We start from the raw sequence: 67926 nt of genomic DNA, 5'->3' as shown, positions 1-67926 counted from the left end.
GGAAATTTAGTGAGGATTCCAAAAATATGCTTAAAACTGTCATTTTCTCACTCCAAGTGGGTTTTACAAGCAATTTTGTCCTTGACTGTCTTTTCAAACTGTCTTTCTGACAGCTCAAACTTTGACACCACTTTTTTCCCCGACTGTACCAAATTTTTGAGTGTTTTTTGAGGTTGTTGGATAGGAAATTTAATAAGGATTCCAAAAATCTGCTTAAAACTGTCATTTTCCCACTCCAAGTGGGATTTACACGCAATTTTGTCCCTTAGTGTTCTTTCAAACTGTCTTTCTGACACCTTAAACTTTGACACCACTTTTCTCGCCGACTGTACCAAATTTTTTAGTGGTTTTTGAGGTTGTTGGATAGGAAATTTAATAAGGATTCCAAAAATGTGCTTAAAACTGTCATTTTCCCACTCAAAGTGGGTTTTACAAGCGATTTTGTCCTTGACTGTCTTTTGAAACTTTCTTTCAGACACCTTAAACTTTGACACCACTTTTCTCCCCGACTGTATCAAATTTTTGAGTGTTTTTTGAGGTTGCTGGATAGGAAATTTAGTGAGGATTCCAAAAATGTGCTTAAAAACATGATTTGGTCACTCCAAGTGAGTTTTACAAGCGATTTTGTCCTTGACTGTCTTTTGAAACTGTCTTTCTGACACCTCAAACTTTGACATTACTTTTCTCCCTGACTGTACCAAATTTTTTAGTGTTTTTTGAGGTTGTTGGATAGGAAATTTAATAAGGATTCCAAAAATGTGCTTAAATCTGTCATTTTCCCACTCCAAGTGGGTTTTACAAGCAATTTTGTCCTTGACTGTCTTTTCAAACTGTCTTTCTGACACCTCAAACTTTGACACAACTTTTCTCCCTGACTGTACTCAATTTTTTAGTGTTTTTTTATGTCATTAGAAAGGAAATTTAGTGAGGATTCCAAAAATGTGTTTAAAACTGTCATTTTCGTACTCCAAGTGGGTTTTACAAGCGATTTTGTCCCTGACTATCCTTTCAAACTTTGTTTCTGGTAGTTGAAATTTTAAAATTGTTTTTCTCCCTGACTGTACTTGATTTTTCAAAATTTTTTATGTCGTTAGATAGGAAATTTAGTGAGGATTCCAAAAATGTGCTTAAAACTGTCATTTTTCCACTCGAAGTGGGTTTTACAGGCGATTTTGTCCTTGACTGTCTTTTGAAACTGTCTTTCTGACACCTCAAACTTTGACATCACTTTTCTCCCTGACTGTACCAAATTTTTTAGTGTTTTTTGAGGTTGTTGGATAGAAAATTTAATGAGGATTCCAAAAATGTGCCTCAAAACATGATTTGGTCACTCCAAGTGGGTTTTACAAGCGATTTTGTCCCTGACTGTCTTTTCAAACTGTCTTTCTGACAGCTCAAACTTTGACACCACTTTTCTCCCTGACTGTACTCCATTTTTTTGTGTATTTTTATGTCATTAGAAAGGAAATTTAGTGAGGATTCCAAAAATGTGCTTAAAACTGTCATTTTCCCACTCCAAGTGGGTTTTACAAGCGATTTTGTCCCTGACTGCGCATAAACCCTTTTTTCACTCTCTTTCCTACACGGGCCTTCCAATCGCCCTGATTCGATCTCAATTGACCGATTTGTCACCTTTTTCCCAATCAGGTAGAAATACACGCACAATTTGCACTGTCAGGTGGTTTTTTTTTATTAATAATCCTTTTTTGTGCCACCACAATGCAGACTACCTGCGCCCTTTCAGGCCGGTCACGTGCCGGCGCCCTTAAAAAGGGCTGGAAAATCACGTGACCGTTTCCAACGTCGCAATTATGTTGTATCACCCTGTATTAGGTGGTACAATATAGCCACGAGCTGTCAAAAGTCAAAATTTTCACTCTAAACTGTCACTTTGACGCGAACCACGTTTTAAGGTCCTTCGAGGCGGGTTGTGGGGTTTTTTTAATTTTTCCAGCCAAACTGTGCATTTTCGCGGAAAAACTCACAGAAAGTAAAAGTTGCGTCTGGTCGCGGCCTACTTGACCTAAAAATTTCACTTTGATACCTCTTACCGTTCTCGAGATATTGCTTGGTCAACTTTTTGAGATTGCTGCCAGAAAATTCGTCGATTGCGCAGCCAAACTAGTGCGCAAGTCATCACGTGACATTTTAGCGGATTTTAAACCAAAAAAAAAACCAGAAAATAGCCGAGATACGGGGTTTTCAAAATTTTTAATGCAATTTTCAAGAAAAAAACTCAAAAAACTAAAAAATTTAATATATCTCAGAAAGGGTTAGAGTTACGGAAATTTTGCAAGAGATCAAAATTAAAGAGCATTTCAAGGTGAATATTTTGAGTTTTTTCTGGTTGCCAAAATGGGAAAAATAACCGAGATACCGAATTTTAAAAATTGGTATGCAATTTTCAAAAAATCCCGTAAACGGTTAGAGTTACAAAAATTTTGCTTGATACCAAAAATAAAGAGGATTTTAAGACAAACATTTTGAGATTTTTTTGGTCGCGAAAAACGCAAAAATAACCGAAATACACAATTTTCTAAATTTTGGGTGCAATTGTCAAGAAAAAAAATCAAAAAACTAAAAAATTTAGTATATCTCAGAAACGGTTAGAGTTACGGAAATTTTGCAGGAGATCAAAATTAAAGAGCATTTTACGGTGAATATTTTGAGTTTTTTCTGGTTGCTAAAATGTGAAAAATAACCGAGATAACGAATTTTAAAAATTGGTATGCAATTTTCAAAAAATCTCGTAAACGGTTAGAGTTACAAAAATTTTGCTTGATACCAAAAATAAAGAGGATTTTATTACAAATATTTTGAGTTTTTTTTGGTCGCTAAAAACCGAAAAATAACCGAAATACACAATTTTCTAAATTTTGGGTGCAATTGTCAAGAAAAAAACTGAAAAAACTAAAAAAAGTTGTATATCTCAGAAACGGTTAGAGTTACGGAAATTTTGAAAGAGATCAAAATTAAAGAGAATTTCAAGGTGAATATTTTGAGTTTTTTCTGGTTGCCAAAATGGGAAAAATAACCGAGATACGGAATTTTCAAAATTTGTATGCAATTTTCAAAAAATCTCGTAAACGGTTAGAGTTACAAAAATTTTGCTTGATACCAAAAATAAAGAGGATTTTATTACAAATATTTTGAGTTTTTTTTGGTCGCTAAAAACCGAAAAATAACCGAAATAAACAATTTTCAAAATTTTGGGTGCAATTGTCAAGAAAAAAACTGAAAAAACTAAAAAAAGTTGTATATCTCAGAAACGGTTAGATTTACGGAAATTTTGCAGGAGATCAAAATTAAAGAGCATTTCATGGTGAATATTTTGAGTTTTTTCTGGTTGCCAAAATGGGAAAAATAACCGAGATACGGAATTTTAAAAATTTGTATGCAATTTTCAATAAATCCCGTAAACGGTTAGAGTTACAAAAATTTTGCATGATACCAAAAATAAAGTGGATTTTAAGGCAAACATTTTGGTTTTTTTTTGGTCGCTAAAAACCCAAAAATAACCGAAATACACAATTTTCTAAATTTCGGGTGCAATTGTCAAGAAAAAAACTCAAAAAACTAAAAAATTTAGTATATCTCAGAAACGGTTAGAGTTACGGAAATTTTGAAAGAGATCAAAATTAAAGAGAATTTCAAGGTGAATATTTTGAGTTTTTTCTGGTTGCTGAAATCCGAAAAATAACCGAAATACGGAATTTCAAAAATTTTCAAAAAATCTCGTAAACGGTTAGAGTTACAAAAATTTTGCGAGATACCAAAAATACAGAGGATTTTATTACAAATATTTTGAGTTTTTTTTTGGTCGCTAAAAACCGAAAAATAACCGAAATAAACAATTTTCAAAATTTTGGGTGCAATTGTCAAGAAAAAAACTGAAAAAACTAAAAAAAGTTGTATATCTCAGAAACGGTTAGAGTTACGGAAATTTTGAAAGAGATCAAAATTAAAGAGAATTTCAAGGTGAATATTTTGAGTTTTTTCTGGTTGCTGAAATCCGAAAAATAACCGAAATACGGAATTTCAAAAATTTTCAAAAAATCTCGTAAACGGTTAGAGTTACAAAAATTTTGCTTGATACCAAAAATAAAGAGGATTTTATTACAAATATTTTGAGTTTTTTTTGGTCGCTAAAAACCAAAAAATAACCGAAATAAACAATTTTCAAAATTTTGGGTGCAATTGTCAAGAAAAAAAACTCAAACAACTAAAAAATTTAGTATATCTCAGGAACGGTTAGAGTTACGGAAATTTTGCAGGAGATCAAAATTAAAGAGCATTTCATGGTGAATATTTTGGGTTTTTTCTGGTTGCCAAAATGGGAAAAATAACCGAGATAACGAATTTTAAAAATTGGTATGCAATTTTCAAAAAATCTCGTAAACGGTTAGAGGTACAAAAATTTTGCTTGATACCAAAAATAAAGAGGATTTTATTACAAATATTTCGAGTTTTTTTTGGTTGCTAAAATGTGAAAAATAACCGAGATAACGAATTTTAAAAATTGGTATGCAATTTTCAAAAAATCTCGTAAACGGTTAGAGTTACAAAAATTTTGCAAGATACCAAAAATAAAGGGGATTTTAAGACAAACATTTTGGTTTTTTTTTGGTCGCTAAAAACGCAAAAATAACCGAAATAAACAATTTTCAAAATTTTGGGTGCAATTGTCAAGAAAAAAACTGAAAAAACTAAAAAAAGTTGTATATCTCAGAAACGGTTAGATTTACGGAAATTTTGCAGGAGATCAAAATTAAAGAGCATTTCATGGTGAATATTTTGAGTTTTTTCTGGTTGCCAAAATGAGAAAAATAACCGAGATACGGAATTTTAAAAATTTGTATGCAATTTTCAAAAAATCCCGTAAACGGTTAGAGTTACAAAAATTTTGCTTGATACCAAAAATAAAGAGGATTTTATTACAAATATTTTGAGTTTTTTTTGGTCGCTAAAAACCGAAAAATAACCGAAATAAACAATTTTCAAAATTTTGGGTGCAATTGTCAAGAAAAAAACTGAAAAAACAAAAAATTTAGTATATCTCAGAAACGGTTAGAGTTACGAAAATTTTGCAAGAGATCAAAATTAAAGAGCATTTCAAGGTGAATATTTTGAGTTTTTTCTGGTTGCTGAAATCCGAAAAATAACCGAAATACGGAATTTCAAAAATTTTCAAAAAATCTCGTAAACGGTTAGAGTTACAAACATTTTGCGAGATACCAAAAATACAGAGGATTTTATTACAAATATTTTGAGTTTTTTTTTGGTCGCTAAAAACCGAAAAATAACCGAAATACACAATTTTCTAAATTTTGGGTGCAATTGTCAAGAAAAAAACTCAAAAAACTAAAAAATTTAGTATATCTCAGAAACGATTAGAGTTACGGAAATTTTGCAGGAGATCAAAATTAAAGAGCATTTCAAGGTGAATATTTTGAGTTTTTTCTGGTTGCTGAAATCCGAAAAATAACCGAAATACGGAATTTCAAAAATTTTCAAAAAATCTCGTAAACGGTTAGAGTTACAAAAATTTTGCTTGATACCAAAAATAAAGAGGATTTTATTACAAATATTTTGAGTTTTTTTTGGTCGCTAAAAACCGAAAAATAACCGAAATAAACAATTTTCAAAATTTTGGGTGCAATTGTCAAGAAAAAAACTGAAAAAACTAAAAAATTTAGTATATATCAGAAACGGTTAAAGTTACGGAAATTTTGCAAGAGATCAAAATTAAAGAGCATTTCATGGTGAATATTTTGAGTTTTTTCTGGTTGCCAAAATGGGAAAAATAACCGAGATACGGAATTTTCAAAATTTGCGTGCATTTTTCCAAAAAAAAACTCAAAAAACTCGAATATCTCGGAAACGGTTAGAGTAACAGAAATTTCGCGAGAGACCGAAAGTGTTTAGAATGCCTTTCTGCACCCAAAACCGGTAAAAAACCCGCGGAAACCGACACAATAATGTACAGGGTGTCCCAATCAGAAAAAACAGAAAAAAACGGCTTTGGGGACCTGCGATTGCCCAGACAACTGACTGGATCGATACGTTTTCTCCCCCAGGGAAGAAGAAAAAAAAAAACCCGGTAATTAGATGGGGGTAAAAAATAAGGGTTGCGAAACCCTTGCTGGGGCCCTTTCATTAAAGAAATTCGGCGGCCGAAAAAAAAAAAAAAGCGTGGGTGACACATTCGACCCTTAGAAAAATGTGGGGTAAGGTTTTTATTGATTTTTTAGCCAGTGAAGGGTTAAGGGGTGGTTTTCCAGCGAAAAAATCGCGAAAATTGCGTTATTTTTGGTGGAAAACTGGCGCACAAAACTGGAAGATTCATTTGAACACCCTGTAACTCGGTTATTTTCTAACGTACCGGGTGGTTCGACCACTCAAATTAACCGTCTTGAGCTGCTCTTTTCAGGGGTGTTGAGCAGAAAATTCTAACTCAAAAATTGCGTACTGGGTGCGCGAAAATAGGGAACCACCATACTTTTCCTGCACACCCTGTATAGTGGAAGGAAAAATTGAGCCGAAAAGTTACGGTGCTGGGTTAAGGAGTTGATTAGGAATATTTTAGGTCTCTTTCAAATTTTTCGTAACTTTTACCGTTTCTGAGTTATTTAGCCAAAACTGGTTTGGTTGCACCAAACCAGTTTTGGTGGTATAAAATTTGAACACCCTGTAACTCGGTTATTTTTTGGATTTCCTGGTGGTTCAACCACTCAAATTAACCGTCTTGAGCTGCTCTTTTCTGTGGTGTAGAGCAAAAAATTTTATCAGAAAATACACGTACAGGGTGACCAAAAATAGTAATTCACCATACTTTTCTCGTACACCCTGTATAGTGGAAGCAAAAACGGTCCTGGAGATTTACGGTGTTGGGTCAAATAGTTGATTAGGAACATTTTTGGTCTCTTTCAAGTTTTTTGTAACTTTTACCGTTTCTGAGTTATTTAGCAAAAACTGGTTTGGTGCAACAAATCAGTTGAATATGTGGTCTGGAATTTGAACACTTTGTTTAAAGGACATTCAGGGACAAAATTACGTGTAAAACCCACTTGGAGTGACCAAACCATGTTTTTAAGCACATTTTTGGAATCCTCATTAAATTTCCTATCCAATGACACTAAAAAACACTAAAAAATTGAGTACAGTCAAGTAGAAAAACGGTGTCAAAGTTTGAGCTGGCAGAAAGACAGTTTGAAAGAACAGTCAAGGACAAAATTGAGTGTAAAACCCACTTGGAGTGGGAAAATGACAGTTTGAAGCACATTTTTGGAATCCTCATTAAATTTCCTATCCCATAACCTAAAAAAACACTAAAAAATTTGGTACAGTCAGGGAGAAAAGCGGTGTCAAAATTTAAACTGTCAGAAACACAGTTTTAAAAGACAGTCAGAGACAAAATCACTTGTAAAACCCACTTGGAGTGGGAAAATGACAGTTTTAAGCACATTTTTGGAATCCTCACTAAATTTCCTATCTAGTGGCATAAAAAACAATTCAAAATCAAGTACAGTCAGGAAGAAAAGTGGTGTCAAAGTTTGAGCTGTCAGAAAGACAGTTTTAAAAGACAGTGAGAGACAAAATCACTTGTAAAACCCACTTGGAGTGGGAAAATGACAGTTTTAAGCACATTTTTGGAATCCTCACTAAATTTCCTATGAGATGACATAAAAAAAACCAGGAAATTGAGTACAGTCAGGGAGAAAAGTGGTGTCAAAGTTAAAACTGTCAGAAACGCAGTATTAAAAGACAGTCAAGGACAAAATGGCCTGTAAAATCCACTTGGAGTGGGAAAATGACAGTTTTAAGCACATTTTTGGAATCCTCATTAAATTTTCTATCTAGTGACATAAAAAACAATTCAAAATCAAGTACAGTCAGGGAGAAAAGTGGTGTCAAAGTTTGAGCTGTCAGAAACACAGTTTTAAAAGACAGTGAGAGACAAAATCACTTGTAAAACCCACTTGGAGTGGGAAAATGACAGTTTTAAGCACATTTTTGGAATCCTCACTAAATTTCCTATCCCATAACATAAAAAACACTAAAAAATTGAGTACAGTCAGGGAGAAAAGCGGTGTTAAAATTTGAGCTGTCAGAAAGACAGTTTGAAAGAACAGTCAGGGACAAAATTGCCTGTAAAACCGACTTGGAGTGGGAAAGTGACAGTTTTAAGCACATTTTTGGAATCCTCACTAAATTTCCTATCTAGTGACATACAAAACAATTCAAAATGAAGTACAGTCAGGAAGAAAAGTGGTGTCAAAATTTGAACTGTCAGAAAGGCACTTTAAAAGACAGTCAAGAACAAAATCACTTGTAAAGCCCACTTGGGGTGGGAAAGTGACAGTTTTAAGCACATTTTTGGAATCCTCACTAAATTTCCTATGAGATGACATAAAAAACACCAGGAAATTGAGTACAGTCAGGGAGAAAAGTGGTGTCAAAGTTTCAACTGCCAGAAAGACAGTTTGAAAAGACAGTCAAGGACAAAATGGCCTGTAAAATCCACTTGGAGTGAGAAAATGACTGTTTTAAGCACATTTTTGGAATCCTCGTTAAATTTCCTATCCAATAACCTCAAAAAACACTTTAAAATTTGGTACAGTCAGAGAGAAAAGTGGTGTCAAAGTTTGAGCTGTCAGAAAGATAGTTTGAAAGAACAGTCAAGGACAAAATTGCCCGTAAAACCCACTTGGAGTGGGAAAATAACAGTTTTAAGCACATTTTTGGAGTCCTCACTAAATTTCCTATGAGATGACATAAAAAACACCAGGAAATTGAGTACAGTCAGGGAGAAAAGTGGTGTCAAAGTTAAAACTGTCAGAAACGCAGTATTAAAAGACAGTCAAGGACAAAATGGCCTGTAAAATCCACTTGGAGTGGGAAAATGACAGTTTTAAGCACATTTTTGGAATCCTCATTAAATTTTCTATCTAGTGACATAAAAAACAATTCAAAATCAAGTACAGTCAGGGAGAAAAGTGGTGTCAAAATTTGAGCTGTCAGAAACACAGTTTTAAAAGACAGTGAGAGACAAAATCACTTGTAAAACCCACTTGGAGTGGGAAAATGACAGTTTTAAGCACATTTTTGGAATCCTCACTAAATTTCCTATCCCATAACATAAAAAACACTAAAAAATTGAGTACAGTCAGGGAGAAAAGCGGTGTTAAAATTTGAGCTGTCAGAAAGACAGTTTGAAAGAACAGTCAGGGACAAAATTGCCTGTAAAACCGACTTGGAGTGGGAAACTGACAGTTTTAAGCACATTTTCGGCATCCCCATTAAATTTCCTATAAGATGACATAAAAAACACCAGAAAATTCAGTACAGTCAGAAGGAAAAGTGATGTAGAAGTTTGAGCTGTCAGAAAGACAGTTTGAAAGAACAGTCAAGGACAAAATTGCCTGTTAGACCCACTTGAGGTGAAAAAATGACAGTTTTAAGCACATTTTTGAAATCCTCATCAAATTTCCTATCCAACGACATAAGAAAACACTAAAAAATTGAGTACAGTCAGGGAGAAAAGTGGTGTCAAAGTTTGATCTGTCAGAAAGACAATTTAGAAGACAGTCAGAGACAAAATCACTGGTAAAACCCACTTGGAGTGCCCGAATCAGGTTTTTAAGCACATTTTTGGAATCCTCACTAAATTTCCTATAAGATGACATACAAAACACTACAAAATTGAGTACAGTCAGGGAGAAAAGTGGTGTCAAAGTTTCAACTGCCAGAAAGACAGTTTGAAAAGACAGTCAGGGACAAAATCACTTGTAAAACCCACTTGGAGTGCCCGAATCACGTTTTTAAGCACATTTTTGGAATCCCCATTAAATTTCCTATCCAACGACATAAGAAAACACTGAAAAATCGAGTACAGTCAGGGAGAAAAGCGGCGTCAAAGTCAAAAGACACTCGGGGACAAAATAAAACTGAAAAATTTCATTATTACCAAGCAAAACACACACGCAACAACAAGATTAATGACTTTTTAATCAGTTTGATGGCCGTATCGAGTTTCTTCGTGGAAAACCACTTAGGGACAAATTTAAATTTCATTACCCCCCCTGGATCAAGTCCCTTTGAGGGCTAATTTTTTCTGGAAAAAAGCGCCATCAAGTTCATTCTTGAAGATGGGCGTAAATTAAATACGGAACGTCCCCCCTAATCAAGAAAAAACAAACTTTTTCTCCTAAAAAGCCCCCAAAAAACACCGAATTACATGAAATATTCATAGATGCGAAACGGAGGAAGATAAATAATAATTCAAAGGACCGAATGTACGCTGATTGGCCTGAAGTTGGTTAGTCTACAGTGTTGCCAAATTACAGTATAGCATTTGAAAAGGCTTGAAAAGGGCTACAAACTGAAAAAAAAATCAAGTTGGTAGCCCTTTTGGTTTCCAAGATATTTTAGTTTAAAGTTTCACCCTTGAAACTTCATTCTGGGTTTGCTTTGCAAACTTTTGAAGGGCTGTAGTACCTTTACTTTATAACCTTTTTGCTTATATTATTATATCTTCTTAAAGGGCTTGAAAAGGGCTACAAACTGAAAAAAAAATCAACTTCGTAGCCCTTTAGGTTTCCAAGATATTTTAGTTTAAAGTTTCACCCTTGAAACTCCATTCTGGGTTTGCTTTGCAAACTTTTGAAGGGCTGTAGTTCCTTTACTTTATAACCTTTTTGCTTATATTATTATATCTTCTTAAAGGGCTTGAAAAGGGCTACAAACTGAAAAAAAAATCAACTTCGTAGCCCTTTAGGTTTCCAAGATATTTTAGTTTAAAGTTTCACCCTTGAAACTCCATTCTGGGTTTGCTTTGCAAACTTTTGAAGGGCTGTAGTTCCTTTACTTTATAACCTTTTTGCTTATATTATTATATCTTCTTAAAGGGCTTGAAAAGGGCTACAAACTGAAAAAAAAATCAACTTCGTAGCCCTTTAGGTTTCCAAGATATTTTAGTTTAAAGTTTCACCCTTGAAACTCCATTCTGGGTTTGCTTTGCAAACTTTTGAAGGGCTGTAGTACCTTTACTTTATAACCTTTTTGCTTATATTATGATATTTTCTTAAAGGGCTTGAAAAGGGCTACAAACTGAAAAAAAAATCAAGTTGGTAGCCCTTTAGGTTTCCGAGATATTTTAGTTTAAAGTTTCACCCTTGAAACTCCATTCTGGGTTTGCTTTGCAAACTTTTGAAGGGCTGTAGTACCTTTACTTTATAACCTTTTTGCTTATATTATGATATCTTCTTAAAGGGCTTGAAAAGGGCTACAAACTGAAAAAAAAATCAAGTTGGTAGCCCTTTGGTTTCCCGAGATATTTTAGTTTAAAATTTCACCTTTGAAACGAAATTCTGGTCAAGAAACTGTTTTTATCGTCTAGTGACTTTGACGTCCTCTAGCGGCCAAACCGTCCAACCAATCACGTGGTTTAGTGACATTTTCTGAAAGCTGACACTCTGGGCTACATTTTTGCTTCAGTGACATTTTGACGTCAGCTGTCAAATAAGAGAGTTATTCAGTGACAAAACAACAAGTGTCAAGAAAACATTGTTTTTGTCTGCTAGTGACTTTGACGTCCTCTAGCGGCCAAACCGTCCAACCAATCACGTGATTTAATGACATTTTCTGAAAGCTGACACTCTGGGCTACATTTTTGCTTCAGTGACATTTTGACGTCAACTGTCAAATAAAGTGTTTAAAATAACAATTTAGTACATTTGAAACGGTCCGATTTGGAGGGCCCAATATCGATCGGGTATCAGTAAATATAAAGCGGCAAAGGGCTTTTTTTTCTTTTGGGGGCATTTAAATTTTAAGGGCATTTTGATTAAAATTCCACCGTCGAATTTGCCGCGCCGAATTTAATACACAACCATCGACCTTCTAAACTTGCGTTGCACTGTGCACTGTTTAGTTCAGCGGGGTACGGTTAGAACGTCGATGGTTTCGGTTGGGGGGGGGTAGAAAAACTACCCCACGGAGGTTTTTTTTCCTTTTTTTTTCCACCCCACGGAAGAGTTATATCGATCCCTTGTCTTAGTCCCCCGCGAGATTCACCCTTTTGCGCCCTCTTCAGGGACGGCGAAACGTCGCTTTACTTTCCAGTGTAACCCCCCCAGAAAACCGGTTAGTACGTCAATGGTGGCCACTTGCTAAAAAAATAATGAAAAAAAAAATCGATAAGACCTAAATCGTGAGGGTGAGAGGGTCTTCAACCCTTTTCTGACAATGTGAATTTTTTAAAGACACGCGCGTCTTTGACTTGTAATATCTCCGGAACGCGTTGAGTTACGGAGCTGATTTTTGGCTCAAATTGTAGCCCTTTTCGAGCCCTTCAAAATGATATGGTCGCTTAAAAAAATCGGTCCAAGGGTCGTGGTACTACAGCCCTTCAAACCTGGTACCACCAATCGAGAGTCAAATTTTAAAGGGTGAATTTTGAATTGTTGTAACTCGGTTACCCAAAGGGCTAGCAACTTGATTTTTTTTTCAGTTTGTAGCCCTTTTCAAGCCCTTTAAGAAGATATCATAATATAAGCAAAAAGGTTGTAAAGTAAAGGTACTACAGCCCTTTAAAGTTTTGCGAAGCAAACCAGAATAAAGTTTCAAGGGTGAAACTTTAAACTAAAATATCTCGGAAACCTAAAGGGCTACCAAGTTGATTTTTTTTTCAGTTTGTAGCCCTTTTCAAGCCCTTTAAGAAGATATTATAATATAAGCAAAAAGGTTGTAAAGTAAAGGTACTACAGCCCTTCAAAGTTTTGCGAAGCAAACCAGAATAAAGTTTCAAGGGTGAAACTTTAAACTAAAATATCTCGGAAACCTAAAGGGCTACCAAGTTGATTTTTTTTTCAGTTTGTAGCCCTTTTCAAGCCCTTTAAGAAGATATTATAATATAAGCAAAAAGGTTGTAAAGTAAAGGTACTACAGCCCTTCAAAGTTTTGCGAAGCAAACCAGAATGGAGTTTCAAGGGTGAAACTTTAAACTAAAATATCTCGGGAAAACAAAGGGCTACCAAGTTGATTTTTTTTTTCAGTTTGTAGCCCTTTTCAAGCCCTTTAAGAAGATATCATAATATAAGCAAAAAGGTTATAAAGTAAAGGTACTACAGCCCTTCAAAGTTTGCAAAGCAAAACTAGAATAAAGTTTCAAGGGTGAAACTTTAAACTAAAATATCTTAGGAACCTAAAGGGCTACCAACTTGATTTTTTTACCAGTTTGTAGCCCTTTTCAACCCCTTTAAGAAGATATCATAATATAAGCAAAAAGGTTATAAAGTAACGGTACTACAGCCCTTCAAAGTTTTGCGAAGCAAACCAGAATGGAGTTTCAAGGGTGAAACTTTAAACTAAAATATCTTGGAAACCTAAAGGGCTACAAAGTTGTTTTTTTTTTCAGTTTGTAGCCCTTTTCAAGCCCTTTAAGAAGATATCATAATATAAGCAAAAAGGTTATAAAGTAAAGGCACTACAGCCCTTCAAAGTTTTGCGAAGCAAACCAGAATGGAGTTTCAAGGGTGAAACTTTAAACTAAAATATCTTGGGAACCTAAAGGGTTACAAAATTGATTTTTTTTTCAGTTTGTAGCCCTTTTCAAGCCCTTTAAGAAGATATCATAATATAAGCAAAAAGGTTGTAAAGTAAAGGTACTACAGCCCTTCAAAGTTTTGCGAAGCAAACCAGAATGGTGTTTCAAGGGTGAAACTTTAAACTAAAATATCTTGGGAACCTAAAGGGCTACCAACTTGATTTTTTTTTCAGTTTGTAGCCCTTTTCAAGCCCTTTAAGAAGATATCATAATATAAGCAAAAAGGTTATAAAGTAAAGGTACTACAGCCCTTCAAAGTTTGCAAAGCAAAACCAGAATGGTGTTTGAAGGGTGAAACTTTAAACTAAAATATCTGGGGAAACCAAAGGGCTAGCAACTTGATTTTTTTTTCAGTTTGTAGCCCTTTTCAAGCCCTTCAAGAAGATATCATAATATAAGCAAAAAGGTTATAAAGTAAAGGTACTACAGCCCTTCAAAGTTTTGCGAAGCAAACCAGAATGAAGTTTCAAGGGTGAAACTTTAAACTAAAATATCTTGGGAACCTAAAGGGCTGCAAAGTTGATTTTTTTACCAGTTTGTAGCCCTTTTCAAGCCCTTTAAGAAGATATCATAATATAAGCAAAAAGGTTATAAAGTAAAGGTACTACAGCCCTTCAAAGTTTTGCGAAGCAAACCAGAATGGAGTTTCAAGGGTGAAACTTTAAACTAAAATATCTTGGGAACCTAAAGGGCTACCAACTTGATTTTTTTTTCAGTTTGTAGCCCTTTTCAAGCCCTTTAAGAAGATATCATAATATAAGCAAAAAGGTTATAAAGTAAAGGTACTACAGCCCTTCAAAGTTTTGCGAAGCAAACCAGAATGGAGTTTCAAGGGTGAAACTTTAAACTAAAATATCTTGGAAACCTAAAGGGCTACCAACTTGATTTTTTTTTCAGTTTGTAGCCCTTTTCAAGCCCTTTAAGAAGATATCATAATATAAGCAAAAAGGTTATAAAGTAAAGGTACTACAGCCCTTCAAAGTTTGCAAAGCAAAACCAGAATGGTGTTTGAAGGGTGAAACTTTAAACTAAAATATCTTGGGAACCTAAAGGGCTGCAAAGTTGATTTTTTTTTCAGTTTGTAGCCCTTTTCAAGCCCTTCAAGAAGATATCATAATATAAGCAAAAAGGTTATAAAGTAAAGGCACTACAGCCCTTCAAAATTTTGCGAAGCAAACCAGAATGAAGTTTCAGGGGTGAAACTTTAAACTAAAATATCTCGGAAACCAAAAGGGCTACCAACTTGATTTTTTTACCAATTTGTAGCCCTTTTAGGGCTCGTGCGGCAACCAGTGACCTAATTTCGCTCTGGCAAAAAAATAAGGGCCAGAAGGGCAAAAAAAGGGCCAAAACACCCTTTTTTTTCTACCACCGTGCCGCAAGTCATCTGACGCGCTTTCGGCACACGATGGGGCCCTTCAAAAACCTGAAGAAGGTAAAAAGAATGCATCAGCGAAACGTGTGCAAGCCCTAGAAAATGCCCGCCCGCACCAACCCTTTAGGGCCCGCGCCAGTTTGCCGCACAGGGCCGCAAAATGGTGCGGGCGGTAAAAACTCCATGCACCCGTTAGAGGGCGGTTTTTTTGCCTAAAATTCCCTTTTCTGCCCTTAATAATGATGGCATATGTTGGGGTTTCGTGGAAATCGCAAGGTCGCCCTACATCTAGCCCTTTTGTTTGGACGAATTAAGTGTTTTTAAGATTTTTTCAGTTTTTTGGAGTTATCTCGTTCTGGGGGCCCCGTAGGGCAAAATTGCCCTTTGGCACTCTTGTAGAGAAGATGATTCCCTACAACTTTACCTCTTTGAGATTTTGCGATATTTTCGCAAATAACGGAGATGTGACCGGTTGAATTGAGTGATAGTGGTTTCCAAGCAGTTTTGGTGCGTCAAGACAGTTTTTTGAAATTATCTCCCTTGGGAGGCCCTTGAGGGCAAAAATGCTTAGAAGTAATCTTGTAGAGCGTAAAATTCCCTACAACTCTCCTTATTTACAATTTTGCTGTAGCTCCTCAAATAACGGAGCTACACACAGTTGAACTTTCATTTTGGAGTTATTTAAGCACCTGAGTGCATCGCAGACAGTTTTCGGCCTGTAGCTCCCTTAAACGGCCCTTTAGGGCAAAAATTCATAGAAGCGATCTTGTAGAGCGTAAAATTCCCTACAACTCTCCTTATTTCCACTTTTGCTGTAGCTCCTCAAATAACGGAGCTACGCTCTGTTGAACCTCCATTTTGGAGTTTGGGTCTGTAACTCCCTTAAATGGCCCTTTAGGGCAAAAATTCATAGAAGCAATCTTGTAGAGCGTAAAATTCCCTACAACTCTCCTTATTTACAATTTTGCTGTAGCTCCTCAAATAACGAAGCTACACACTGTTGAACTTTCATTTTGGAGTTATTTAAGCACCTGAGTGCATCGCAGACAGTTTTCGGCCTGTAGCTCCCTTAAACGGCCCTTTAGGGCAAAAATTCATAGAAGCAATCTTGTAGAGCGTGAAATTCCCTACAACTCTCCTTATTTACACTTTTGCTTTAACTGCTCAAATAACGGAGCTACGCTCTGTTAAACCTCATTTTGGAGTTATTGAAGCACTGGAGTACATCGCAGACAGTTTTCGGCCTGCAGCTCCCTTAAACGGCCCTTAAGGGCAAAAAGGCTCAGAAGCAACCTTGTAGAGAATGAAATTCCCTACAACTTTGCTTCTCTAAAATTTTTCGCTAATTTGCAAAATAACGAAGATACGGTCGATCGAAATTTCGGGGCCCTTAAGGGCCGAAATTTATGCGTCGCATTTTTTTTAAAAGGGTGGCCCTTAGCTACGAGGCCGGGAAAGAGTTAATATTGATCCGGTTTTTTTTTTTCCCTCTCAGTTCTTCTTTATTTGAGTCCCCCCCTCTCTCTCACCCCTACCACCCCCCCCGCCACCCCATTTGGGGGTTTTTTTCCGCGTTCCAGCCACCCCTCGCATTTTTTTTTTCGTTTACCCCCCCCACCCCCGCCTCCAGGGGGATGATAAGCGTCACCATGGCAACGCAGCAGGTGCCAGCCGGAGGCACGCAACAACAAGAGTATCACTGTCACTATCTCAAAGGGCCAATTACGCGTTTTACCCCCGAAAAATTGGCGTCACCTTTTGTTTTGTCATTTCCACCCCCCCCCACCTCCCAACCACCCCCTGAGGAGACATTTTTGGAAAGCCCTGACTGTGGGCTATCTTTTTGCTTCAGTGACATTTTGACGTCAAGTGTCAAATAAGCGAGCTATTCAGTGACAAAGAGACAAGTGTCAAGAAAACAGTGTTTTTGTCGTCTATAGTGACTTTGGCGTCCTCTAGCGGCCAAACCACTTAACCAATCAACTTATGTAATGACATTTTTGGAAAGCTCTCACTGTGAGCTATCTTTTTGCTTCAGTGACATTTTGACGTCAAGTGTCAAATAAGCGAGTTATTCAGTGACAAAGAGACAAGTGTCAAGAAAACAGTGTTTTTGTCGTCTATAGTGACTTTGGCGTCCTCTAGCGGCCAAACCACTTAACCAATCAACTTATGTAATGACATTTTTGGAAAGCTCTCACTGTGAGCTATCTTTTTGCTTCAGTGACATTTTGACGTCAAGTGTCAAATAAGCGAGTTATTCAGTGACAAAGAGACAAGTGTCAAGAAAACAGTGTTTTTGTCGTCTATAGTGACTTTGACGTCCTCTAGCGGCCAAACCACTTAACCAATCAACTTATGTAATGACATTTTTGGAAAGCTCTCACTGTCAGCTATCTTTTTGCTTCAGTGACATTTTGACGTCAAGTGTCAAATAAGCGAGTTATTCAGTGACAAAGAGACAAGTGTCAAGAAAACAGTGTTTTTGTCGTTTATAGTGAGTTTGACGTCCTCTAGCGGCCAAACCGTCCAATCAATCACGTGATTAGATCATATTTTCTGAAAGCTGACACTTTGGGCTACATTATTGTTTCAGTGACATTTTGACGTCAACTGTCAAATAAGCGAGTTATTCGAGGTCAAAGGGACAAGTGTCAAGAAAACATTGTTTTTGTCTGCTAGTGACTTTGACGTCCTCTAGCGGCCAAACCACTTAACCAATCAACTTAAATTATGACATTTTTGGAAAGCTCTCACCGTGAGCTATCTTTTTGCTTCAGTGACATTTTGACGTCAAGTGTCAAATAAACGCGGTACTCAAGGTTAAAGTGTCAAAAGTGTCAAAAAATCACTCTAGAGTGACTTGCGTCACTTTGACGCCCTCTAGCGGCCAAACCACTTAATCAATCAACTTAAGTAATGGCATTTTTGGAAAGCTCTCACCGTGAGCTATCTTTTTGCTTCAGTGACATTTTGATGTCAAGTGTCAAATAAGCGAGTTATTCAAGGTTAAAGTGCCAAATTTGTCAAAAAACCACTCTAAAGTGACTCGCGTCACTTTAACGCCCTCTAGCGCCCAAACCACTTAACCAATCAACTTATGTAATGACATTTTTGAAAAGCGCTTACTGTGAGCTATCTTTTTGCTTCAGTGACATTTTGACGTCAAGTGTCAAATAAGCGAGGTATTCAAGGTTAAAGTGTCAAAAGTGTCAAAAAACCACTCTAGAGTGACTCGCGTCACTTTGACGCCCTCTAGCGGGCAAACCACTTAATCAATCAACTCAAGTAATGACAATTTTGGAAAGCTCTCACTGTAAGCTATCTTTTTGCTTCAGTGACATTTTGACGTCAAGTGTCAAATAAGCGAGTTATTCAAGGTTAAAGTGACAAAAGTGTCAAAAAACTACTCTAGAGTGACTTGCGTCACTTTGACGCCCTCTAGCGGGCAAACCACTTAATCAATCAACTCAAGTAATGACATTTTTGGAAAGCTCTCACTGTGAGCTATCTTTTTGCTTCAGTGACATTTTGACGTCAAGTGTCAAATAAGCGAGTTATTTAAGGTTAAAGTGTCAAAAAACCACTGTAAGGTGACTTACGTCACTTTGACGCGCTCTAGCGGCCAAACCACTTAACTAATCATCTTAAGTAATGACATTTTTGGAAAGCACTTACAGTAAGCTATCTTTTTGATTCAGTGACATTTTGACGTCAAGTGTCAAATAAGCGAGTTATTCAAGGTTAAAGTGTCAAAAAAACCACTGTAGAGTGACTTACGTCCATTTGACATCCTCTAGCGGCCAAACCACTTAACTAATCAACTTAAGTAATGACATTTTTGGAAAGCACTTACAGTAAGCTATCTTTTTGATTCAGTGACATTTTGACGTCAAGTGTCAAATAAGCGAGTTATTGACGGTCAAAGTGTCAAAAGTGTCAAAAAACCACTCTAAAGTGACTCGCGTCACTTTAACGCCCTCTAGCGCCGAAACCACTTAATCAATCAACTTATGTAATGACATTTTTGGAAAGCTCTCACTGTGAGCTATCTTTTTGCTTCAGTGACATTTTGACGTCAAGTGTCAAATAAGCGACTGATTTAAGGTCAAATCAAAAACTGTCAATTTTTGACCTAAAACCGAGTTTTTTTGACTTTTTTTCTGTTATTTGCAAAAATTGGGTCGATTTTGCGAGAGCGAAAAGCGCTGTTGTCAAGTGTCAAAAGTAAAAAAAATTGACACAAAGTCACATATGACATTAACGAGTGTAAAAAGGGAAATTACTAAGGTCAACTTTGACGCCCTCTAGCGGCCAAACGGTGCAACCTATCAACCCATGTTGCCATATCGTTAGAAAGCCCATTTCATTACCTATCCATTGACGTATAAAAGTTTATACAAAACGTCACAAATTAGGGAGTTATTGACGAATGAATGACACTGCACCGGAAAAAACTCCAAATTACAAGAGTCAACTTTGACGCCCTCTACCGGCCAAACCAAACCACCAACCCCATAACATTTATACCTCAATGGAAAGCCCGTTTCATCAGCAATCCATTGACGTACAAATATATCCAGAAAAGGTGGTAAATAAGCGAGTTATTAAGCAAAAACTGTCATCGAACATTTGAGACCACTGTCAACATTTTTCGCCCCACCCGGTATAATAAAACGACCAATCAACGAACAAAAATAGTTTAATAATGAAAAATATGAAATATTGACACATCGATGGATACATCAAAATTCGATCACAAACATTGAAAGTAGGGGGGGGGAGGAAAAGGGGGGGGGGGTGCACAATTTTGATTGGACAGGGAAGGGGGGGGGGAAAAAGGGGGGGGGGACCCTTAAATCTTAACCTAACAAATAGAAACATTATTTACTACTATTTTGTACTCGAATTGAGGTAGTTTGTACAGTTTAGGTACTTATATACTATGTACAATACAAATTTGAAAAATATATAATATTTATATATAATATATACAGGGTGGTTCGTTAAATGTACAAAATTTTTTGTAATTTTTAAAATCAGTCTTATGACGTTTCTGAGGTACTTGAACGTATACAAAAATGGTGGGGGGGGGTAGGGGGGGGGGGGACATCCCTTTTAAAGCCCTTTTTTTTTTTTTAATTTTTGGTCACCCTGTATATTCATTCAGTCAAGGGCTTTAACAGGGTGCGCAAACAAACAAAAACGTAAAAAAAGTAAAAATCAACAAATTTACAACAGCCACACGATTTTAGGTTAGAATTTTTACATTACGCACACACTTATAAGTAATATTGATTCCGGATATGTAAATTATTATTGTTATTTCTATGTACAGGGTGGACACGTGGTCGTGACGTAACGGCCGTGACCAAAGGTCACGTGACCCCCAGTAACTCTAGCCTGCTAGATCGTCGGAACAATCGCGCCCCATTAACCGACGAATCTAGTTTGTTGGACCGGTCGTGCGGCCCTTGAACTTGAACGCCCTCTAGCGGGAGCCCTAAAGGGGGTAACCCATGTTTTTCGGGCATTTTCGGAAAGCTTACGCTCTGGACTATCTTTTCGCTTCTATGACATTTTGACGTCAGTGGTCAATTGAGTTAGTTATGGAGGATTGAAGGAAAGAGTGTCAAAAAAAGTGACAGTTTTGTTAGGGGTGACTTTGACGGCCTCTAGCGGCCAAACGGTGTAACCAATCAACTCGTGTGGGCATATTTTCAGAAAGCTTACACTTTGGACTATCTTTTTGTTTCTATGACATTTTGACGTCAGTTGTCAAATAAGTTAGTTATCGAGGATTGAACGAAAGAGTGTCAAAAAAAAAGTGACAATTTTGTTAGGGGTGACTTTGACGGCCTCTAGCGGCCAAACGGTGTAACCAATCAACTCGTGTGGGCATATTTTCAGAAAGCTTACACTTTGGACTATCTTTTTGTTTCTATGACATTTTGACGTCAGTTGTCAAATGAGTGAGTTATCGAGGATTGAAGGAAAGAGTGTCAAAAAAAGTGACAGTTTTGTTAGGGGGTGACTTTGACGACCTCTAACGGCCAAACGGTGTAACCAATCAACTCGTGTAGGGACATTTTCAGAAAGCTTACGTCCCGGACTATCTTTTTGCTTCTATGACATTTTAACGTCAGTTGTCAAATAACGATGTTATTCATGGTCAAAGTATCTTGTGTTAAAAAAAAGTGACAGTTTTGTCACGGGTGACTTTGACGGCCTCTAGCGGCCAAACGGTGTAACCAATCAACTCGTGTAGGGACATTTTCAGAAAGCTTACGTCCCGGACTATCTTTTTGCTTCTATGACATTTTAACGTCAGTTGTCAAATAACGAGGTTATTCAAGGTTAAACTGTCTTGTGTTAAAAAAAAGTGACAGTTTTGTCAGGGGGTGACTTTGACGGCCTCTAGCGGCCAAACGGTGTAACCAATTAACTCATGAAGGGACATTTTCAGAAAGCTTACACTCCGGACTATCTTTTTGCTTCTATGACATTTTGACGTCAGTTGTCAAATAAAGGAGTTATTCAAGGTCAAAGCAACCCGTGTCAAAAAAGTGACAATTTTGATTGGTTAGGATGATAATAATAACACTGAAAAGTGTAAAACGTCAAAAATGGTAATAGAAAGTGTCAAAAGTCATACAATTTGAAATTTCAAACGTTAAATTAAGGTCAAAGCGACTGGTGTCAAAAAAGTGTCAATTTTGTTAGAGGCAACTTTGACGACCTCTAGCGGCCAAACGGTGTAACCAACCAACTCAAGCGGGGACATTTTTTGAAAGCTTAAACCATGCTCTATCTTTTCGCTTCTATGACATTTTGACGTAACTTGTCAGATAAGCGAGTTATTGAGGATTGACTGTAAGAGTGTCAGAGGAAAAAAACAGAAATGGCTTGCTAGTTAACAACAACTTATTTAACGCCCTCTAGCGGCCAAACGGTGTAACGAATTAATACGTGGGGGGATATTTTTGGAAAGCTTAAACTGCGGGCTACAAAATAGGTCATGTGACATTTTGACGTAACTTGTCAAATTGACAGGTTATTCAACGTCAAAGCAACCAGTGTCAGAATGGAGGCAGTTTCTGACTTTGACGCCCTCTGGAGGCTAGAAACAGAGTACTCAATCACACCAAAGCTTAGAATGTGAGTTATTTTTTTGCTTTAGTGACATTTTGACGTCAAGTGTCAATTAAGTGACTTATTTAGGGTCAAATCCAAAACTGTCACTTTTTCGAGTTTTTTTGACTTTTTTCACTTATTTGCACTTTTTTTATACACCATTGGAAAGAGAATAAAAAACGCTACAAAATGGCGTTTAAGCGGATTTTCTAGCTTTTTCAGTTTTTCAGATATTTCAATTCAAAAATTTGGGACATTTAGTGAGAAAAACGCTGTTGTCAAGTGTCAAAAGTAAAAAAAAATTGACACTACAAAGTGTCAAAGTCACAATTAACGCGAGTGCAAAAGGTTACAAATTAACAAGTGTCAAAGTCAAAAAAAAAATTCCATTTTAAAGTGTCAAAAGTCAAAACATGACAATTAAAAGAGGTGCACTTAAAAGTGTAAAATCTCAAAATTTCAAGTCAAAAAAACCGAGAAACGCCAAGTTTGAGTTGTCAAAAGTAAAAAAATTACACTGAAAAGTGTCAAAAGTAAAACTTAAAGTGTCAAAAGAGTTGTCCGAGTGTAACTTTCTTAAATGGCCCTTTAGAGCAAAGGTCATTGAGAGCAACTTTGTAGACCGCAGAATTTCCTACAACTCTTCTCATTTACGCTTTTGACGTCAAGTGTCAAATAAGCGAGTTATTCAAGGTCAAAGTGTCATAAATCACTGTAAAGTGAATTAAACGCCCTCTAGCGGCCAAACCACTCAACCAATCAATTCGAGTAATGACATTTTTGGAAAGCTCACTCTGTGACCTAGCTTTTCGATTCAGTGACATTTTGACGTCAAGTGTCAAATAAGCGAGTTATTGAGTAATGAATGAAAGAGTGTACTGGAAAAGTTCAAAGTTACTTAGGTCAACTTTAGGGCCCTCTAGCGGTCAAACAGTACAATTTAGTGAGCAACTTTTATACGTCGCTGGAAAGCCCTTTTAACGAGCTTTCCATTGAGGTATAAAAGTTTATACAAAGTGGACCAAATAAGCGAGCGACGAGCGAATGAATGAAAGAGTGTACTGAAAAGTTCAAAACTACTTTGGTCAACTTTAGGGCCCTCTAGCGGCCAAACAGTACAATTTAGTTAGGAACTTTTATACGTCGCTGGAAAGCCCTTTTAACCAGCTTTCCATTGAGGTATAAATTGATATACAAAGTGGACCAAATAAGCGAGCGACGAGCGAATGAATGAAAAAGTGTACTGAAAAGTTCAAAACTACTTTGGTCAACTTTACGGCCCTCTAGCGGTCAAACAGTACAATTCAGTTGGGAACTTTTATACGTCGCTGGAAAGCCCTTTTAACCAGCTTTCCATTGAGGTATAAAAGTTTATACAAAGTGGACCAAATAAGCGAGTTATTGAGAAAAACAGTACAATTTAGTTAGGAACTTTTATACGTCGCTGGAAAGCCCTTTTAACCAGCTTTCCATTGAGGTATAAAAGTGAGTTATTGAGTTTATTGGAATAAGCGAGTTATTGAGAAAAACAGTACAATTTAGTTAGGAACTTTTATACGTCGCTGGAAAGCCCTTTTAACCAGCTTTCCATTGAGGTATAAAAGTTTATACAAAGTGGACCAAATAAGCGAGCGACGAGCGAATGAATGAAAGAGTGTACTGAAAAGTTCAAAACTACTTTGGTCAACTTTACGGCCCTCTAGCGGTCAAACAGTACAATTTAGTGAGCAACTTTTATACGTCGCTGGAAAGCCCTTTTAACCAGCTTTCCATTGAGGTATAAATTGATATACAAAGTGGACCAAATAAGCGAGCGACGAGCGAATGAATGAAAGAGTGTACTGAAAAGTTCAAAACTACTTTGGTCAACTTTAGGGCCCTCTAGCGGCCAAACAGTACCATTTAGTTATGAACTTTTATACGTCGCTGGAAAGCCCTTTTAACCAGCTTTCCATTGAGGTATAAAAGTTTATACAAAGTGGACCAAATAAGCGAGCGACGAGCGAATGAATGAAAGAGTGTACTGAAAAGTTCAAAACTACTTTGGTCAACTTTACGGCCCTCTAGCGGTCAAACAGTACAATTTAGTGAGCAACTTTTATACGTCGCTGGAAAGCCCTTTTAACCAGCTTTCCATTGAGGTATAAATTGATATACAAAGTGGACCAAATAAGCGAGCGACGAGCGAATGAATGAAAGAGTGTACTGAAAAGTTCAAAACTACTTTGGTCAACTTTAGGGCCCTCTAGCGGCCAAACAGTACCATTTAGTTATGAACTTTTATACGTCGCTGGAAAGCCCTTTTAACCAGCTTTCCATTAAGGTATAAAAGTTTATACAAAGTGGACCAAATAAGTGAGTTATTGAGGAATGAATGAAAGAGTGTACTGGAAAAGTTCAAAATTGCTTAGGTCAACTTTAGGGCCCTCTAGCGGCCAAACAGTACAATTTAGTTAGGAACTTTTATACGTCGCTGGAAAGCCCTTTTAACCAGCTTTCCATTGAGGTATAAAAGTTTATACAAAGTGGACCAAATAAGCGAGCGACGAGCGAATGAATGAAAGAGTGTACTGAAAAGTTCAAAACTACTTTGGTCAACTTTAGGGCCCTCTAGCGGCCAAACAGTACAATTTAGTTAGGAACTTTTATACGTCGCTGGAAAGCCCTTTTAACCAGCTTTCCATTGAGGTATAAATTGATATACAAAGTGGACCAAATAAGCGAGCGACGAGCGAATGAATGAAAGAGTGTACTGGAAAAGTTCAAAACTACTTTGGTCAACTTTACGGCCCTCTAGCGGCCAAACAGTACAATTTAGTTAGGAACTTTTATACGTCGCTGGAAAGCCCTTTTAACCAGCTTTCCATTGAGGTATAAATTGATATACAAAGTGGACCAAATAAGCGAGCGACGAGCGAATGAATGAAAGAGTGTACTGAAAAGTTCAAAACTACTTTGGTCAACTTTAGGGCCCTCTAGCGGCCAAACAGTACCATTTAGTTATGAACTTTTATACGTCGCTGGAAAGCCCTTTTAACCAGCTTTCCATTAAGGTATAAAAGTTTATACAAAGTGGACCAAATAAGTGAGTTATTGAGGAATGAATGAAAGAGTGTACTGGAAAAGTTCAAAATTGCTTAGGTCAACTTTAGGGCCCTCTAGCGGCCAAACAGTACAATTTAGTTAGGAACTTTTATACGTCGCTGGAAAGCCCTTTTAACCAGCTTTCCATTGAGGTATAAAAGTTTATACAAAGTGGACCAAATAAGCGAGCGACGAGCGAATGAATGAAAGAGTGTACTGAAAAGTTCAAAACTACTTTGGTCAACTTTAGGGCCCTCTAGCGGCCAAACAGTACAATTTAGTTAGGAACTTTTATACGTCGCTGGAAAGCCCTTTTAACCAGCTTTCCATTGAGGTATAAATTGATATACAAAGTGGACCAAATAAGCGAGCGACGAGCGAATGAATGAAAGAGTGTACTGGAAAAGTTCAAAACTACTTTGGTCAACTTTACGGCCCTCTAGCGGCCAAACAGTACAATTTAGTTAGGAACTTTTATACGTCGCTGGAAAGCCCTTTTAACCAGCTTTCCATTGAGGTATAAATTGATATACAAAGTGGACCAAATAAGCGAGCGACGAGCGAATGAATGAAAGAGTGTACTGGAAAAGTTCAAAACTACTTTGGTCAACTTTACGGCCCTCTAGCGGCCAAACAGTACAATTTAGTTAGGAACTTTTATACGTCGCTGGAAAGCCCTTTTAACCAGCTTTCCATTGAGGTATAAAAGTTTATACAAAGTGGACCAAATAAGCGAGCGACGAGCGAATGAATGAAAGAGTGTACTGAAAAGTTCAAAACTACTTTGGTCAACTTTACGGCCCTCTAGCGGCCAAACAGTACAATTTAGTGAGCAACTTTTATACGTCGCTGGAAAGCCCTTTTAACCAGCTTTCCATTGAGGTATAAATTGATATACAAAGTGGACCAAATAAGCGAGCGACGAGCGAATGAATGAAAGAGTGTACTGAAAAGTTCAAAACTACTTTGGTCAACTTTAGGGCCCTCTAGCGGCCAAACAGTACCATTTAGTTATGAACTTTTATACGTCGCTGGAAAGCCCTTTTAACCAGCTTTCCATTAAGGTATAAAAGTTTATACAAAGTGGACCAAATAAGTGAGTTATTGAGGAATGAATGAAAGAGTGTACTGGAAAAGTTCAAAATTGCTTAGGTCAACTTTAGGGCCCTCTAGCGGCCAAACAGTACAATTTAGTTAGGAACTTTTATACGTCGCTGGAAAGCCCTTTTAACCAGCTTTCCATTGAGGTATAAAAGTTTATACAAAGTGGACCAAATAAGCGAGCGACGAGCGAATGAATGAAAGAGTGTACTGAAAAGTTCAAAACTACTTTGGTCAACTTTAGGGCCCTCTAGCGGCCAAACAGTACAATTTAGTTAGGAACTTTTATACGTCGCTGGAAAGCCCTTTTAACCAGCTTTCCATTGAGGTATAAATTGATATACAAAGTGGACCAAATAAGCGAGCGACGAGCGAATGAATGAAAGAGTGTACTGGAAAAGTTCAAAACTACTTTGGTCAACTTTACGGCCCTCTAGCGGCCAAACAGTACAATTTAGTTAGGAACTTTTATACGTCGCTGGAAAGCCCTTTTAACCAGCTTTCCATTGAGGTATAAATTGATATACAAAGTGGACCAAATAAGCGAGCGACGAGCGAATGAATGAAAGAGTGTACTGAAAAGTTCAAAACTACTTTGGTCAACTTTAGGGCCCTCTAGCGGCCAAACAGTACCATTTAGTTATGAACTTTTATACGTCGCTGGAAAGCCCTTTTAACCAGCTTTCCATTAAGGTATAAAAGTTTATACAAAGTGGACCAAATAAGTGAGTTATTGAGGAATGAATGAAAGAGTGTACTGGAAAAGTTCAAAATTGCTTAGGTCAACTTTAGGGCCCTCTAGCGGCCAAACAGTACAATTTAGTTAGGAACTTTTATACGTCGCTGGAAAGCCCTTTTAACCAGCTTTCCATTGAGGTATAAAAGTTTATACAAAGTGGACCAAATAAGCGAGCGACGAGCGAATGAATGAAAGAGTGTACTGAAAAGTTCAAAACTACTTTGGTCAACTTTAGGGCCCTCTAGCGGCCAAACAGTACAATTTAGTTAGGAACTTTTATACGTCGCTGGAAAGCCCTTTTAACCAGCTTTCCATTGAGGTATAAATTGATATACAAAGTGGACCAAATAAGCGAGCGACGAGCGAATGAATGAAAGAGTGTACTGGAAAAGTTCAAAACTACTTTGGTCAACTTTACGGCCCTCTAGCGGCCAAACAGTACAATTTAGTTAGGAACTTTTATACGTCGCTGGAAAGCCCTTTTAACCAGCTTTCCATTGAGGTATAAATTGATATACAAAGTGGACCAAATAAGCGAGCGACGAGCGAATGAATGAAAGAGTGTACTGGAAAAGTTCAAAACTACTTTGGTCAACTTTACGGCCCTCTAGCGGCCAAACAGTACAATTTAGTTAGGAACTTTTATACGTCGCTGGAAAGCCCTTTTAACCAGCTTTCCATTGAGGTATAAAAGTTTATACAAAGTGGACCAAATAAGCGAGCGACGAGCGAATGAATGAAAGAGTGTACTGAAAAGTTCAAAACTACTTTGGTCAACTTTACGGCCCTCTAGCGGCCAAACAGTACAATTTAGTGAGCAACTTTTATACGTCGCTGGAAAGCCCTTTTAACCAGCTTTCCATTGAGGTATAAATTGATATACAAAGTGGACCAAATAAGCGAGCGACGAGCGAATGAATGAAAGAGTGTACTGGAAAAGTTCAAAACTATTTTGGTCAACTTTACGGCCCTCTAGCGGTCAAACAGTACAATTTAGTTAGGAACTTTTATACGTCGCTGGAAAGCCCTTTTCACCAGCTTTCCATTGAGGTATAAATTGATATACAAAGTGGCTCAAATAAGCGAGCGACGAGCGAAAGAAAAAATCCACACACAAAAAAATCACAATTTTGACGTAACTGGGTCACGCGACTCAAAAAAAAAAACCAGCAAACGGCTCTGTAGCCGGCGACGCGTCAAACCGTGACAGGTGACAGCCGTCAGGCGTCAAACTGCGACAGGTGACAGTTCTACCGCGTCGCGATGCGCGTCTTGCAACTCAGATCCTCCGGTTCGGTTTGTTCGGGCAACGTTGCCAAGTTTTCCGGCTCGTCCGGCTCGGGCGTGATCGGCGTGCCGCACTTGTGCTGCAAATAGTGGTGCCGTCTGCGAAACTTGTGCCGGCAACGGTCGCACGCAAACGGCTTCTCGTCGGTGTGAATGAGCGCGTGCGCCTTCAACTGGTTCGAGTCGCTAAACTTGGCCGCGCACCTCTCGCACTGGTACGGTTTCTCGCCGGTGTGCACGCGCAAGTGCCGGCGCAAGTTGGCCACTTGCACAAACTGCCGATCGCAATGGTCGCAGCGATACGGCCGTTCGCCGGTGTGCAGGCGCATGTGCGTCTTCAGATGGTGATCGCGAGTGAATCGTTTGTGACACTCGGCGCACTCGAACGGTTTCTCGCCGGTGTGCGTGCGTTCGTGATTCTGCAGAACGTGCTTGTAGCCAAACGAGCGATTGCACACGCCGCAAGTGAACTGTCTCTCTCTGTTTGGTTCTTTGGCGCCGCCGCACTCGGACGGCGTGGGGGACACTTCTTCTCGTTCCATCTTCCATCTTCTTTTACTGGTCGGGTCCACGTTGTTGTTGTTGTGGGAGGGAGAGAGAGGTTCGCTGCTCGTCACCGGGGAGGGGGGCGAGGGGGGCGATGGGGGCGGCCAGTTGAGCGGCATCAGCGGGTGGAACATCCCCTGGTTCAGGGTGGCCGCCATCAGCTGGCTGGCCATCAGAAATGGACTGAAGATGCCCTGCGCCTGGAACATTAGCGGCTGGTGGGGCTTGTCCTGGTCCTGGTCGGCCAGCAACGCTGCAAATTACAAGAAACGCTGTATCATCCGCCTAAACTTTTGTTTTTTTTTTTTAACTAATGACATGGGTTGCTTTGACTTTGAATAACTCTGTTATTTGACGTTTGACGTCAAAATGTCACTGAAGCAAAAAGATAGCCCACAGTGTAAGCTTTCTGAAAATGTCCCCCCACGAGTTGATTGGTTACACCGTTTGGCCGCTAGAGGCCGTCAAAGTTACCCCCTAACAAACTGGTCACTTTTTTGACACGAACTGCTTTGACCTTAAATAACCTCGTTATTTGACAACTGACGTCAAAATGTCATAGAAGCAAAAAGATAGCCCAGAGTGTAAGCTTTCTGAAAATGTCCCCCCACGAGTTGATTGGTTACACCGTTTGGCCGCTAGAGGCCGTCAAACACACCCCTCTGACAAAACTGTCACTTTTTTGACACCGGTCGCTTTGACATTGATTTTTTTTTTTACGTTTGACATTTCAACACTTTGTAGAATATTTTTTTACTTTCGGCATGTCAAACTTGACATTTCTGTCTTTGCGTCACTATTTTTTCAGATTTGTCACTTTTAAGTGCAACTTTTTACTTTTGACACTGGTCAGTGTCATTGTTTGACTTTTGACACTTTTCGTTACAATTTTTGACTTTTGACACTTTTCCTAACAATTTTTGACGTTTTGCACTTTTCAGTGTTATTATTATCAAACTAACCAATCGAAATTGTCACTTTTTTGACACGGGTCGCTTTGACCTTGAATAACTCTCTTGTTTGACAACTGACGTCAAAATGTCACTGAAGCAAAAAGATAGCCCAGAGTGTAAGCTTTCTGAAAATGTCCCCCCACGAGTTGATTGGTTACACCGTTTGGCCGCTAGAGGCCGGCAAAGTTACCCCCTAACAAACTGGTCACTTTTTGACACGAGCTGCTTTGACCTTGAATAACTCCCTTATTTGACAACTGACGTCAAAATGTCATAGAAGTGAAAAGATAGTTGAGAGTGTAAGCTTTCTGAAAATGTCCCCTCATGAGTTGATTGGTTACACCGTTTGGCCGCTAGAGGCCGTCAAACTCCTGACAGCTTCTATAACTTCATGGACCAGTTTCAACGCAGGTAATTAAAAGTTTGAGACTGAATAACTCGATTATTTGAAAAGTTATCGCAAAAGTGCTAATAACAAAAGTTGTAGGGAATTTCATTCCCTACAACACTTATTCCAATGACTTTTGCCCTAAAGGGCCGTTTAAGGGAGTTGCAGGCCAAAAACCCTTTTAAACGCATTTTTTTTACGTTTGACACTTTAAATAACACTTTTGACATGTAGAATAATTTTTTTACTTTCGGCATGTCAAACTTGACATTTCCGTCATGTCGGCACTATTTTTCCGGATTTGTCAGACTTTCCAGTGTTATTATTATCAGAATTGTCACTTTTTTGACAAGGGTTGCTTTGACCTTGAATAACTCCGTAATTTGACACTTGACGTCAAAATGTCACTGAATCAAAAAGCTAGGTCACAGAGTGAGCTTTCCAAAAATGTCATTACTCGAGTTGATTGATTGAGTGGTTTGGCCGCTAGAGGGCGTTAAAATCACTTTACAGTGATTTGTGACACTTTGACCTTGAATAACTCGCTTACTTGACACTCGACGTCAAAAGCGTAAATGAGTAAAGTTGTAGGAAATTCTGCGGTCTACAAAGTTGCTCTCAATGACCTTTGCTCTAAAGGGCCATTTAAAAAAGTTACACTAGGACAACTCTTTTGACACTTTAAGTTTTACTTTTGACACTTTTCAGTGTAATTTTTTTACTTTTGACAACTCAAACTTAGCGTTTCTCGTTTTTTTTTGACTTGAATTTTTGAAATTTTACACTTTTAAGTGCACCTCTTTTAGTTGTCATGTTTTGACTTTTGACACTTTAAAATGGATTTTTTTTTGACTTTGACACTTGTTAATTTGAAACCTTTTACGCTCGTGTTAATTGTGACTTTGACACTTTTTAGTGTCAATTTTTTTTTACTTTTGACGCTTGACAACAGCGTTTTTAACTCTCACAAAATGGCCCAATTTTTGAACTGAAATATCTGAAAAACTGAAAAAGCTAGAAAATCCATTTAAACGCCATTTTGTGGCATTTTTTATTCTCTTTCCAATGGTGTATAAAAAAATCAAATTTGGAGTGCAAATAACTGAAAAAAGTCAAAAAAACTCGAAAAAGTGACTTGTTTTGGATTTGACCCTAAATAAGTCACTTATTTGACATTTGACGGCAAAATGTCACTGAAACAAAATGATAGTTCAGAGTGTAAGCTTTCTGAAAATGTCCCCCCACGAGTTGATTGGTTACACCGTTTGGCCGCTAGAGGCCGTCAAACACACCCCTTGGCAAAACTGTGTAATTTTTTTTTGACACGAGCTGCTTTGACCTTGAATAACTCCCTTATTTGACATTTGACGTCAAAATGTCACTGAAGCAAAAAGATAGTCCAGAAGGTAAGCTTTCTGAAAATGTCCCCCCATGAGCTGATTGGTTACACCGTTTGGCCGCTAGAGGCCGTCAAAGTCACCCCTTGACAAAACTGTGTAATTTTTTTTTGACACGAGCTGCTTTGACCTTGAATAACTCCCTTATTTGACATTTGACGTCAAAATGTCACTGAAGCAAAATGATAGTTCAGAGTGTAAGCTTTCTGAAAATGTCCCCCCACGAGTTGATTGGTTACACCGTTTGGCCGCTAGAGGCCGTCAAACACACCCCTTGACAAAACTGTGTAATTTTTTTTTGACACGAGCTGCTTTGACCTTGATTAACCGCGTTATTTGACATTTGACGTCAAAATGTCACTGAAGCAAAAAGATAGTCCAGAAGGTAAGCTTTCTGAAAATGTCCCCCCACGAGTTGATTGGTTACACCGTTTGGCCGCTAGAGGCCGTCAAACACACCCCTTGACAAAACTGTGTCATTTTTTTTTGACACGGGTTGCTTTGATCTCGAATAACTCGCTTATTTGACAACTGACGTTAAAATGTCACTGAAGCAAAAAGATAGCCCAGAAGGCGACTAATAAAGGGCCGGCCCTTAATGAATCATTAACGCAAACTCCTCCCCGCGTTTTGACGGTAGAGGGCGCAGTCGCAAAATCCATTATCTCTTTCCCTCATTAGGCCCTTCGTATATCTAACCCTTTCGAAGGGCTTTTTGGGGTGGCCATTAAAACCCTTCCTGACGGTGGATTCTTAGTCTGGTTTATCGATTTTTAATAGGGGGGATACATTTTCTTCCCCTTTTGTTTTTTTAAGGAAAAAATTGTTTGGTGCAAACAAATTTTCAAATCAGAGACAAAATCGCTTGTAAAAGCGACTTGGAGTGGGAAAATGGCTGTTTTAAGCACATTTTTGGAATCCTCACTAAATTTCCTATCCAACGACATAAAAAAACACTAAAAAATTCAGTACAGTCAGGAAGAAAAATGGTGTCAAAGTTTGAACTTCCAGAAAGACAGTTTGAAAGGACAGTCAGGGACAAAATCGCTTGTAAAATTAACTTGGAGTAACAAAATGACAGTTTTAAGCACATTTTTGGAATCCTCACTAAATTTCCTATCTAATGACATAAAAAACACCAGGAAATTGAGTACACTCAGGTAAAAAAGTGGTGTTAAAATTTAAATTGCCAGAAAGACAGTTTGAAAAGACAGTCAGGGACAAAATTACTTGTAAAACCCATTTGGAGTGAGAAAATTACAGTTTTAAGCACATTTTTGGAATCCTCACTAAATTTCCTATCCAATGACATAAAAAAACACTAAGAAATCGAGTACAGTCAGGGAGAAAAGTGGTGTCAAAATTTCAACTGTCAGAAAGACAGTTTGACAAAACAGTCAGGGACAAAATCGCCTACAAAATCCACTTGGAGTGGGAAAATGACTGTTTTAAGAACATTTTTGGAATCATCACTAAATTTCCTATCCAATGACATAGAAAAACACTTAAAAATTTGATACAGTCAAGGAGAAAAGTGAGGTCAAATTTGAAACTTCCACAAAGACAGTTTGAAAGGACAGTCAGGGACAAAATCGCTTGTAAAACCCACTTGGAGTGAGAAAATGACAGTTTTAAGCACATTTTTGGAATCCTCACTAAATTTGCTATCCAATGACGTAAAAAAACATTTTAAAAATTGGTACAGTCAGGTAGAAAAGTTGTGTCAAAGTTTAAACTGCCGGAAAGACAGTTTGAAAATACAGTCAGGGAGAAAATCACTTGTAAAACTCACTTGGAGTGAGAAAATGACAGTTTTAAGCACGTTTTTGGAATCCTCACTAAATTTCCTATCTAATGACGTAAACAAACATTTTAAAATTTGGTACAGTCAGGTAGAAAAGTTGTGTCAAAGTTTAAACTGCCAGAAAGACAGTTTTAAAAGACAGTCAGGGACAAAATCACTTGTAAAACCCACTTGGAATGGCAAAATGACAGTTTTAAGCACGTTTTTGGAATCCTCATTAAATTTCCTATCTAATGACGTAAAAAAACACCAGAAAATTGAGTACACTCAGGGAGAAAAATGGTGTCAAAGTTTAAACTGCCAGAAAGACAGTTTGAAAAGACAGTCAGGGACAAAATTGCTTGTAAAACTCACTTGGAGTGAGAAAATGGCTGTTTTAAGCACATTTTTGGAATCCTCACTAAATTTCCTATCCAACGACATAAAAAAACACTAAAAAATTCAGTACAGTCAGGAAGAAAAGTGGTGTTAAAGTTTGATCTGTCCGAAAGACAGTTTGAAAAGACAGTCAAGGACAAAATCGCTTGTAAAACCCACTTGGAGTGAGAAAATGACAGTTTTAAGCACATTTTTGGAATCCTCACTAAATTTCCTATCTAATGACATAAAAAAACATTTTAAAATTTGGTATAGTCAGGTAGAAAAGTTGTGTCAAAGTTTAAACTGCCAGAAAGACAGTTTTAAAAGACAGTCAGGGACAAAATCGCTTGTAAAACTCACTTGGAGTGAGAAAATGACAGTTTTAAGCACATTTTTGGAATCCTCACTAAATTTCCTATCTAATGACATAAAAAAACATTTTAAAATTTGGTATAGTCAGGGAGAAAAGTTGTGTCAAAGTTTAAACTGCCAGAAAGACAGTTTTAAAAGACAGTCAGGGACAAAATCGCCTACAAAATCCACTTGGAGTGGGAAAATGACTGTTTTAAGCACATTTTTGGAATCGTCACTAAATTTCCTATCCAATGACATAGAAAAACACTTAAAAATTTGATACAGTCAGGGAGAAAAGTGAGGTCAAATTTGAAACTTCCACAAAGACAGTTTGAAAGGACAGTCAGGGACAAAATCGCTTGTAAAACCCACTTGGAGTGAGAAAATGACAGTTTTAAGCACATTTTTGGAATCCTCACTAAATTTCCTATCTAATGACGTAAACAAACATTTTAAAATTTGGTACAGTCAGGTAGAAAAGTTGTGTCAAAGTTTAAACTGCCAGAAAGACAGTTTTAAAAGACAGTCAGGGACAAAATCACTTGTAAAACCCACTTGGAATGGCAAAATGACAGTTTTAAGCACATTTTTGGAATCCTCACTAAATTTCCTATCCAACGACATAAAAAAACACTAAAAAATTCAGTACAGTCAGGAAGAAAAATGGTGTCAAAGTTTGAACTTCCAGAAAGACAGTTTGAAAGGACAGTCAGGGACAAAATCGCTTGTAAAATTAACTTGGAGTAACAAAATGACAGTTTTAAGCACATTTTTGGAATCCTCACTAAATTTCCTATCTAATGACATAAAAAACACCAGGAAATTGAGTACACTCAGGTAAAAAAGTGGTGTTAAAATTTAAATTGCCAGAAAGACAGTTTGAAAAGACAGTCAGGGACAAAATTACTTGTAAAACCCATTTGGAGTGAGAAAATTACAGTTTTAAGCACATTTTTGGAATCCTCACTAAATTTCCTATCTAATGACGTAAAAAAACATTTTAAAATTTGATACAGTCACGTAGAAAAGTGAGGTCAAATTTGAAACTGCCAGAAAGACAGTTTTAAAAGACAGTCAGGGACAAAATCACTTGTAAAACCCACTTGGAATGGCAAAATGACAGTTTTAAGCACATTTTTGGAATCCTCACTAAATTTCCCATCCAATGACGTAAAAAAACATTTTAAAATTTGGTACAGTCAGGTAGAAAAGTGGTGTTAAAGTTTAAACTGCCAGAAAGACAGTTTGAAAGGACAGTCAGGAACAAAATCGCATGTAAAACCAACTTGGAGTAACAAAATGACAGTTTCAAGCACATTTTTGGAATCCTCATTAAATTTCCTATCTAATGACGTAAAAAAGCATTTTAAAATTTGGTACAGTCAGGTAGAAAAGTGGTGTCAAAGTTTAAACTACCAAAAAGACAGTTTGAAAGGACAGTCAGGAACAAAATCGCATGTAAAACCCATTTGGAGTGAGAAAATGACAGTTTTAAGCACATTTTTGGAATCCTCACTAAATTTCCTATCCAATAACATAGAAAAACACTTAAAAATTTGATACAGTCAGGGAGAAAAGTGAGGTCAAAGTTTAAACTACCAAAAAGACAGTTTGAAAGGACAGTCAGGGACAAAATCGCTTGTAAAACCCACTTGGAATGGCAAAATGACAGTTTTAAGCACATTTTTGGAATCCTCACTAAATTTCCTATCTAATGACGTAAAAAAACATTTTAAAAATTGGTACAGTCAGGTAGAAAAGTTGTGTCAAAGTTTAAACTGCCGGAAAGACAGTTTGAAAATACAGTCAGGGAGAAAATCACTTGTAAAACTCACTTGGAGTGAGAAAATGACAGTTTTAAGCACATTTTTGGAATCCTCACTAAATTTCCTATCCAATAACATAGAAAAACACTTAAAAATTTGGTACAGTCAGGTAGAAAAGTTGTGTCAAAGTTTAAACTGCCAGAAAGACAGTTTGACAAGACAGTCAGGGACAAAATTACTTGTAAAACCCATTTGGAGTGAGAAAATGACAGTTTTAAGCACATTTTTGGAATCCTCACTAAATTTCCTATCCAATAACATAGAAAAACACTTAAAAATTTGGTACAGTCAGGTAGAAAAGTTGTGTCAAAGTTTAAACTGCCAGAAAGACAGTTTGACAAGACAGTCAGGGACAAAATTACTTGTAAAACCCATTTGGAGTGAGAAAATGACTATTTTAAGCACATTTTTGGAATCCTCACTAAATTTCCTATCCAATGACGTAAAAAAACATTTTAAAAATTGGTACAGTCAGGTAGAAAAGTGGTGTCAAAGTTTAAACTGCCAAAAAGACAGTTTTAAAAGACAGTCAGGGACAAAATCACTTGTAAAACCCACTTGGAATGGCAAAATGACAGTTTTAAGCACATTTTTGGAATCCTCACTAAATTTCCTATCTAATGACATAAAAAAACATTTTAAAATTTGGTACAGTCAGGTAGAAAAGTTGTGTCAAAGTTTAAACTGCCAAAAAGACAGTTTTAAAAGACAGTCAGGAACAAAATCACTTGTAAAACTCACTTGGAGTGACAAAATGACAGTTTCAAGCACATTTTTGGAATCCTCACTAAATTTCCTATCCAATGACGTAAAAAAACACTAGGAAATTGAGTACAGTCAGGGAGAAAAGCGACAAGGGAAATTCGACCGTAAGTCGCTAATTTTTTTTTGGTTTTAATCGCCTCGGGCCGCCATTTTAATTTGGTAGAGACGATTAAATTGGGCGTTTGATTAATCAAAAGAAAAAAAAAACATTTCCTGTACGTATGTACACTCTCGCACTGAATTAATATTAAATTAGATCCATTATCAGGCAAAAATGGCTACTTTCAAATTTTTTTTTCTTTCACACCAAAGAAACGGGTTTACAATCACTTATCGACCCGAAAAATCGACTTTTAACAGTGACTGTACATTGTGCATCATCATCCTAAACCGCTAAAACAATAAGGACCAAACTGGCTTCAAAAATTCCTTAGTAACTAATGGCAAATGCGCACCGTGTGGGATGCAAAAATCGCCCTAAACGACAACTTTGCTTGCCAAGTCAAAAAAGTCGCATATCTTGGAAACGGTTAGAGTTACAAAAAATTAGCAAGAGACCAAAAATGTTCAGAATCACTTTTTGCACTCGGTTGACTAGGTTTACACCAGTTTCACCTATTTAAAATGGGGTAAACGCGGTCACAACTGGAAGAGCCTTACTGACAAATTTCTTTTGTTTTTTTGGACACCCTGTATACTCTTAATCGCGCTGCTGCTTGCAGGAGATGATAGAGCAGTTCAAGACGAATATTTTGACATTTTTACGGTCACCAAAACTGGAAAAACAACCGAGATACGGAATTTTCAAAATTTTCTGACAATTTTCCAAAAAAAAATCAAAAATATTGAATATCTCCCGAACGATGGGAGATACGGAAATTTAGCAAGAGACCAAAAATGTTCAAAATTGCTTTCTACGTCCAAACGACCTAATTTACACCAGTGTCACTTATTTAAAATGAGGTAAACGCGGTCACAATTGGAAGAGCCTTACTGACAAATTTCTTTTGTTTTTTTGAACACCCTGTATACTCTTAATCGTGCTGCTGCTTGCAGGAGATGATAGAGCAGTTCAAGACGAATATTTTGACATTTTTACGGTCACTGAAACTGGAAAAATAACCGAGATACGGAATTTTGAAAATTTTGTGACATTTTTCCAAACAAAAAATCAAAAATATTGAATATCTCCGGAACGGTTAGAGAAACGAAAATTTGACAAGAGACCAAAAATAAAGAGAATTTTATGGAAAATATTTTGAGGTTTTTCTCGTTATCGAAAACCGAAAAATAACCGAGTTACAGGGTGTTCAAATTTTAGACCACAATTTCAACAATTTGTTGCACTAAACCAGTTTTTGCTAAATAACTCAGAAACGGTGACAGTTACAAAAAACTTGAAAGAGACCAAAAATGTTCCTAATCAACTATTTGACCCAACACCGTGAATCTCCAGGACCGTTTTTGCTTCCACTATACAGAGTGTGCACGAAAAGTATGGTGAATTACTATTTTTGGCCACCCTGTACGTATCTTTTTAGTTAGAATTTTTTGCTTTACATCATTGAAAAGAGCAGCTCGAGACGGTTAATTTGAGTGGTTAAAACACCAGGAAATCCAAAAAATAACCGAGTTACAGGGTGTTCAAATTTTAGAAAACTGGTTTGGTTGCACCAAACCAGTTTTCGCTAAATAACTCACAAACGGTAAAAGTTACGAAAACTTCACGGGAGAGCAAAAATAAAGAGCGTTTTGTGAGGAAAATTTTGAGATTTTTTCGGTCACCAAAACTCCCATAACAACCGAGATACAGAATTTTGAAAATTTTGAAAACTATTCCACTTTTGGTGGTGTAAGGGGGGTGAAAATTGTGGTACAGGGTGCGTAAAAAATCGAGTTTACACGGGAAAATTGCGCAATTTAGTGCACTATACAGGGTGTAAGGTAAACTAGAAAAACACCAAAAAAAAAAACACTAAAATTGGTGTAAACGTACCTCGTTTCGTAGTGTTTTCCTGTAACAGCGGCATATTCTACGTTCGGTCGCACACAAAATGGTTCATGGCACACTAACACCAAAAAAAAAACAAAAAAACACGAAAAATAACAATCGACGATCTACTACTACTCGATCGGGTCGGTTGGAGTAATTGGAGCAACACCGCGTAGTGATCGGATCGACACTGAAACGTGCACTGACCAGAATGTACACTGGAAGGATGTGACCTACGCTAAACGAGTACGGTCCAACCCCCTCCCCACCCCTTTTGCCGCCAAACGGGGTGGTGGGGGGTTGGAGGGTGAGTAGGGGGTTGGCGGAACGAGCACGCTGGCAGAAGGAGCCGAGGCTCTGGCGGGGGTGGTGGAGGAGACCTGGTGAACCAAGTTTACGCCCGCGGACTCGAGGGGTGGTTTTTTGAATTTTCCCCCCGACTGTACTGGATTTTTTAGTGTTTTTTTTATGTCATTGGATGGGAAATTTAGTGAGGATTTCGAAAATGTGCTTAAAACTGTCATTTTCCCACTCCAAGTGGGTTTTATAGGTGATTTTGTCCTTGACTGTCCAGTCAAACTGTCTTTCTGGTAGTTTAAAGTTTAACACCATTTTTCTCCCTGACTGTACTAAATTTTTTAGTGTTTTTTTATGTCGTTTGGTAGGGAATTTAGTGAGGATTCCAAAAATGTGCTTGAAACTGTCATTTTCCCACTCCAAGTGGGTTTTATAGGTGATTTTGTACCTGACTGTCCTTACAAACTGTCTTTCTGGCAGTTTAAATTTTAACACCAGTTTTCTCCCTGACTGTACTAAATTTTTTAGTGTTTTTTTATGTCGTTTGATAGGGAATTTAGTGGGGATTCCAAAAATGTGCTTAAAACTGTCATTTTCCCACTCCAAGTGGGTTTTATAGGTGATTTTGTACCTGACTGTCCTTACAAACTGTCTTTCTGGCAGTTTAAAGTTTAACACCACTTTTCTCCCTGACTGTACTTAATTTTCTAGTGTTTTTTTATGTCATTTGGTAGGGAATTTAGTGGGGATTCCAAAAATGTGCTTAAAATTGTAATTTTCTCACTCCAAGTGGGTTTTACAAGCGATTTTGTCTCTGACTGTCCTGTCAAACTGTCTTTCTGGCAGTTTAAACTTTGACACCACTTTTCTCCCTGACTGTACTTAATTTTAAAGTGTTTTTTATGTCATTTGATGGGAAATTTAGTGAGGATTCCAAAAATGTGCTTACAACTGTCATTTTTTTACTCCAAGTGGGTTTTACAAGCGATTTTTTCCTTGACTGTCCTTTTAAACTGTGTTTCTGACAGTTCAAATTTTAACACCGCTTTTCTCCCTGACTGTACCAAATTTTAAAATGTTTTTTTACGTCATCAGATAGGAAATTTAGTGAGGATTCCAAAAATGTGCTTAAAACTGTCATTTTCTCACTCCAAGTGAGTTTTACAAGCGATTTTGTCCCAGACTGTCTTTTCTAGCTGTCTTTCTGGTAGTTCAAAGTTTAACACTATTTTTCTCCCTGACTGTACTCAATTTCCTGGTGTTTTTTACGTCATTGAATAGGAAATTTAGTGAGGATTCCAAAAATGTGCTTAAAACTGTCATTTTCCCACTCCAAGTGGGTTTTAGAAGCGATTTTGTCTCTGACTGTCCTTTCAACCTGTCTTTCTGGCACTTCAAACTTTGACACCACTTTTCTCCCTGACTGTACCAAATTTTAAAATGTTTTTTTATGTCATCAGATAGGAAATTAAGTGAGGATTCCAAAAATGTACTTAAAACAGCCATTTTCTCAGTCCAAGTGGGTTTTACAGGCGATTTTGTACCTGACTGTCCTGTCAAACTGTCTTTCTGGCAGTTTAAATTTTGACACCGCTTTTCTCCCTGACTGTACTGAATTTTTTAGTGTTTTTTTATGTCATTTGATAGGGAATTTAGTGAGAATTCCAAAAATGTGCTTAAAATTGTTATTTTCCCACTCCAAGTGGGTTTTACGTGCGATTTTCTACTTGACTGTCCTTACAAACTGTCTTTCTGGTAGTTTAAAGTTTGAAACCCCTTTTCTCCCTGACTGTACCAAATTTTAAAATGTTTTTTTATGTCATCAGATAGGAAATTAAGTGAGGATTCCAAAAATGTACTTAAAACAGCCATTTTCTCAGTCCAAGTGGGTTTTACACGCGATTTTGTCTCTGACTGTACTGTCAAACTGTCTTTCTGGCAGTTCAAATTTTAACACTACTTTTCTCCCTGACTGTACCAAATTTTTTAGTGTTTTTTATGTCATTGGATAGGAAATTTAGTGAGGATTCCAAAAATGTGCCTATAACTGTAATTTTCTCACTCCAAGTGGGTTTTACAAGCGATTTTGTCTCTGACTGTCCTGTCAAAGTGTTTTTCTGGCAGTTTAAAGTTTGACACCACTGTTCTCCCTGACTGTACTAAATTTTTTAGTGTTTTATTACGTCATTAGATAGGAAATTTAGTGAGGATTCCAAAAATGTGCTTAAAACAGTCATTTTCTTACTCCAAGTGGGTTTTACAGGCGATTTTATCCTTGACTGTCCAGTCAATTTTGACAGTTTAAGTGTCAAAATGGTCAAACTATCAAGCAACCGGTTTTTATTAAATATCTCGCAAACGGTAAAAGATACGAAAATTTTGAAAGAGAGCAAAATTGTTCAGAATTAAACGTAGAATCTGATCATGGAAGTTTAAATGGGCTCCAGGGCCCCTAAGGGGGGTCAGGAGCCGACAAACCAACACAACCCTGTTATTTGACACACCCTGTATACATTTGACAAAAACTGGTCATGTGACTGGTAGGACAGGAAAGAGCACTCAAAGAGCGTTATTTTGAGTGGTTTGCGCATCCTGTAAGTCAAAAAATGGCGGAGTTATTCAATTTTGACTGTTTAAGTGTCAAAATGGTCAAAATAACAAGCAACCGGTTTTTATTAAATATCTCGCAAACGGTAAAAGATGCGAAAATTTTGAAAAGGAGCAAAATTGTTCAGAATTGTACGTAGATTCTGGATGTGGAAGAAAACTGACCGAAAAGTGCACCAAATTGGATCACGTGACCGGAAAAGCGATTCATTGGTAAAAAACTTGAATGGTAACAAATAAACCCTCTCGAGGGTGGAATTTCGCTCCGATTCGGGTAAATCACGACAACACCTGGTGCCTGGTGTTTTTTTTTTCTTTTTTTCGGGTAAAAGCGTGCCCCACGTGACACGAAACCGCGACGTGTGCAAACGAGAAAAAACAGGGGGAGGGGGGGGGGGCGCACGCACGATTTTCCGCTTAAAATCACGTGATTTGTACCTCGATGGATTTAGAAAAAAATATGTCTAGTAGGCTTTGTGCTTCCCGTTAGGAGGGGGAGGGGCGGCAATATGGACGGGGCTTTGTTCACTCTGTATATCCTACAGGGATGCTGGATACTGGGGGTGTTTTTTTTCTTAATTAATCTTAGTTTGAATGGAAAAAAATTGATTTTTGTCTGTTTTTTTTTTATATTTTTAGTGCGTTTTCTGCTTTTTTCCTTCATTTTTCTATATTTTTTTTTTTTTGAAAAGACAGTCAGTGACAAAATCGCTTGTAAAATCCACTTGGAGTGAGAAAATGACAGTTTTAAGCACATTTTTGGAATCCTCACTAAATTTGCTATCTAATGACATAAAAAACACCAGGAAATTGAGTACACTCAGGGAGAAAAGTGATGTCAAAGTTTGAACTGCCAGAAAGACAGTTTTAAAAGACAGTCAGGTACAAAATCACCTGTAAAACCCACTTGGAGTGACAAAATGACAGTTTTAAGCACATTTTTGGAATCCTCACTAAATTTCCTATCTAATGACACTAAAAAACCTTACAAAATTTAGTACAGTCAGGGAGAAAAGTGTGGTTAAAGTTTCAACTGCCAGAAAAACAGTTTTAAAAGACAGTCAGGTACAAAATCACCTGTAAAACCCACTTGGAGTGACAAAATGACAGTTTTAAGCACATTTTTGGAATCCTCACTAAATTTCCTATCTAATGACACTAAAAAACCTTACAAAATTTAGTACAGTCAGGGAGAAAAGTGAGGTTAAAGTTTCAACTGCCAGAAAGACAGTTTTAAAAGACAGTCAGGTACAAAATCACCTGTAAAACCCACTTGGAGTGACAAAATGACAGTTTTAAGCACATTTTTGGAATCCTCACTAAATTTCCTACCTAATGACACTAAAAAACACTAAAAAATCAAGTACAGTCAGGGAGAAAAGTGATGTCAAAGTTTGAACTGCCAGAAAGACAGTTTTAAAAGACAGTCAGATACAAAATCACCTGTAAAACCCACTTGGAGTGACAAAATGACAGTTTTAAGCACATTTTTGGAATCCTCACTAAATTTCCTATCTAATGACACTAAAAAACCTTACAAAATTTAGTACAGTCAGGGAGAAAAGTGTGGTTAAAGTTTCAACTGCCAGAAAGACAGTTTTAAAAGACAGTCAGGTACAAAATCACCTGTAAAACCCACTTGGAGTGACAAAATGACAGTTTTAAGCACATTTTTGAAATCCTCACTAAATTTCCTATCTAATGACACTAAAAAACACTAAAAAATCAAGTACAGTCAGGGAGAAAAGTGATGTCAAAGTTTGAACTGCAAGAAAGACAGTTTTAAAAGACAGTCAGATACAAAATCACTTGTAAAACCCACTTGGAGTGACAAAATGACAGTTTTAAGCACATTTTTGGAATCCTCACTAAATTTCCTATCTAATGACACTAAAAAACACTAAAAAATCAAGTACAGTCAGGGAGAAAAGTGATGTCAAAGTTTGAACTGCCAGAAAGACAGTTTTAAAAGACAGTCAGGTACAAAATCACCTGTAAAACCCACTTGGAGTGACAAAATGACAGTTTTAAGCACATTTTTGGAATCCTCACTAAATTCCCTATCCAATGACATAAAAAAACATTAAAAATTTAGTACAGTCAGGGAGAAAAGCGGTGTACAAATTTAAACTACCAGAAAGACAGTTTGTAAGGACAGTCAGAGACAAAATCGCGTGTAAAACCCACTTGGAGTGACAAAATGACAGTTTTAAGCACATTTTTGAAATCCTCACTAAATTCCCTATCAAATGACATAAAAAAACATTAAAAAATCAAGTACAGTCAGGGATAAAAGTGGTGTTAAACTTTAAACTGCCAGAAAGACAGTTTGACAGAACAGTCAAGGACAAAATCGCTTATAAAACCCACTTGGAGTGACAAAATGACAGTTTTAAGCACATTTTTGGAATCTCACTAAATTTCCTATCTAATGACACTAAAAAACACTAAAAAATCAAGTACAGTCAGGGAGAAAAGTGATGTCAAAGTTTGAACTGCCAGAAAGACAGTTTTAAAAGACAGTCAGGTACAAAATCACCTGTAAAACCCACTTGGAGTGACAAAATGACAGTTTTAAGCACATTTTTGGAATCCTCACTAAATTTCCTATCTAATGACACTAAAAAACCTTACAAAATTTAGTACAGTCAGGGAGAAAAGTGTGGTTAAAGTTTCAACTGCCAGAAAGACAGTTTTAAAAGACAGTCAGGTACAAAATCACCTGTAAAACCCACTTGGAGTGACAAAATGACAGTTTTAAGCACATTTTTGGAATCCTCACTAAATTTCCTACCTAATGACACTAAAAAACACTAAAAAATCAAGTACAGTCAGGGAGAAAAGTGATGTCAAAGTTTGAACTGCCAGAAAGACAGTTTTAAAAGACAGTCAGGTACAAAATCACCTGTAAAACCCACTTGGAGTGACAAAATGACAGTTTTAAGCACATTTTTGGAATCCTCACTAAATTTCCTATCTAATGACACTAAAAAACCTTACAAAATTTAGTACAGTCAGGGAGAAAAGTGAGGTTAAAGTTTCAACTGCCAGAAAGACAGTTTTAAAAGACAGTCAGGTACAAAATCACCTGTAAAACCCACTTGGAGTGACAAAATGACAGTTTTAAGCACATTTTTGGAATCTCACTAAATTTCCTATCTAATGACACTAAAAAACCTTACAAAATTTAGTACAGTCAGGGAGAAAAGTGAGGTTAAAGTTTCAACTGCCAGAAAGACAGTTTTAAAAGACAGTCAGGTACAAAATCACCTGTAAAACCCACTTGGAGTGACAAAATGACAGTTTTAAGCACATTTTTGGAATCCTCACTAAATTCCCTATCCAATGACATAAAAAAACATTAAAAATTTAGTACAGTCAGGGAGAAAAGCGGTGTACAAATTTAAACTACCAGAAAGACAGTTTGTAAGGACAGTCAGAGACAAAATCGCGTGTAAAACCCACTTGGAGTGACAAAATGACAGTTTTAAGCACATTTTTGAAATCCTCACTAAATTCCCTATCAAATGACATAAAAAAACATTAAAAAATCAAGTACAGTCAGGGATAAAAGTGGTGTTAAACTTTAAACTGCCAGAAAGACAGTTTGACAGAACAGTCAAGGACAAAATCGCTTATAAAACCCACTTGGAGTGACAAAATGACAGTTTTAAGCACATTTTTGGAATCTCACTAAATTTCCTATCTAATGACACTAAAAAACACTAAAAAATCAAGTACAGTCAGGGAGAAAAGTGATGTCAAAGTTTGAACTGCCAGAAAGACAGTTTTAAAAGACAGTCAGGTACAAAATCACCTGTAAAACCCACTTGGAGTGACAAAATGACAGTTTTAAGCACATTTTTGGAATCCTCACTAAATTTCCTATCTAATGACACTAAAAAACACTAAAAAATCAAGTACAGTCAGGGAGAAAAGTGATGTCAAAGTTTGAACTGCCAGAAAGACAGTTTTAAAAGACAGTCAGATACAAAATCACCTGTAAAACCAACTTGGAGTGACAAAATGACAGTTTTAAGCACATTTTTGGAATCCTCACTAAATTTCCTATCTAATGACACTAAAAAACCTTACAAAATTTAGTACAGTCAGGGAGAAAAGCGGTGTACAAATTTAAACTACCAGAAAGACAGTTTGTAAGGACAGTCAGAGACAAAATCGCGTGTAAAACCCACTTGGAGTGACAAAATGACAGTTTTAAGCACATTTTTGAAATCCTCACTAAATTCCCTATCAAATGACATAAAAAAACATTAAAAAATCAAGTACAGTCAGGGATAAAAGTGGTGTTAAACTTTAAACTGCCAGAAAGACAGTTTGACAGAACAGTCAAGGACAAAATCGCTTATAAAACCCACTTGGAGTGACAAAATGACAGTTTTAAGCACATTTTTGGAATCCTCACTAAATTTCCTATCTAATGACGTAAAAAAACACCAGGAAATTGAGTACAGTCAGGGAGAAAAATAGTGTTAAACTTTGAACTGCCAGAAAGACAGTTTGACAGTACAGTCAGAGACAAAATCACCTATAAAACCCACTTGGAGTGAGAAAATGACAGTTTTAAGCACATTTTTGGAATCCTCACTAAATTTCCTATCTATTAACATAAAAAAACACCAGGAAATTGAGTACAGTCAGGGAGAAAAGTGGTGTTAAACTTTGAACTGCCAGAAAGACAGTTTGACAGGACAGTCAGGTACCCCAACCAACTTGGCTGATTTTCATTTTTCACCCCCCAAGTGACGTATCGTTTTCGACTAATTTGGGGTCGCTGATTTCGATTTTGCCGTCAAAATCCACGTAAGTCCTACCCTGTCTCCCTGGCAGCCATTTTGGGGGAGAAAAAGCAACTTTTAACAAGATTTAGGCAAAAGCTGCCTATCTCATTAACGATTAAACCCTCCGAAGGGCAAAAATAAGATACAAAGTGAATTACGTCTCAAAGGGCCGGCCCTGTCAGGAACAATGTTCTCGTGTGCTTTTGACGGGCGGGGAAAGTTTATTTTCTACCCCAAACTTTTACCGAATTGAATACCTTCATAACTTGGCTAATTACACTTTTTGCCTTAGTACGTCCCTGTTTTCCAAGGGATTTTGATGAAATTTTTTGTGGAAGTAGCCAAGGGTTGGGGCTATATTTGTGCAAAAAATCAGGTCCGTACCTGCCCTAGTTTTGACAGGAGAAATGTTCAAAATTTACTTTTTACCTCTCACAGAGTGACGTATGTCATTAAGTCACTTTTTCCTTTAGTACGTCCCTGTTTTCCAAGGGATTTTGATGAAATTTTTTGTGGAAGTAGCCAAGGGTTGGGGCTATATTTGTGCAAAAAAATCAGGTCCGTACCTGCCCTAGTTTTGACAGGAGAAATTTTCAAAATTTACTTTTTACCTCTCACAGAGTGACGTATGTCATTAAGTCACATTTTCCCTTAGTACGTCCCTGTTTTCCAAGGGATTTTGATGAAATTTTTTGTGGAAGTAGCCAAGGGGTGGGGCTATATTTGTGCAAAAAAATCAGGTCCGTACCTGCCCCAGTTTTGACAGGAGAAATGTTCAAAATTTACTTTTTACCTCTCACAGAGTGACGTATGTCATTAAGTCACTTTTTCCTTTAGTACGTCCCTGTTTTCCAAGGGATTTTAATGAAATTTTTTGTGGAAGTAGCCAAGGGTTGGGGCTATATTTGTGCAAAAAAATCAGGTCCGTACCTGCCCTAGTTTTGACAGGAGAAATTTTCAAAATTTGCTTTTTACCTCACAGAGTTACGTACGTCGTTAAGTCACTTTTTCCCTTAGTACGTCCCTGTTTTCCAAGTGATTATAATAAATTTTTTTGTGGAAGTAGCCAAGGCTTCTGGCTATATTTGACTAAAAAACCAGGTCCGTACCTGCCCTAGTTTTGACAGGAGAAATGATCAAAATTTACAAATCAAATTAACAAAATGGCGGCTGGAGGACAGCTCCAAAACGACTAAACACATTTTTCTTTAGTACGTCCCTGTTTTCCAATGGATTTTAATGAAATTTTTTCTGGAAGTAGCCAAGACTCGTGGCTAATTTTGTGCAAAAAAATCAGGTCCGTACCTGCCCTAGTTTTGACAGGAGAAATGTTCAAAATTTATTTTTACCTCTCACAGAGTGACGTTTGTCATTTAGTCACTTTTTCCCTTAGTACGTCCCTGTTTTATAACGGATTTTAATGATTTTTTTTGTGGAAGTAGCCAAGGCTTGCGGCTATATTTTACCAAAAAAATCAGGTCCGTACCTGCCCTAGTTTTGACAGGAGAAATGTTCAAAATTTACTTTTTACCTCACAGAGTGACGTATGTCATTAAGTCACATTTTCCCTTAGTACGTCCCTGTTTTCCAAGGGATTTTAATGAAATTTTTTGTGGAAGTAGCCAAGGCTTGCGGCTATATTTTACCAAAAAAATCAGGTCCGTACCTGCCCTAGTTTTGACAGGAGAAATGTTCAAAATTTACTTTTTACCTCACAGAGTGACGTATGTCATTAAGTCACATTTTCCCTTAGTACGTCCCTGTTTTCCAAGGGATTTTGATGAAATTTTTTGTGGAAGTAGCCAAGGGTTGGGGCTATATTTGTGCAAAAAAATCAGGTCCGTACCTGCCCTAATTTTGACAGGAGAAATGTTCAAAATTTATTTTTACCTCTCACAGAGTGACGTATGTCATTAAGTCACTTTCTCCGTTAGTACGTCCCTGTTTTCCAAGTGATTTTAATGAATTTTTTTGTGGAAGTAGCCAAGGGTTGGGGCTATATTTGTGCAAAAAATCAGGTCCGTACCTGCCCTAGTTTTGACAGGAGAAATGTTCAAAATTTACTTTTTACCTCTCACAGAGTGACGTATGACATTAAGTCACTTTTTCCTTTAGTACGTCCCTGTTTTCCAAGGGATTTTAATGAAATTTTTTGTGGAAGTAGCCAAGGCTTGGGGCTATATTTGTGCAAAAAAATCAGGTCCGTACCTGCCCTAGTTTTGACAGGAGAAATTTTCAAAATTTGCTTTTTACCTCACAGAGTTACGTACGTCATTAAGTCACTTTTTCCCTTATTACGTCCCTTTAGGGCCAAAAAAAAAATGCAAAAACATCTGTTTTCGGCCCGTGCTGGGTGTTTTTGTCGCTTTCTGGTCAGTTTTTGCCAAAAAAAATAGAGAAAAGGGCTCCAAGGGCCGACAGATGATTGTATTCACAAAAATGCGATTTTTAAGGGAAAAAAGGGCCGCCATTGTCCGAGTTTAGGGCGATTGTGACCGTTTCGGGTGCAGTTGGCCGGTTGCGTCATCAAAGGGCAGAAAAAACGGATTTTACCCGAAAATTCGGTTACTGGACTACTTTTACTTGAGCAAAAAGCTATCAAAAATACGGATTTTTCTTCTGTCATTTTGACTGAGCGTAGCTCCGTAATTTAAGGAGTTACAGCAAAAGTGTTAATAATGAAAGTTGTAGGGAATTTCATCCTCTACAAGATATATTTCAATGACTTTTGCCCTAAAGGGTCGTTTAAGGGAGTTACAGACCGAAAACTGAGTGCAATGCACTCCGATAATATTTGACGGAGATTCAACAGAGCGTAACTCTCTTATTTAGGGAGTTACGTCGAAAGTACTAAGAAGCGAAATTGTAGGGAATTAAATTCCCTACAAGATTTGTTTCAATAACTTTTGCCCTACAGGGCCTTTAAAGGGAGTTACAGCCCCAAAAACCCTTTTAAATGCATTTTTTTACGTTTGACACTTCTAATAACACTTTTGACATTTTTTTAGTGTGTTTTTTACTCTTTACGTGTCAACGTTGACATTTCCGTCTTTTCGACGTAATTTTTTTCAAATTTATCACTTTTTACGTTTGACACTGGTCAGTGTCATTTTTTGACTTTTGACACTTTTAGTTTTTACTTTTGACGTTTCTGAATCCAAATAATGCACTTTGACGTCAAATTTGAGTTTGGACACTTTAAAGAACAATTTTTGATTTTGACAATTTTTATTGTAATTTTTTTACTTTTGACAGTTATTTGAGGAGTTATCGCAAAAGTGCTAAGAATAAAAATTGTAGGAAATTTAATTCCCTACAAGATTTAGTTCAGTGACTTTTGCCCTTAAGGGCCTCCTTAAGGAGTTACAAGGCCTAAAAGTGACTGGAAGCACCAAACTAGTTTTTTTTTAATAACTCCATTTTGACTAAGCGTAGCTCCGTTATTTAAAGAGTTACAGCAAAAGTGTTAATAACGAAACTAGTAGGGAATTTTATTCCCTACAAGATTTGTTTCAATGACTTTTGCCCTACAGGGCCTTTAAAGGGAGTTACAGCCCAAAAACACTTTTAAATGCATTTTTTTACGTTTGACACTTCTAATTACACTTTTGACATTTTTTTAGTGTGTTTTTTACTCTTTACGTGTCAACCTTAACATTTCCGTTTTTGCGGCATCATTTTTTTTTCAAATTTATCACTTTTTACGTTTGACACTGGTCAGTGTCATTTTTTGACTTTTGACAATTTTAGTTTTTACTTTTGACGTTTCTGAATCCAAATAATGAACTTTGACGTCAAATTTGAGTTTGGACACTTTAAAGAACAATTTTTGATTTTGACAATTTTTATTGTAATTTTTTTACTTTTGACAGTTATTTGAGGAGTTATCGCAAAAGTGCTAAGAATAGAAATTGTAGGAAATTTTATTCCCTACAAGATTTGTTTCAATGACTTTTGCCCTAAAGGGCCGTTAAAGGGAGTTACAGCCCAAAAACCCTTTTAAATGCATTTTTTTACGTTTGACACTTCTAATAACACTTTTGACATTTTTTAGTGTGTTTTTTACTCTTTCCGTGTCAACCTTGACATTTCCGTCTTTGCGGCGTCATTTTTTTTCAAATTTATCACTTTTTACGTTTGACACTGGTCAGTGTCATTTTTTGACTTTTGACACTTTTAGTTTTTACTTTTGACGTTTCTGAATCCAAATAATGAACTTTGACGTCAAATTTGAGTTTGGACACTTTAAAGAACAATTTTTGATTTTGGCAGTTTTTTACTTTTGACACTCAGTTAGTTGAACTCCATTTTGACTAAGCGTAGCTCCGTTATTTGAGGATTTACAGCAAAAGTGTTAATAACGAAAGTTGTAGAGAATTTCATCCTCTACAAGATTGTATTTAAGTGTTTTTGCCCTTAAGGGCCTCCTGAAGGAGTGACAAGGCGAAAAAGTGACTGGAGGCACCAAACTAGTTTTTTTTAAACAACTCCATTTTGACTGAGCGTAGCTCCGTTATTTAAGGAGCTACAAAAAAAGTGTAGAGAATTAAAGTTGTAGAGAATTTCATTCTCTACAAGGTTGTGTTCAAGTGTTTTTGCCCTTAAGGGCCTCCAAGGCGATTTTTTCCCCAAAAAACTGGGGGGGCTGTATCACCTTGTATACTGTTCTGTATACTGGCATGACGAGCCCTTAAAAACGGAAAAATCACGAAAATAGACACATTTTTGGGTATTCAAAGGGCCTATTGAACCCTGGTCCCTTCGATTTATCATTTTTAAGCCGAATAATGCCCTTTTTGGATTCAAGGTGCCAAGATTCACGTTATTGAATAATCTACAGGATGTCCGCCGAAAAGGGCATTTTTAAGATAGTCGAGCAGGCCATGAATAAACGAAAAAAGGGCTTAATCGGAAACAAATGAACGTCGTAATCTTGTTCACCAAACATTTGTCCTAGATAACGTTTTTGGAACCGCTGATTGTGATGTTTAAGGGTCCCAAACGGTTATACACGTTATTCCACTTAAGGGACTATTTTTAGCCCTTTTTTTCCCTTTTTTTGGAAAAAATTAGTACAAAGCTAGTTAAGGGCTTTTTTGTCTACTTAATTCCCTCTTTTTCGCTATTTCCGGAAATATCTGAAACACGTGTTTTCAAGGGCTGACAAACCCTTGTTTTAGCCTATTTTCGTGCACGTTTTCCGTTTAATCGTGAATAACTCGCTTATTTGCCACACCCTGTACAGACTTTTATACGTCCATGGATAGCCAATTGAATGGGCTTTCCATCGATGTATAAAAGTTGGGCAGTCAGTGGGACGGTTTGGTGGGTACGCGGTGTCAAAGTTTGGGAAAAGTTTTCGTGTCAAACCGTTTTGACAGTTTGCTCGTGAATAACTCGGTTATTTGACAGGTTACGTCAAAATGTCGTAGAAGCAAAAAGATAGTCCAGACTTTAAGCTTTCCAAAAATGTCATTACATGAGTTGATTAGTTGAATCGTTTGGCCGCTAGAGGGCGTCAAAGTTGCTTTACCATAAAATGTATTTTTTGACACTCATCGCTTTGAAGGTAATTTACTGCGTTATTTGACAAGTTAGGGCAAAATGTCGTAGAAAACAAAAGATAGAGCGGATTTCAAGCTTTCCAAAAATATCCCCCCATGAGTTGATTGATCTTACCGTTAGGCCGCTAGAGGGCGTCAAAGTTCCTTCACCATAAACTCGTTGACACTCATTGCTTTGAAACTAATTTACTCCGTTATTTGACAAGTTACGTCAAAATGTCATAGAAAACAAAAGATAGAGCAGATTTCAAGCTTTCCAAAAATATCCCCCCATGAGTTAATTGATCATACCGTTTGGCCGCTAGAGGGCGTCAAAGTTTCTTCATCAAAAAATGACAGTTTTTTGACACTCGTTTCTTTGATTGTAAATTACTCACTTATTTGACAAGTTACGTCAAAATGTCATAGAAAACAAAAGATAGAGCAGATTTCAAGCTTTCCAAAAATATCCCCCCATGAGTTAATTGATCATACCGTTTGGCCGCTAGAGGGCGTCAAAGTTTCTTCATCAAAAAATGACAGTTTTTTGACACTCGTTTCTTTGATTGTAAATTACTCACTTATTTGACAAGTTACGTCAAAATGTCATAGAAAACAAAAGATAGAGCAGATTACAAGCTTTCCAAAAATATCCCCCCATGAGTTAATTGATCATACCGTTTGGCCGCTAGAGGGCGTCAAAGTTTCTTCATCAAAAAATGACAGTTTTTTGACACTCGTTTCTTTGATTGTAAATTACTCACTTATTTGACAAGTTACGTCAAAATGTCATAGAAAACAAAAGATAGAGCAGATTTCAAGCTTTCCAAAAATATCCCCCCATGAGTTAATTGATCATACCGTTTGGCCGCTAGAGGGCGTCAAAGTTTCTTCATCAAAAAATGACAGTTTTTTGACACTCGTTTCTTTGATTGTAAATTACTCACTTATTTGACAAGTTACGTCAAAATGTCATAGAAAACAAAAGATAGAGCAGATTTCAAGCTTTCCAAAAATATCCCCCCATGAGTTAATTGATCATACCGTTTGGCCGCTAGAGGGCGTCAAAGTTTCTTCATCAAAAAATGACAGTTTTTTGACACTCGTTTCTTTGATTGTAAATTACTCACTTATTTGACAAGTTACGTCAAAATGTCATAGAAAACAAAAGATAGAGCAGATTACAAGCTTTCCAAAAATATCCCCCCATGAGTTAATTGATCATACCGTTTGGCCGCTAGAGGGCGTCAAAGTTTCTTCATCAAAAAATGACAGTTTTTTGACACTCGTTTCTTTGATTGTAAATTACTCACTTATTTGACAAGTTACGTCAAAATGTCATAGAAAACAAAAGATAGAGCAGATTTCAAGCTTTCCAAAAATATCCCCCCATGAGTTAATTGATCATACCGTTTGGCCGCTAGAGGGCGTCAAAGTTTCTTCATCAAAAAATGACAGTTTTTTGACACTCGTTTCTTTGATTGTAAATTACTCACTTATTTGACAAGTTACGTCAAAATGTCATAGAAAACAAAAGATAGAGCAGATTTCAAGCTTTCCAAAAATATCCCCCCATGAGTTAATTGATCATACCGTTTGGCCGCTAGAGGGCGTCAAAGTTTCTTCATCAAAAAATGACAGTTTTTTGACACTCGTTTCTTTGATTGTAAATTACTCACTTATTTGACAAGTTACGTCAAAATGTCATAGAAAACAAAAGATAGAGCAGATTTCAAGCTTTCCAAAAATATCCCCCCATGAGTTAATTGATCATACCGTTTGGCCGCTAGAGGGCGTCAAAGTTTCTTCATCAAAAAATGACAGTTTTTTGACACTCGTTTCTTTGATTGTAAATTACTCACTTATTTGACAAGTTACGTCAAAATGTCATAGAAAACAAAAGATAGAGCAGATTTCAAGCTTTCCAAAAATATCCCCCCATGAGTTAATTGATCATACCGTTTGGCCGCTAGAGGGCGTCAAAGTTTCTTCATCAAAAAATGACAGTTTTTTGACACTCGTTTCTTTGATTGTAAATTACTCACTTATTTGACAAGTTACGTCAAAATGTCATAGAAAACAAAAGATAGAGCAGATTACAAGCTTTCCAAAAATGTCCCCCCATGAGTTAATTGATCATACCGTTTGGCCGCTAGAGGGCGTCAAAGTTTCTTCATCAAAAAATGACAGTTTTTTGACACTCGTTTCTTTGATTGTAAATTACTCACTTATTTGACAAGTTACGTCAAAATGTTATAGAAAACAAAAGATAGAGCAGATTGCAAGCTTTCCAAAAATATCCCCCCATGAGTTAATTGATCATACCGTTTGGCCGCTAGAGGGCGTCAAAGTTTCTTCATCAAAAAATGACAGTTTTTTGACACTCGTTTCTTTGATTGTAAATTACTCACTTATTTGACAAGTTACGACAAAATGTCATAGAAAACAAAAGATAGAGCAGATTTCAAGCTTTCCAAAAATATCCCCCCATGAGTTAATTGATCATACCGTTTGGCCGCTAGAGGGCGTCAAAGTTTCTTCATCAAAAAATGACAGTTTTTTGACACTCGTTTCTTTGATTGTAAATTACTCACTTATTTGACAAGTTACGTCAAAATGTCATAGAAAACAAAAGATAGAGCAGATTTCAAGCTTTCCAAAAATATCCCCCCATGAGTTAATTGATCATACCGTTTGGCCGCTAGAGGGCGTCAAAGTTTCTTCATCAAAAAATGACAGTTTTTTGACACTCGTTTCTTTGATTGTAAATTACTCACTTATTTGACAAGTTACGTCAAAATGTCATAGAAAACAAAAGATAGAGCAGATTTCAAGCTTTCCAAAAATATCCCCCCATGAGTTAATTGATCATACCGTTTGGCCGCTAGAGGGCGTCAAAGTTTCTTCATCAAAAAATGACAGTTTTTTGACACTCGTTTCTTTGATTGTAAATTACTCACTTATTTGACAAGTTACGTCAAAATGTCATAGAAAACAAAAGATAGAGCAGATTTCAAGCTTTCCAAAAATATCCCCCCATGAGTTAATTGATCATACCGTTTGGCCGCTAGAGGGCGTCAAAGTTTCTTCATCAAAAAATGACAGTTTTTTGACACTCGTTTCTTTGATTGTAAATTACTCACTTATTTGACAAGTTACGTCAAAATGTCATAGAAAACAAAAGATAGAGCAGATTTCAAGCTTTCCAAAAATATCCCCCCATGAGTTTATTGGTTAAACCGTTTGGCTGCTAGAGGGTGTCAAAGTTCCTTCACCATAAAATGACATATTTTTTGACACTCGTTGCTTTGATTGTAAATTACTCCCTTATTTGACAACTGACGTCAAAATGTCATAGAAAACAAAAGATAGAGCAGATTTCGAGCTTTCCAAAAATATCCCTCCATGAGTTGATTGATCATACCGTTTGGCCGCTAGAGGGCGTCAAAGTTGCCCCATCACTTCCCACTCTTTCAGCCTCAAATAACTCGTTTATTTGCCTCGCTGTGTATATTTTTAACGTCTATGGATAGCTAATAAGGTGGGCTTTCCAAAAATACGACGCGTGTTCGCCAATAATCGTTTTTTGAGGGGCGGGAGGGGGTTGAAAGTGTAATTTTCTAGGGTCCCTAAAGAACCATGATTTAAGGGTGGCTCGTGCCACCCTTAAACTTAAAAAAACCCCCAAACTCGGTGCATACGCTACACAAAGGGAGTGTATGCCAGTTTTTTTTTTAAATTATTTAAAAAAAAAATAAAATACGCAATTCTATTAACACAAGCAGATGCAAAGGGCAGGTAAAAAGGGCCTGGTTAACGGAATATCAGCCCTTATCCAATACGGATTTATGACCCTTCAGAGTGGACCAGAATTGTGCAAAAATTTGCATTTTGGTGTTGTGTCATCGCTTTTGTCCCAAAAAATCGCGAATTTGGCCGCTAGAGGGCGTCAAAGTTCCTTTACCATAAAATCACATTTTTTTTGACACTCGTTGCTTTGACCCTAATTTACTCCCTTACTTGATAAGTTACGGCAAAATGTCATAGAAAACAAAAGATAGAGAAGATTTTAAGCTTTCCAAAAATATCCCCCCATGAGTTGATTGATCATACCGTTTGGCCGCTAGAGGGCGTCAAAGTTTCTTCACCTTAAAATGACAGTTTTTTTGACACTCGTTGCTTTGATCCTAATTTACTCCCTTACTCGACAAGTTACGGCAAACTATCATAGAAAACAAAAGATAGAGCAGATTTCAAGCTTTCCAAAAATATCCCCCCATGAGTTGATTGATCATTCCGTTTGACCGCTAGAGGGCGTCAAAGTTCGTTTACCATAAAATGACATATTTTTCGACACTCGTTGCTTTGACCCTGAATTACTGCCTTTATTTGACAAATGACGTCAAAATGTCATAGAAAAGAAAAGATAGAGCAGATTTCAGGCTTTCCAAATATATGCCCCCATGAGTTGATTGGTCATTCCGTTTGGCCGCTAGAGGGCGTCAAAGTTGACCTACGAAAATTTGAGTGTATCTCAGAAACGGTTAGAGTTACGGAAATTTTGCAAGAGATCGAAATTAAAGAGCATTTCAAGGTGAATATTTTGAGTTTTTTCTGGTTGCCGAAATGTGAAAAATAACCGAGATATGTAATTTTGAAAATTTGTATGCAATTTGCAAAAAATCTCGTAAACGGTTAGAGTTACAAACATTTTGCAAGACACCAAAAATAGAGAGGATTTTAAGACAAACATTTTGATTTTTTTTTTGGTCGCTAAAACCCAAAAAATAGCCGAAATACGGTGTTATCAAAATGTTGGGTGAAATTTTCAAGAAAAGAACTCAAATAACTAAAAAAAGTAGTATATCTCAGAAAGGGTATGAGTTACGGAAATTTTGCAAGAGATCGAAATTAAAGAGAATTTCAAGTTAAAAATTTTGAGTTTTTTCTGGTTGCTTAAATGTGAAAAATAACCGAGATACGGAATTTTAAAAATTTGTATGCTTTTTGTAAAAAAATCTCGTAAACGGTTAGAGCTACAAAAATTTTTATAGACACCAAAAATAAAGAGCTGTTCAAAACAAATATTTAGAGGTTTTTTTGGTTGCTAAAAACCAAAAAATAACCGAGATACACAATTTTCAAAATTTTAGGTGCAATTTTCAAGAAAAAAACCTTAAAAACTCAAAAAAGTCGTATATCTCAGAAACGGTTAGAGTTACGGACATTTTATAAGAGATCAAAAATAAAGAGCATTTCAAGGTGAATATTTTGAGTTTTTTCTGGTTGCCGAAATGTGAAAAATAACGGAGATACGGAATTTTCAAAATTTGGTTGCAATTTGCAAAAAATCTCGTAAACGGTTAGAGTTACAAAAATTTTGATAGACACCAAAAATAGAGAGAATTTTAAGACAAACATTTTGATTTTTTTTTGGTCGCTAAAAACCCAAAAATAACCGAGATACACAATTTTCAAAAATTATGGGTACAATTGTCAAGAAAAAACTAAAAAAACTCAAAAAAGTCGCACATCTCAGAAACGATTAGAGTTACGGAATTTTTGCAAGAGATCAAAATTAAAGAGTATTTCAAGGTGAATATTTTGAGTTTTTTTCTGGTGGCTGAAATGTGAAAAACAACCGAGATACGAAATTTTCAAAATTTTTATGCAATTTTCAAAAAATCTCGTAAACGGTTAGAGTTACAAAAATTTTTATAGACACCAAAAATAGAGAGCATTTTAAGACAAACATTTTGAGTTTTTTTTGGTCGCTAAAAACCCAAAAATAACCGAGAATCACAATTTTCAAGTTTATGGGTACAATTGTCAAGAAAAACTCAAAAAACTAAAAAAAGTCGCATATCTCAGAAATGATTAGAGTTACGGAATTTTTGTAAGAGATCAAAATTAAAGAGCATTTCAATGTAAATATTTTTAGTTTTTTCTGGTTGCCGAAAAGTGAAAAATAACCGAGATACGGAATTTTAAAAATTTGTATGCAATTTTCAAAAAATCTCGTAAACGGTTAGAGTTACAAACATTTTGCAAGACAATAAAAATAAAGAGGATTTTAAGACAAACATTTTGAAAAATGTTGGGTGAAATTTTCAAGAAAAAACCCTAAAAACTCAAAAAAGTCCTATATCTCAGAAACGGTTAAAGTTACTCAAATTTTGAAAGAGATCAAAATTAAAGAGCTTTTCAAGGTGAATATTTTGAGTTTTTTCTGGTTGCCGAAATGTGAAAAATAACCGAGATACGGAATTTTCAAAATTTGCATGCAATTTTCAAAAAATTTCGTAAATGGTTAGAGTTACAAACATTTTGCAAGACACCAAAAATAAAGAGCTGGTTAAAACAAATATTTTCAGATTTTTTTGGTTGTTGAAAACCCAAAAATAACCGAGATACACAATTTTCAAAAATTATGGGTACAATTGTCAAGAAAAAACTAAAAAAACTCAAAAAAGTCGTATATCTCAGAAACGGTTAGAGTTACAGACATTTTATAAGAGATCAAAAATAAAGAGCATTTCAAGGTGAATATTTTGAGGTTTTTCTGGTTGCTAAAATGTGAAAAATAACCGAGATACGGAATTTTCAAAATTTGTAGGCAATTTTCAAAAAATCTCGTAAACGGTTAGAGTTACAAAAATTTTTATAGACACCAAAAATAAAGAGCTGGTTAAGACAAGTATTTCCAGTTTTTTTTTTGTTGCTGAAATGCCAAAATTAACGGAGATACACAATTTTCAAATTTATGGGTACAATTGCCAAGAAAAACTCAAAAAACTAAAAAAAGTCGTATATCTCAGAAACGATTAGAGTTACGGAATTTTTGCAAGAGATCAAAATTAAGGAGCATTTCAAGGGGAATATTTGGAGTTTTTTCTAGTTGCTGAAATGTGAAAAATAACCGAGACACGGAATTTTCAAAATTTGTATGCATATTTCCAAAAAATCTCGTAAACGGTTGGAGTTACAAACATTTTGCAAGACAATAAAAATAAAGAGGATTTTAAGACAAACATTTTGAGTTTTTTTCCGATCGCTAAAACCCAAAAAATAGCCCAGATACGGTGTTTTCAAAATGTTGGGTGAAATTTTCAAGAAAAAACCCTAAAAACTCAAAAAAGTCCTATATCTCAGAAACGGTTAAAGTTACTCAAATTTTGAAAGAGATCAAAATTAAAGAGCTTTTCAAGGTGAATATTTTGAGTTTTTTCTGGTTGCCGAAATGTGAAAAATAACCGAGATACGGAATTTTCAAAATTTGCATGCAATTTTCAAAAAATTTCGTAAACGGTTAGAGTTACAAACATTTTGATAGACACCAAAAATAGAGAGAATTTTAAGACAAACATTTTGATTTTTTTTTGGTCGCTAAAAACCCAAAAATAACCGAGATACACAATTTTCAAAAATTATGGGTACAATTGTCAAGAAAAACTCAAAAAACTAAAAAAAGTCGCATATCTCAGAAATGATTAGAGTTACGGAATTTTTGTAAGAGATCAAAATTAAAGAGCATTTCAATGTAAATATTTTGAGTTTTTTCTGGTTGCCGAAAAGTGAAAAATAACCGAGATACGGAATTTTAAAAATTTGTATGCAATTTTCAAAAAATCTCGTAAACGGTTAGAGTTACAAACATTTTGCAAGACAGCAAAAATAAAGAGCTGGTTAAAATAAATATTTTCAGATTTTTTTGGTTGCTAAAAACCCAAAAATAACCGAGATACACAATTTTCAAATTTATGGGTACAATTGTCAAGAAAAAACTCAAAAAACTAAAAAAAGTCGTATATCTCAGAAACGATTAGAGTTACGGAATTTTTGCAAGAGATCAAAATTAAGGAGCATTTCAAGGGGAATATTTGGAGTTTTTTCTGGTTGCTGAAATGTGAAAAATAACCGAGACACGGAATTTTCAAAATTTGAATGCAAATTTTAAAAAATCTCGTAAACGGTTAGAGTTACAAAAATTTTTATAGACACCAAAAATAGAGAGGATTTTAAGACAAACATTTTGAGATTTTTTTGGTCGCTAAAAACCCAAAAATAACCGAAATACACAATTTTCAAAATTTTGGCTGCAATTTTCAAGAAAAAAACTCAAAGAACTCAAAATAGCCATATATCTCAAAAACGGTAAGAGTTACGGAAATTTTGCAAGAGATCAAAATTAAAGATCATTTCAAGGTGAATATTTAGAGTTTTTTCCGGTCGCCAAAATGTGAAAAACAACCGAGATATGGACTTTGCAAATTTTTTAAGCAATTTTCAAAAAATCTCGTAAACGGTCAGAGTTACAAAAATTTTGATAGACACCAAAAATAAAGAGCAGTTAAAAACAACTATTGTCAGATTTTTTTGGTCGCCGAAATCCCATAAATAACCGCGTTACGGAATATTGAATATTATCAGAACGAAAAAAGGGCCAGGTAAAAAGGGCCTGGTTAACGGAACATAGGCCCTTAACCAATCCGTATTTACGACCCGTCAAAGTGAACCAAAATTGTGCAAAAATTAGCATTTTGGCCTCGTTTCGTGGCTTTTGTCCCGAAAAAATCCTTTTTGTCCCTAAATTACTCCACAAAACTGCAAGTTTATGGTCGTTTTGCGACATTTTTTTACCTGAAACTGAATTTACGACCGGGAAATTGACAAGTTACAGCAAACAATTATTTCTGCTTTATAAGGGTTTTTTTCCGCAAATATCTTTTATTGGCCCTTTTTCAAAGGGCTTCGAAAACACTCTATTTGCCTATTATATACTTTCTTTTTTTACCGTTCGTTTTATGGGTTATTTTAACCGATTTAACAGCTATATTGGCGCATATTTGGTCAGATGAATATTTCGAGCTTAAAAAAAAAAAAAAAAAAAAAAAAAATAATTTTGAAAAAAACTAGAAAAATGGCGGCAAAAAACGCAGTTTTTCCCTACCAAAAAAAACTCAAAATAATCACCTTGAAATGCTCTTTCATTTTGGTATCTATGAAAATTTCTGTCACTCTAACCGTTTCCGAGATATAGGACTTTTTTTAGTTTTTAAGGTTTTTTTTTTGAAAATTCCATCCAAAATATTGAAAATTGTGTATCTCCGTTATTTGCGGCATTTCAGCAACCAGAAAAATTTCCAAATATTCAACTTGAAATGCTCCTTCATTTTGGTATCTATGAAAATTTCTGTCACTCTAACCGTTTCCGAGATATACGACTTTTTTGAGTTTTTATGTTTTTTTTTATAGAAAATTGCACTCAAAATTTTGAAAATTGTGTATCTTTGTTATTTCTGGGTTTTTAGCATCCAAAAAAATCTGAAAATACTTGTTTTAAACAGCTTTTTATTTTTGCAGTCTTGCAAAATGTTTGTATCTCTAACCGTTTACGAGATTTTTTGAAAATTGCCTAGAAACTTTGAAAATTTCGTACCTCAGTTATTTTTCACATTTCAGCAACCAGAAAAAACTCCAAATATTCCCCTTGAAATGCTCTTTAATTTTGATCTCTTGCAAAAATTCCGTAACTCTAATCGTTTCTGAGATATACGACTTTTTTTAGTTTTTTTGAGTTTTTTTTTGACAATTGTACCCATAAATTTGAAAATTGTGAATCTCGGTTATTTTTGGGTTTTTAGCGACCAAAAAAAACTCAAAATATTTGTCTTAAAATACTCTTTATTTTTGTTGCCTTGCTAAATTTTTGTAATTCTAACCGTTTAGGAGATTTTTTGAAAATTGCTTACAAATTTTGAAAATTCCGTATCTCGGTTATTTTTCACATTTCAGCAACCAGAAAAAACTCCAAATATTCCCCTTGAAATGCTCTTTAATTTTGATCTCTTGCAAAAATTCCGTAACTCTAATCGTTTCTGAGATGTGCGACTTTTTTGAGTTTTTCTAGTTTTTTCTTGACAATTGTACCCATAATTTTTGAAAATTGTGTATCTCGGTTATTTTTGGGTTTTTAGCGACCAAAAAAAACTCAAAATGTGTGTCTTAAAATCCTCTTTATTTTTATTGTCTTGCAAAATGTTTGTAACTCTAACCGTTTACAAGATTTTTTGGAAATATGCATACAAATTTTGAAAATTCCGTGTCTCGGTTATTTTTCACATTTCAGCAACCAGAAAAAACTCCAAATATTCCCCTTGAAATGCTCCTTAATTTTGATCTCTTGCAAAAATTCCGTAACTCTAATCGTTTCTGAGATGTGCGACTTTTTTGAGTTTTTCTAGTTTTTTCTTGACAATTGTACCCATAAACTTGAAAATTGTGATTCTCGGTTATTTTTGGGTTTTTAGCGACCAAAAAAAACTCAAAATGTGTGTCTTAAAATACTCTTTATTTTTGTTGCCTTGCTAAATTTTTGTAATTCTAACCGTTTAGGAGATTTTTTGAAAATTGCTTACAAATTTTGAAAATTCCGTATCTCGGTTATTTTTCACTTTTCGGCAACCAGAAAAAACTCAAAATATTCCCCTTGAAATTCTCCTTAATTTTGATCTCTTGCAAAAATTCCGTAACTCTAATCGTTTCTGAGATGTGCGACTTTTTTGAGTTTTTTTAGTTTTTTCTTGACAATTGTACCCATAATTTTTGAAAATTGTGTATCTCGGTTATTTTTGGGTTTTTAGCGACCAAAAAAAACTCAAAATATTTGTTTTAAACAGCTCTTTAATTTTGGTATCATGCAAAATTTTTGTAACTCTAACCGTTTACGAGATTTTTTGAAAATTGCCTACAAATTTTGTAAATTCCGTATCTCGCTTATTTTTCACATTTCAGCAACCAGAAAAAACTCTAAGTATTCCCCTTGAAATTCTCCTTAATTTTGATCTCTTGCAAAAATTCCGTAACTCTAATCGTTTCTGAGATGTGCGACTTTTTTGAGTTTTTCTAGTTTTTTCTTGACAATTGTACCCATAATTTTTGAAAATTGTGTATCTCGGTTATTTTTGGGTTTTTAGCGACCAAAAAAAACTCAAAATGTGTGTCTTAAACAGCTCTTTATTTTTGGTGTCTTGCAAAATTTTTGTAATTCTAACCGTTTACGAGATTTTTTAAAATTTGCATTCAAATTTTGAAAATTCCGTATCTCGGTTATTTTTCACATTTCAGCAACCAGAAAAAACTCTAAGCATTCCCCTTGAAATTCTCCTTAATTTTGATCTCTTGCAAAAATTCCGTAACTCTAATCATTTCTGAGATGTGCGACTTTTTTGAGTTTTTTTTTTGAAAATTGTGTATCTCCGTCGTTTTTCGGTTTTTAGCAACCAAAAAAATCTGAAAATATTTGTTTTAACCAGCTCTTTATTTTTGGTGTCTTGCAAAATGCTTGTAACTCTAACCGTTTACGAGATTTTTTAAAATTTGCATTCAAATTTTGAAAATTCCGTATCTCGGTTATTTTTCACATTTCAGCAACCAGAAAAAACTCAAAATATTCCCCTTGAAATGCTCCTTAATTTTGATCTCTTGCAAAATTTCGGTAACTCTAACCGTTTCTGAAATATACGACTTTTTTTCCGCAAATATCTTTTATTGGCCCTTTTTCAAAGGGCTTCGAAAACACTCTATTTGCCTATTATATACTTTCTTTTTTTACCGTTCGTTTTATGGGTTATTTTAACCGATTTAACAGCTATATTGGCGCATATTTGGTCAGATGAATATTTCGAGCTTTAAAAAAAAAAAAAAAAAAAAAAAAATAATTTTGAAAAAAACTGGAAAAATGGCGGCAAAAAACGCAGTTTTTCCCTACCAAAAAAAACTCAAAACAATCACCTTGAAATGCTCTTTCATTTTGGTATCTATGAAAATTTCTGTCACTCTAACCGTTTCCGAGATATACGACTTTTTTGAGTTTTTATGTATTTTTTTATAGAAAATTGCACTCAAAATTTTGAAAATTGTGTATCTTTGTTATTTCTGGGTTTTTAGCATCCAAAAAAATCTGAAAATACTTGTTTTAAACAGCTTTTTATTTTTGCAGTCTTGCAAAATGTTTGTATCTCTAACCGTTTACGAGATTTTTTGAAAATTGCCTAGAAACTTTGAAAATTTCGTATCTCAGTTATTTTTCACATTTCAGCAACCAGAAAAAACTCAAAATATTCCCCTTGAAATTCTCCTTAATTTTGATCTCTTGCAAAAATTCCGTAACTCTAACCGTTTCTGAGATATACGACTTTTTTGAGTTTTTTAGGTTTTTTCTTGACAATTGTACCCATAAATTTGAAAATTGTGAATCTCCATTGTTTTTCGGTTTTTAGCATCCAAAAAAGCCTGAAAATACTTGTTTTAAACAGCTTTTTATTTTTGCAGTCTTGCAAAATGTTTGTATCTCTAACCGTTTACGAGATTTTTTGAAAATTGCATACAAATTTTTAAAATTCCGTATCTCGGTTATTTTTCACTTTTCGGCAACCAGAAAAAACTCCAAATATTCCCCTTGAAATGCTCCTTAATTTTGATCTCTTGCAAAAATTCCGTAACTCTAATCATTTCTGAGATATGCGACTTTTTTTAGTTTTTTGAGTTTTTCTTGACAATTGTACCCATAAACTTGAAAATTGTGATTCTCGGTTATTTTTGGGTTTTTAGCGACCAAAAAAAACTCAAAATGTTTGCTTTAAAATCCTCTTTATTTTTGTTGTCTCGCAAAATTTTTGTAACTCTAACCGTTTACGAGATTTTTTGAAAATTGCCTACAAATTTTGTAAATTCCGTATCTCGGTTATTTTTCACATTTCAGCAACCAGAAAAAACTCAAAATATTCCCCTTGAAATACTCTTTAATTTTGATCTCTTACAAAATTTCCGTAACTCTAAGCGTTTCTGAGATATACGACTTTTTTGAGTTTTTTTAGTTTTTTCTTGACAATTGTACCCATAAATTTGAAAATTGCGAATCTCGGTTATTTTTGTGTTTTCAGCGACCAAAAAAAACTCAAAATGTTTGTTTTAAATTCCTCTTTATTTTTATTGTCTTGCAAAATGTTTGTAACTCTAACCGTTTACGAGATTTTTTGAAAATTGCATACAAATTTTGAAAATTCCGTATCTCGGTTATTTTTCACATTTCAGCAACCAGAAAAAACTCAAAATATTCCTCTTGAAATGCTCCTTAATTTTGATCTCTTGCAAAAATTCCGTAACTCTAATCGTTTCTGAGATATACTACTTTTTTTAGTTTTTTGAGTTTTTTCTTGACAATTGTACCCATAAATTTGAAAATTATGAATCTCGGTTATTTTTGGGTTTTTAGCGACCAAACAAAACTCAAAATATTTGTCTTAAAATACTCTTTATTTTTGTTGCCTTGCAAAATGTTTGTAACTCTAACCGTTTACGAGATTTTTTGAAAATTGCCTAGAAACTTTGAAAATTTCGTATCTCAGTTATTTTTCACATTTCAGCAACCAGAAAAAACTCCAAATATTCCCCTTGAAATGCTCTTTAATTTTGATCTCTTGCAAAATTTCGGTAACTCTAACCGTTTCTGAGATATACGACTTTTTTTTCCGCAAATATCTTTTATTGGCCCTTTTTCAAAGGGCTTCGAAAACACTCTATTTGCCTATTATATGCTTTCTTTTTTTACCGTTCGTTTTATGGGTTATTTTAACCGATTTAACAGCTATATTGGCGCATATTTGGTCAGATGAATATTTCGAGCTTTAAAAAAAAAAAAAAAAAAAAATAATTTTGAAAAAAACTAGAAAAATGGCGGCAAAAAACGCAGTTTTTCCCTACCAAAAAAAACTCAAAATAATCACCTTGAAATGCTCTTTCATTTTGGTATCTATGAAAATTTCTGTCACTCTAACCGTTTCCGAGATATACGACTTTTTTGAGTTTTTATGTTTTTTTTTATAGAAAATTGCACTCAAAATTTTGAAAATTGTGTATCTTTGTTATTTCTGGGTTTTTAGCATCCAAAAAAATCTGAAAATACTTGTTTTAAACAGCTTTTTATTTTTGCAATCTTGCAAAATGTTTGTATCTCTAACCGTTTACGAGATTTTTTGAAAATTGCCTAGAAACTTTGAAAATTTCGTATCTCGGTTATTTTTCACATTTCAGCAACCAGAAAAAACTCAAAATATTCCCCTTGAAATACTCTTTAATTTTGATCTCTTACAAAATTTCCGTAACTCTAACCGTTTCTGAGATATACGACTTTTTTGAGTTTTTAAGGTTTTTCTCTTGAAAATTGCAGCCAAAATTTTGAAATTTGTGTATCTCGGTTATTTTTAGGTTTTTAGCTATAAAAAAAAAAATCAAAATGTTTGTTTTAAAATCCTCTCTATTTTTGGAATCTATCAAAATTTTTGTAACTCTAACCGTTTACGAAATTTTTTGAAAATTGTATACAAGCTTTGTAAATTCCGTATATCGGTTATTTTTCACATTTTAGTGACCCAAAAAAACTCATTATATTTACCTTGAAATGCTCTTTAATTTTGCTATCTTGCAAAATTTTCGTAACTCTTACTGTTTTTGAGATATATGACTATTTTGAGTTCATTGAGGTTTTTTTTTGAAAATTGCAGCCAAAATTTTGAAATTTGTGTATCTCGGTTATTTTTAGGTTTTTAGCTATAAAAAAAAAATCAAAATGTTTGTCTTAAAATCCTCTCTATTTTTGTTGTCTCGCAAAATTTTTGTAACTCTAACCGTTTACGAGATTTTTTAAAATTTGCATTCAAATTTTGAAAATTCCGTATCTCGGTTATTTTTCACATTTCAGCAACCAGAAAAAACTCTAAGCATTCCCCTTGAAATTCTCCTTAATTTTGATCTCTTGCAAAAATTCCGTAACTCTAATCATTTCTGAGATGTGCGACTTTTTTGAGTTTTTTTTTGAAAATTGTGTATCTCCGTCGTTTTTCGGTTTTTAGCAACCAAAAAAATCTGAAAATATTTGTTTTAACCAGCTCTTTATTTTTGGTGTCTTGCAAAATGTTTGTAACTCTAACCGTTTACGAGATTTATTGAAAATTGCATACAAATTTTGAAAATTCCGTATCTCGGTCATTTTTCACATTTCAGCAACCAGAAAAAACTCTAAGTATTCCCCTTGAAATGCTCTTTAATTTTGATTTCTTGCAAAAATTCCGTAACTCTAATCGTTTCTGAGATGTGCGACTTTTTTTAGTTTTTTGAGTTTTTCTTGACAATTGTACCCATAAACTTGAAAATTGTGTATCTCGGTTATTTTTGGGTTTTTAGCGACCAAAAAAAACTCAAAATGTGTGTCTTAAAATACTCTTTATTTTTGTTGCCTTGCTAAATTTTTGTAATTCTAACCGTTTAGGAGATTTTTTGAAAATTGCTTACAAATTTTGAAAATTCCGTATCTCGGTTATTTTTCACATTTCAGCAACCAGAAAAAACTCAAAATATTCCCCTTGAAATGTTACTTAATTTTGATCTCTTGCAAAAATTCCGTAACTCTAATCATTTCTGAGATGTGCGACTTTTTTGAGTTTTTTTTTTGAAAATTGTGTATCTCCGTCGTTTTTCGGTTTTTAGCAACCAAAAAAATCTGAAAACATTTGTTTTAACCAGCTCTTTATTTTTGGTGTCTTGCAAAATGTTTGTAACTCTAACCGTTTACGAGATTTTTTAAAATTTGCATTCAAATTTTGAAAATTCCGTATCTCGGTTATTTTTCACATTTCAGCAACCAGAAAAAACTCAAAATATTCCCCTTGAAATGCTCCTTAATTTTGATCTCTTGCAAAATTTCGGTAACTCTAACCGTTTCTGAGATATACGACTTTTTTTCCGCAAATATCTTTTATTGGCCCTTTTTCAAAGGGCTTCGAAAACACTCTATTTGCCTATTATATACTTTCTTTTTTTTACCGTTCGTTTTATGGGTTATTTTAACCGATTTAACAGCTATATTGGCGCATATTTGGTCAGATGAATATTTCGAGCTTTAAAAA

General features: G+C 35.8%; 1 protein-coding gene and 1 long non-coding RNA gene across 2 annotated transcripts; both read right to left on the bottom strand.

Annotated features, from left to right (window-relative positions):
- Positions 1 to 19665: 19665 nt before the first annotated feature.
- Positions 19666 to 23507, bottom strand: LOC145738526 (uncharacterized). Its single transcript, XR_014180782.1, has 2 exons — positions 22938 to 23507; positions 19666 to 22770 (listed from the first exon to the last, which is right to left on the bottom strand). It is a non-coding gene; the product is annotated as an uncharacterized LOC145738526 (long non-coding RNA).
- A 4518-nt stretch (positions 23508 to 28025) lies between these two features.
- On the bottom strand, positions 28026 to 38941 carry LOC145738514 (uncharacterized). The gene is made up of 2 exons (XM_081993366.1): positions 38716 to 38941; positions 28026 to 29125 (listed from the first exon to the last, which is right to left on the bottom strand). Exons 1-2 carry the CDS (start codon positions 38747 to 38749, stop codon positions 28290 to 28292), a joined length of 870 nt encoding a protein of 289 aa, XP_081849492.1. The 5' UTR covers positions 38750 to 38941; the 3' UTR covers positions 28026 to 28289.
- Between the last annotated feature and the right edge of the window lie 28985 nt (positions 38942 to 67926).

This window comes from Ips typographus, linkage group LG15 (assembly GCF_016097725.1).
Source record: "Ips typographus isolate SLU linkage group LG15, UJ_Ityp_2.0, whole genome shotgun sequence".
In the NCBI taxonomy this organism is placed as follows: Eukaryota; Metazoa; Arthropoda; class Insecta; order Coleoptera; family Curculionidae; genus Ips; species Ips typographus.
This window is presented reverse-complemented; position numbering and strand designations above follow the sequence as displayed.

Coding starts and splice junctions, on each gene's coding strand:
- LOC145738514 (XM_081993366.1), bottom strand. CDS start 38,749: ATGCCGCTGTTACAGGAAAACACTACGAAACGAG. Junction 29,126..38,715: donor GGAAAACACTACGAAACGAG/GTACGTTTACAC, acceptor TGTAATTTGCAG/CGTTGCTGGCCGACCAGGAC.